Source organism: Staurois parvus, unplaced genomic scaffold (assembly GCF_062004578.1).
Source record: "Staurois parvus isolate SC_StPar_1 unplaced genomic scaffold, SC_StPar_1.0 ptg000634l, whole genome shotgun sequence".
NCBI classification, from domain to species: Eukaryota; Metazoa; Chordata; class Amphibia; order Anura; family Ranidae; genus Staurois; species Staurois parvus.
The window spans coordinates 8,557,146-8,618,093 of NW_028318430.1; the positions used below are offsets into that span (position 1 = coordinate 8,557,146).

A 60,948-nucleotide genomic window follows, 5' to 3' on the forward strand; every position below is an offset into this window, starting at 1 on the left:
AGAGGGGGTTGTTAATCAGTTTCAGCTGTTTTGGTGTTAATGAAATTAACAACAGGTGCACTAGATGACCCCCTAAAACAAGAATGGTTTTACAGGTGGAGGCCACTGACATTTTTTTCCCTACTCATCTTTTCTGACTTTTTTTCACTAGTATTGCATTTGGCTAGGGTCAGTGTCACTACTGGTAGCATGAGGCGATACCTGGACCCTATAGAGGTTGCATAGGCAGTCTATATTCTCCAGGATGGCACATCAATAAGTGCCATTGCCAGGTTTGCTTTTCTCCCAGCACAGTCTCAAGAGCATGGAGGAGATTCCAGGAGACAGGCAGTTACTCTAGGAGAGCTGGACAGGACCGTAGAAGGTTCTTAACCCATTAGCAGGGCCGGTATCTGCTCCTTTGTTCAAGGAAGAACAGGATTAGCACTGCCAGAGCCCTACAAAATGACCTCCAGCAGGCCACTGGTATGAATGCCTCTCACCAAACAATCGGAAACAGACTTAGTGAGGGTGGCCTGAGAGCCAGACGTCCTCTAGTGGGCCCTGTAATCACTGCCCGGCACCATAGAGCCTAATTGGCATTTGCCATTGAACACCAGAATTGGCAGGTCTGTCGTGGCGCCCTATGCTTTTCACAGATGGGAGCAGGTTCACCCTGAGCACATATGACAGACATGAAAGGATCTGGAGAAGCCGTGGAGAATGTTCTGCTGCTTGTAACATTGTTCACCATGACTGTTTTGGTGATGGTATGGGGAGGCATATCCATGGAGGGACGCACAGACCTCTACAGGCTAGACAATGGCACCGTGACTGCCATTAGGTATCGGGATGAAATCCTTGGGTCCTAGGTTCCTCCTGGTGCACAACAATGTCCAGTCTCATGTGGTGAGAGTATGCAGGCAGTTCCTGGAGGATGAAGGAATTGATACCATTGAATGGCCCCCACGCTCGCCTAAATCCAATAGAACACCTCTGAGATATCATGTTTTGGTCCATTCGACACCACCAGGTTGCAACTCAGACTGTCCAGTCTCTCAGTGATGCCCTGGTCCAGATCTGGGAGGAAATACCCCAGGACACCATCCGTCATCTCATTAGGAGCATGCCCCGATGTTGTCAGGCATGCATACAAGCACGTGGGGGCCATACAAACTACTGAGTACCATTTTGAGTTGCAATGAAATTTCAGTAAAATGGACTAGCCTGCTGCATCATTTTTTCACTTTGGTTTTTGGGGCGTCTTTGAATTCAGTCCTCTATAGGTTGATAGTTTTCATTTCCATCCAACGATGGGACATTCTTACTTCCCTAACACATTACCCAGTCCATATCTGTATAGATATCTAGCATGATATGTTTCCCCATTGAGATCTAATGTGTTTTCAGTGTTCCTTTAATTTTTTTGAGCAGTGTATAATCTTACTGAAGATTTCTCAACACAATATTCATGAAGCTAAACGCCTATTCATTTTTAAAAGTACCCTTAAATATCATTCTTTTATAATTTACCAATGGCTGCATTCCTTCTTTGGCCATTTTTTTTCCCACAAATAGATTTAGGGCTTATTTTGAACAGCCACAAAACAGCGGCAAAATGCTAATTCTCTTTAGTCTTGTCTTGAGCTAATGAGAACCTTATCTGATATAATGTTGTGTAGCCTATAGTGTAATAAATCATCAATTTTTAGCAATCTTTAGATTTGTCCTGGATGCTAAAATGTCCTGGTTGAAAGTACACAAATTAATTGCATGTGTTCTGTAAGGCAGAACTTTGATACCTAAGGTGATCTTCAGACCGGGTGAAATGTCTCTTTTAAACATGGAAGCAGTCATCATTTTATTTGTTCTTTTACAAAATAAGATTCTGATATGCATCACAGGCCTGGTCATTCATGCACACCCTCATGAGAACCAAAGAGCATAATTTTTTTTTCATTTAATAGTAACCTAGATGTTTCTGATCAAATACTTTATTCAAGATGGTTTGCCTTTTTGTTAGTTAAATCTGAAATCATGGGTGAAACTGGGCAACAAAAGAAACATTTCAAGGTTATTTGGCATGTTCATTGAAGTTGACTAGTTTGTGGAAGATAATGCTGAAATCACCTTCCTTCAAAAAAAATGTTCTGGCCCCTACATATGTACAAGGAAATATGGACAAGGTAGAACATCTAACTTGTGTTGATTGTCCTTTTGGTTTTTCAAAATTGTATTCTAGCTACAAATGAGGATTATTTAAATAATCCTTCTGTTCTTGTGTACAGAATTTAGTTTAGTTTATTCAATACAGTTTTATTACCCTTGATGTATGGAAAATGTCTCAGTTACAAAAATTAAATTAGATATGATTGCTTTAACCACTGCCATCTAACAGGCCATAAAATAGTTTTATACAACATGGCTTCATTCTGGTTAATGACATAATGTGTTATTCATATATTTAACCTCCAAATACTTTGAATTTTTATACATTTTGTGGCAAAAATCTAAATAATACAGAAAAGACATTCCTTAATATATTATGTTTTTCTATATTATGCTGAATATGTAAACAAAAAATGTACAAAAAATGGCAAAAGGCATATTTAATAGACTGCTTATTTTAACGAGTGTAATATGAAATATATACAGGCTTGAAAAAGCCAGTTTGAATAATTGTTAAATTCTTTGCAGGCCTCCTAATAGGAAGCTCTGTTTCCCTTTAAAAGCAAAAATGCTATTATATTCTTGAGCTGAAAGCTTGCACATTGTATTTCTTCTTTCATATGTAGTTCAACATGTGGCACTTTAATTTCCCTTCTCTTTATAAAGGAAGTTGCCATCTGGTAAAATTTTGCCGGTCAGTAATTGAAAAAAAAAAATCATGAAATAGAAAAATAAAGATACAAAAGATTAATATGTACCAGAAAGGCAGCTTCCCATTCAAGATCAATCAATTTTGCAACTACAGAAAAAAAGAAAAAATCCAATATTCTAATACTGTAATATGGTTTTAGAAACCGTTCTAAAAAGTCTGGCAGATGTTTAAAGGCAAACTTTAATATTTAACTATAACTCATATTTTTGATGCAACTTTTATCTACCTATTTCAGATTTTACGTTATTGTATAAAACATTCTGTAGATTAACCACTAGAGGGAGACCTGTATTTGACTAAACCCCCCGTCACTCATCTCATCTCACTTAGTGTAGCTCTAGGAAAAAAATAAAAACTTTTTTTTTTTAAGTGAAGAAGGGTTACACGCTGTGTCAAGTTTTTGTTTCTTCCTGTATCCCTGTTGCGGTGTTTCACCCCTCTATTTGTACTTGCAACCATTGTCACTTAGAAAGAAAGTGGGGAAATGAAAACTTTTTGAGTCCAGAACAAGAGAGAGGGGAAATCTTATAATAAAGAAACCTATTTTAGGGACTAACTGTTTTATCTCTCACTTTACGAGATTGCCTCTAGCTTCCTGCTGCATCTATAGGGGCAGGGTGTGAAGAGCAATAGTGCACAGACAGCAAAAAAAAAAACTTGGCAGTGAATTAAGCCTCTCTCTACTCAAAACTGAAAAAAGGTGTTGATTATTCATATACTTTAGGTTATGATGTTACCTACACAGTAAATTATTTTCAACGATTCTGTAAACTCATATTTGTAGATTTACTGCAATTAATTTAATTAGCTTTGTTAATAAAGAGAAGGTGAAAAGTAATCATGTGCAAGCATAAAGCTTTATTTTCTTGCACACTACTGGGTATTTAATACTAAAACTAGCTTTAACTTTTTCTACCCTGTTAGTAAATTACTACAGAGAACAACACCTATTGTGCAGCACTGCGATGCATAAAAGAGAGACGGTATATGTAAAAATAAGCAAATTGTGTATTCTCTCTTACGATCAAATGTTCTTAGAAATCCATACAATAACATGTATAATAGCACATTCTAATAACATATGACAATAACAAAAATAGGATTTACAAAAATAATGTTATATTTCCCCTGAAAAAGACGACTTAAATTTCAGAAAAAAAAATTACTTTGTACATATTAAAAACATTCACGAGGGAATTATTTTTTACCTCACTGCCCAAAGTAGAACTAAAGGCTATTTAGGTATCTCTCTTTAATAAAGCTATCAGGCTTTATTTATATTTAATTTTACCCCTTTAGATCATAAAATTAGGCAAACACTAAAAATTTGATCTACTTTTCATTTATCATTCTTAGGCAGAATTACTGCGATCAAAATGAATATTCTACCTAAATTATTATATCTCTTCAGAGCACTCCCTATTTTAATTTCTAAAACATATCTTAACAATCTCCAAACTGCAATCAATAAATTTATATGGAATAATAAACCCCCCATGATATTAAACAAAAAACTATACCAAACCCATAAATGTGGAGGTTTAGGTTTACCACAGCTCTGGTCATATTATATATCCTGTAGGTTAGCTCAATTAGCACAATGGAATACTTTAGGACCTAAAACTCCATAGCTAAAATTAGAAAATATATCTATCGCCCCTTTTTTTTTACCTTTCCTTCTTTGGTCTAATTCCGTTCCATTACGCTTTATATCCACACGTAATATGATAATATCTCAATCCCTTAAGTTTTGCAATAAATGTAGAGCAGTTTTGCCCTATCTTCTACCCCTCCCTCTTGCACAAACTTTTTAGGGGATCCTAGATTTAAAATAGCTTTTCATTGTCCTAAAGATTTTCAATGGTGGATAGACAACAATATGATCTATATAAAGGACTTTTATAGAAAAAAAAACAAAAACTTCTCCTTTATTTCCTTTACTCAATTACAAGACTTAAAATCAGTCCCCACCACTGAGTATTAACACTATTTAAAAATACGCCTTTTTTGTATACTCACTATATCCCTTTTCAAACAAACCATCTTACTATATATGAACAGATTTGTCATAAATCACCCAGAGATAAAGGTTTGATCTCCACCTTATATAATGATCTTAACTCCTCTTCAGACACAGACAAACGTCCTTATATGACAAGATGGGAATCTGAGTTATGTACACAATTTTTTAAACTAGAATGGGATTCTAAGTGGAGTAATATCCATAAATGTACTAAATCCTTAATAGTACAGGAAATAGCAGTGAAGCTTTTTACCAGATGGTACTACTGTATACACCACATCGTCTACACTCTTTTTACCCACAGATTTCACCATCTTGTTTTAGAGGTTGTCCCCATCCAGGTAAATTTTTACATATACACCATATTGCCAAAAGTATTGGGACACCCTTCCAGATCATTGGATTCAGGTGTTCCTATCATCTCCATGGCCACACGTGTATGAAATCAAGCACCTAGGCATGCAGACTGCTTCTACAAACATTTGTGGAAAAAATGGGTCGCTCTCAGGAGCTCAGTGAATTCAAGCATCATACCATGATAGGTTGCCACCTGTGAAATAAGTCCATCCATCTACTAAATATTCCACGGTCAACTGTTAGTGGTATTATAACAAAGTGGAAGCAACTGGGAACAAGAGCAACTCAGCCACAAAGTGGAAGGCCACATAAAATGACAGAGCAGGGTCAGCAAATGCTGAAGAACACAGTGAGCAGAAGTCCCCAACTGTTCTCAGAGTCAATAGCTAAAGATCTCCAAAATTGTGTGGTCTTCAGATTAGCACAACAGCGTGTAGAGAGCTCCATGGAATGGATTTCCATTGCCGAGCAGCTTCATCCAAGCCTTACATCACCAAGTGCAATCCAAGCGTCAGATGCAGTGGTGTAAAGCACGCTGCCACTGGACTCTAGAGCAGTGGATACATGTTCTCTGGAGTGACGAATCATGCTCCTCTGTCTGGCAAACCGATGGACGTGTCTAGGTTTGGCAGTTGCCAAGAGAATGGTATTTGCCTGACTGCATTGTGCCAAGTGTAAAGTTTGATGGAGGGGGGATTATGGTATGGGGTTGTTTTGAGGGGCTGGGCTTGGTCCCATAGTTCCAGTGAAGGGAACTCTTAAGGTATCAGCATACCAAGACATTTAGACAAGTTCATGCTCCCAACTTTGTGGGAACAATTTGAGGATGGCCTCTTCCTGTTCCTACATGACTGCACACCAGTGCACAAAGCAAGGTCCATAAAGACATGGATGAGCAAGTTTGGGGTGGAGGAACTTGACTGGCGTGCACAGAGTCCTGAACTCAACCAGAACACCTTTGGGATGAATTAGAGCGGAGACTGCGAGCCAGGCCTTCTCATCCAACATCAGTTTCTGAGCTCACAAATGCGCTTCTGAAAGAATGGTCAAACATTCCCATAGACTCACTCCTAAACCTTGAGGACAGCCTTCCCAGAAGAGTTGAAGCTGTTATAGCTGCAAAGGGTGGGCCAATATTGAACCCTACAGACAGGGATGCCATTAAAGTTCATGTGCGTGTAAAGGCAGGCATCCCAATACTTTTGGCAATATAATGTATTTTGGGAATGTGATAAATTAGCTCCTACCTGGAAAGAAGTATTTACTTTAATTAATACTCAGCAGGTAAAAAAATAACTTTAACATACAACAACTGCATATTATTTAGTATTATCTCAGATATTTCCCCACCTTTAATAAATCTTATACACACCATCTGTGTAGCAACACATTGAGCAATAGCTTGTCACTGGAAAACAACTACAGTGCCCTTTCCACAGATTATTGCTAGACTTGATGACATCATGATAATAGAAAAAATATTCCACACAATACATAACACAAAGAAAATCTGTGAACTAAAGTGGAATTCTTGGTTTACATACAGGTTTCCACACAATGACTAAATTTAAACTTCTTATAGTACATTACAGAAAAAAATATATTCTATAAAAAAAGAGAAAAAGTGTTCATCAATAAAATAAATGTCCACAAATTATATCTTCCAAAATCAAATAATGTCCACACCATGCTCAAATCCACCACCAAGAAAATTGGATCACTCACCAGAGCTCAATGCTGATCAGCAAAAGGACCAGCAAAAAACACTCTTGCTCTGGGAGCAATAGATATCAATCCAGTTCTTAGATGCAATGCTCTCCAGGTAAAGGATATCCCATAAAATGAGTGGCCACCATTCAAAGATAAGTGTAGATTCCAGGGGTGTATATCACCTTTTTATCATATATCTCCATACCATTGGGACCATATTCAAAGGCAAAAGAAAGAGATCGTAGTGCAGCAAGTTCCAAAATTCCTTAAATTGTGAGTGATATTCATACATTAAAGCAGTTAATGATTTTGGAACTTGCTGCACTACGATATGATGCCCCTATAGCGTTTGGCAAGCGTTGGTCCGGCGTTTGCCGAGCGTTTTTTAACGCTCGGCAAACGCTCCGCAAACGCCGCATGCGCGGTTTAGTGGCGGTTGCTAGGCGTTTGCCGAGTGTTAAAAACGCCCCACAAACGCCTAGAATGAAGTTTGAATGGTGTTGCTGCTCCACAAACGCCCAGCAACCGCGTCGCAACTGCACCAGCCGGGCGTTTACGGAGCAGCACCATAGACTAGAATAGGAGGCTTCAACGCCTCCTGACTCGACCAGAGGCGTCTCTTTTGCCACGACGCTAACGCTCCGGCTAGAACAGCACCATGTGCTGCAATGTACAGAATTGTCCGAGGTGTTTGGAAAGCGGGAAAAATGCTTCCCAAACACCTCTCTGCCACCTGCACACAACGCTAGTGTGAACGTAGCCTATCTCACAATCGACAAGTATAAACAACAGTTACCATAAATCTTAGCAAGACAGATGTCACTGGGGTTTGAAAGATGAATGGAGTCAGTGGTTATGAAGTGCAACACCAAGGTGGATGTCACTTTGAGTCTTGCACAGTAGGTTAGTGTTTCAAAGATAAATGGAGTCAGTGAAATTAAAATGAACCTGTGGTTTGTCAATGCAGGGCAAAGCGACAGGTTCACTACAGTAAGGGAGAATGTCACCAGCACACCGAAGATCACCAATATGGGTCCAAAAGTTTTAATAAACGATCACTTAGTTACAGCAAGGCAATATTTCGGAGTCTCGCAGGACCCCTTCATCAGGCATGTGACCAGGGTCCTGCGAGACCCTGAAACGTTGCCTTGCTGTAACTATATGATCGTTTATTAAAACTTTTGTACCCATATTGGTGATCCTCGGTCTGTAGCTCATCTCTGCACCCTATCTGAAATTCACCTGTCAATTCACCTCTGCAACACCTGACTGCAGCTCACAACTGTCATCAGTCGGCCCTCTCTATAATAACCCTCATCAACAACTGCCTGCAGCTCACCTCTGCACCCCCTGCCCACACCTGTACATATAAAAAATATAAGACCTACCCCAAAAATAAGACCTAGTGTGTTTTGTTTAGGGAAACATGGTGGTAAAGAGGGGGAGTTCTGTGTAAGTCCTAGGTAGCAACATGACTGAAGGCACCCACCTCAATATGACAGCCCTGGTGCTTGGTGATTGGCCACTCATTGGAATGAGTCACATGCTACCCCATACCCTAAAGTACTATGTATTTGTCTTTGTTTCTGGTTGCCAAATGGAACAGCAGGAGAAGAGGAAACAGGGTACTCATAGTCTGTTGGTGTGGCTGTCAAGGGTACTTGTCACTTTGCTCTGCCTTGGAAAGCAAAGGTACGCTTAAAGTAGATATGAACTCTTTCCATTAGGGTGGGAGGAGAAACAATTGCACAGTTCGATTTGGGCAGGGGGACAAGACAGGGGCCCTAAGGGATACTAAAGATGTGTTGGCGAAAATTGAGAATATGATTATCAATGATAATTCCATTCTAGTGGGAATAGATGTGGAATCACTTTACACCTCTATCCCACATGAGTGTGGTGTGAGATCAGTCTCTTTTTTTCTTGATAGAACATATCCTACATCGGGGGGGCAGAATGAGTTTATCAGTGAGCTATTGGAATTTGCATTAAAACATAATTTTTTCCAATTTAATAATACCTTTTATCAACAGACTAGGGGCACCAGCATGGGAGCACCGTAGGCTCCGGCCTATGCATGTCTCCACTTGGGGTTTTGGGAGGAGTGGGTTGTATTCAGATCACCAAGATTTCTCGCAAATGTCCAGATCTGGTTAAGATATATAGATGATGTGTTCCTAGTATGGCGAGGAACGTCTGAGGAATTAAAATTGTTTTTGGGAGAGCTCAATCAGAACTCCTTTAACATTGGACTCACATATATATTTGATGAAAGATGTATCTCTTTTCTGGATCTGGAGATTAGAGTCGAAAACGGAAGACTCCTTACAAAGACATATAGGAAACCCACTGCTGCCAACACCCTATTAGAGGCAAGAAGTTATCATCCGCGTTCACTGATTTCAGGGATTCCAGTGGGACAGTTTCTGAGATGTCGGAGAAATTGTTCAAATATCAATGACTTTAGGATGGAGGCTCAGGACCTCTATAGAAGATTTAGGGAAAGAGGATATTCCCATTCCCAAATTAGAAATGCTCGGAGACGGGCATATCAAACTGACCGTGAGGACTTACTATCCTCTAAAAAGGATGTGAAGGCCAAGTTGAGTGACCAACCAGTTAGAATGATAACCCAATTTGGAGCCCAATGGCAAGATGTAAAATTGATATTAGAAAAACATTGGAAGATTTTGACTCAATGCCCCAGATTGAGTAAGATTGTAGGCGAACGCCCCCAGATGGTAGCGAGAAGAGCACCGAATCTTGGTGATCTCCTTATTCATTCAGATTATCAACCATTAAAACAAACAACATGGTTAAAATCGCGTACTAAAGGGATGTTTAAATGTGGAAAATGTCAAATTTGCAAATACGTGGATCGTACGGATTCTTTTCATGATTCAGGAAACAATACTCATTATAAAATTCAGAGTCTTATAAATTGCTCTACAGTAAGAGTATTATACATCTTAACTTGCCCCTGTAAAAAGATGTATGTAGGTAAGACCAAAAGACAACTTAAAGTACGAATAGGTGAACATCTTAGAGACATTAGATCAAATGAGCCTGATAGTAATCTTGCCCAACATTACGTTAAATATCATGGAGGAAAACTGGATGGTACGAAAGTGAAAGGTTTCTATGCACTGCACTTTCCACAGAGGAGAGGTGATTTTGATAGAGAATTGCTTAAAAAGGAAAAATATTGGATTTATAAACTTGATACACTGCACCCTAAGGGGTTACATGTGGAATGTGATCTTCAAGTATTTTTGGAAAAATAGTTATAGCTATGTACCTTATCATTGCCATGTGGTGATTAATTTGTGGAATTTTTGTTTTTCACAAATATGTCACTTAATCCCTAAAAAAGTATATATGTATATGGAAACAACTAAAACAATATGGATGATCTTGAACTATGAGTTTAAATATAGCTCCAAACAAAATGTATCAGGACGGTATGTTGAGCTAATTTCTGTCTATGTATCTTTTTGCTTTAATAATTATTATACCATAGGATGATTTTTTAAAAATTGGGGTATTTCTATTGAAGTGACCCTTAATGAGAATCTTCATGCTATATTGCCATCTTGTGGTATATTATGGTAATTCATAGGGGATTTTTTTTGATAATTTGATTCAGTGGATAGACCTGTCGATTCTCTTATTAATATCGCCACCTTCTGGTTAGAATGTGATGGGTGCTTTAGTTGACGAATATATTTAACACATGAGTTTTTGATCAATGTATGCATCATCAAAATTACTAAAATTTCTCTCCTGTCTGTTGTCTCCGGATGTCAGTCTTTTTTATATTCAACAATGACCAGCAGCTGTGCTAAGTATTTAGCCCTTTCTTTCCATTGGGAATAACTGCAGGTTGGTGATTTGCATAAATGGGTGGGTCTCAACCCACTATAAATAGGCAATTGAAATGCGGTTGTTTCATTGGTCCTGACGAAGCTGAGTGAGATACGCCCATCGGCGAAACGCGTTGACGTCATACGTCAGATACGTCACTTCCGGTCATGCGCACTAGGTGGAACGCACGCTGACCCATAGGGAGGAAGCCATCTTCACAAGCCATGAGGCAAGCTTAAGCAGCACAAGCGCCGAGAAGGGGCTGGAACCCGCGGTATATCGGCGGATGTCAGCGGTGGTTCCTTGGCCGCCTTGGCCCTGTATGGCAGTACCTATGAAGGACTTTTCTTTCATTCCTGTTATCCATAGCACAGGTGGTGAGTGGATCGTTACAGGACATTAGATATATGGTCCTCTGTGATCTATATGACCTATATATCTTCCATAGAGTGTTAGCTCTGTCAGTGACTTTCCACATATTGTTTGTTTCACTACAGGATGGGGACATCATGGTGCTATGTATAGGAAACAAGATATACCATCATATATATCTCAACAGGCAGAAGAGTCTTTGGGATGTGTCATATCTTTTCCTACAAAAGTGGTGTATAGTCCACATGCAGTGGTGAAGAAACCATTTCAAGCAGAATGCTGCTGTGTGCATCTTTTCCTCCATCCTGGAAATAAATGGGGCATATTCCCATCTAAGAGCTTTAGGAAACAGCTATCTATATTACAGATGAATGGGCCCCAACCACTTGTGCCGGCACAGGAATGTATTGTATAATATATTTGACATTTATGTCTTTCTGCATACAGGCCTGAGGCCTGCTACTCTCCTTTTTGACGCATATTGTGCTTGCTCAATTGCATACATGTGATATACACATTATAGCATAACTTTTGGATTCCTTGATAGGGATTTGCCATAATGGTTACTGCTTAATCCCTTATATCCTCCATTTTGGTATGCCCATGGCATAATTTTTGGATACACCTCCCTAGGGAAGTGTTCACCTATGTGTTTGTGCTACAGGGACACTAGACTCATGTAGCCATTTTCCCTGCTGTACACACACATTTAGACCGGTTCTGGTGTCATTTTAAATGGTTTTAGGTCTGTGTGTATTGTCTCATACTGAGGTGATGGTAAACCAGGGCAAATGCCCATATGTCATATCTATATATGTGTAATAAAGCATAATTTTTGGAAATTATTTCCTGAGTGTCACGTTCTGTTCATTATGTAGCCGCTTTTCTGTGAATCTCTTTTCACAACCCTCTTTTTTTGTATGGACAAGACAGGGGCGCCTTTTGTCACCGCTGCTATATGCCCTGACCATCGTACCTTTGGTGGGATTGGTCAGGTTCCATGTCGATATTATTGGGTGTATGTATGCTGGAATACATGAGAAGATCATGCTCTATGCTGACAACATGCTCCTGTTCTTGGGTGACACAGATTCCTCCTTGAGAGCAGCAATGTCCACTCTATTATAAATAAATAGTGCCGCGCTCCTATTACCTAGTATATATATCTCTTTCTCCTAGAGGTGCATGATTGTTTAACTATAACCATTCATAACTCTCTGTGACCAATAAATACAATAATAACATAAATAACAGTAATAAATAGTGGGTCACTGTGACTAGTGAATCAAACAAATTATATAAATAAATAAATCAAAAATCTTCATACATGTGATTAATAGCAATTAGTCCTAAATTGATTGTGACTGAGAAAATACAAATCCATACACTCTAGATTAGTGCTCCTCTGATCCACTGTGATTACTCCATTTATATTGTGCAATAACTTATATAAATGTGCACGTGCATATAATAAAATAAATATCAAAAGTCTTTTAAAATAAAGTGCAGTGTGCAGGTGGATTCCTTATTCCCTCTCGCCGAGTGCTTAGTGGTCTCCCTATGCGCTCACCTTAATATTTGCCTGAATAGATCCAGGCAAATACGCTTTTAATCCTTCCAGGATTGATAGGATGGGATGATACTCTCATGCAGGCTGTTCCAGAAGGTGGATATGGATCTATAGGGGTTCTCCTGTTCTCTCCTCTATCCCCTTGTGCAGCTGCTCATGAGTAGATATCCTGACCAGCTCTCAGCTCTCTTATTATTTATAGCAATGTCCACTCTATTTGTGTTTGGTGTGTTCTCTGAATTTGCTCAATAAAATTCTTCTGATTAAAAAAAATTAGATATGAACCCTAAATTAATTAAAAATAATTTGTTAAAACAATTAATTTTTAAATAAAATATTGCTTTCCCCCTTTCTTTCATTATTTATGGCATCTCCGTGCTGGCTCCTATTTCCCTGCAGTCTTGTTGCAGGCACTTCCTGTCCACATGCATGCAATCCAGAAAAGGCTTTATAGCATTTCTTGCAACACCTTTCGTGATGGTGACAAATAGTGGAACATACCTAAGTGTGTTGATATGCTCCTTGCCATCTCTACAGGGAGAGCATGTGACAGTTTGAAAACACAGGAGCATAAATGGGAGAGAGGAACATAGCGTTGTCATCCTATAAAAGAAAGCACCTAAAAAACATTCATAACAGAATCACTAGGTAATATGTAATGAAAAACTGCAGGTTTAAAGACATAGAAAATAACATTTGAAATGACATTGCCATTTTAGAGCCCATATGCAACTGTAGCAATTGGGTCACATATAGTATACTTTAAAGTGTTACTAAACCCAGGACCCTGCATCCATTATATCTCCCACAGTACACGGAACATGGAAATGCAATTATTTTAGTAAATATAAACTGCTAAATACCTTTTCTCATCAGCAGTTAAAGCAGTCTTGTGACTTCTATCAGTGTCCAGAGCACTGGTTAAAGCTTGTAGGAGGAGTTTGCTTTCTGCTCTGGAAAAATGTAAAACTCCTGACCTCTGATTGGACAATGCTGATTGACCGTGTGCTGATCACAGGCACTCTCCCAAGAAAAAAAAATACATCTCTAGCAATACACACCAAACTGAGCATGTGCAGAGTGTCTCTACATGATATGTCTTATCAGAAGATAACTGGAAGAAGGGGATCAGAGAAGTCAGGGTCAAATAGCGATTTTACACAATGCAGAGGATTAACCCCTTAGGTTCCACTAAGTATAACAAGCATGCTTTACTGCATATACAGACTGATTTTACTTTTGTGGGTTTAGTAACACTTTAATATTCTCATACCATGAGAAAATGGATGTTTAATCACTTATAGTACATAGAAAAAAAGGGACATTTCTGAATAAATGAAGCTTATCATCCCCTCTGACAATTATGAGCTACTACATATTACAGATGAGTATGTTGAACTTGTTTTTCTGAATGGGAGATAAACCAGATCTCAGAAGGGAAGTGTGACTGTGCTGATGTCTGCTGTGTGTGTGTGAAAGCAGATGTAGAGGCGTATATCTGTATATTACATCTGTGCTGATCACAATACTTAACATCACAAAGGTGCACATGTTACAAAACCTTCACGGGGAAGTTTGGTGGCCTGAATATAAATCTTAGATAACTAGTGCAGATAAATTACAAAACAAATGAAAAGTGTAGAGTAGAGGCAATTTCTCAGTTGTTAGTATTTACTGAGCTAAAACGAAATGGCTTAGATAAAAAAAATATATTACATTGTGCAGTACATGGCATGGCATGTAATGTGTGACAAGTCAACGAGGTTTAATTAAGTCAGTCCAAGAGTATAGGTTACAAGTTTGCTTTATTTTTTAATAATACATACATTATAGCAAAACAGAAATAACATTCTATTAACTACATCAATATTGTAGTCACTAATATAGTTTTAAAGAAAACGGAAGTGAAAGCCTATATTTTAATGCATTTGTTAAGAGATATACTGTTTACCATTACTGATAATGTAAAAACATTCCCTGTACTGAGTCACATAACAATCACTAACAAAATGTTATTATTAATTACCCACTTGCCTACCAGGCACTTTTACCCCCTTTGTGCCCAGGCCAATTTTCAGCTTTCAGTGCTGTTGCACTTTCAATGACAATTGCACGGTCATGCAACATGGTACCCATATGAACATTTTTATAAATTTTTTCACACAAATAGAGCTTTCTTTTGGTGGTATTTATGGGCACTGATGGGCAGCACTGACTGGCAACACTGACTGATGGCACTGACTGTCGGCACTGATATGCGGCACTACTGAGCGGTACTGTTGGGCACTGATGGGCGCAACTGTTCGGCGGCACAGCTGGGCAGCACTAATGGGTGTCACTGCTGGGCACTGATGGGTGGCACTGCTGGGCACTGGTGGGTGGCACTGCTGGGCACTGAGGTGCAGCACTGCTGGGCACTGATGGGCAGCACTGATGATCAGGACACTGATCATCAGTGCCCTGATGATCAGTGTGGATGTCCTCTGTGACATTTGCTGGTTATCGGATGTACTTTCCACATGCTGTGAAAGTGTGAGGAAAGTGCTGCCGATAACCGGCAACTGTATTTACTTTGTGATCTACTAATCACATGGTAAAGGCAGCTGGGATTGGCCTTTTACCTAGTCATGTGATCAGCTGTGTCTGTAGCATGTGTGCACGCTGGGAGTGCATTCTGGGAGGACGTCACATGACGCCCTCCCAGAACTGGACAATCACACTGTAGCTGTCATTCGGCTCTAGCATGGTTGTAAAGTGGTTAAAGAATAAAAAATAATTTTTTAAAATTTTATTTTATTATATGATTCTAGATTTTAGCTTTGGTTATGATACATTTAAAGTAGGGATGCACTGATAATGGTTTCTTATTGGTGAGTACGAATACCGATACTTCCAGTCAAGTACTCGCCGATACCGAGTACCAATACTTTGCGGTGTGATTTGCATTAATGGCCGCAAATTGCACTGCATGAATAGCATGCAATTTGAACAGGAATGAGATTCTTGTCCAAATTGCATGCGGTTTCCCCTCTGCTCCTGTGTGAACTCAGGCTTGTCATAGCCAAAGTTCACACAGGAGCAGTGCAGGAAACCTCCTTGCAGGCATCCTATGCTGAGTGTCAGTGGTAGGAGAGGAGAGAAAGCAGCGGGGATTTGAAATACTTACTGCTTTCTTTCCTCTACTTGCAGCAATGACAGTTCGGGATAGATGACATCTGATTGGTCAGCTGATCGGTGTATCCCTAATTTAAAGTACACCTAAAGGCAAAACTTTTGTTTTAGTTTTGGATAGAGTGGAAAGGGAGAGGGAGTTTGAGAAACTTGTCCTGTCAGTCATTATCACTGAGAAAGTAAATCCCAAATTTTGGGTCGTAACCAGAACAGGGATAGAGGGGAAATCTTCTAAATGAAGTTCTAATGACCCTGGGGACAACCAGGGGTTACCATCCCGTTGGAGGGATTTGCTCTTACTTCCAGTTCTGGCTATGGGAAATCTCCCCAATTGGACATAGATGGCAAATAAAGCTGGCAGGTGTTATATCCCTCCCTTATTCTATCATAAATTGTAAAAATGATTCCCAATAGTTCTATTTTAAGATAAAACATGGAGAAAACATTCCTTATCAGATCAAAAATACATTATAAAAATGTTTGCAAACATGCAGATTCTCACCTGCTTCTGTTCTGGAGTTTTGGTTTAAGCCTTACTATTCCCATTCTCAGATCCTCTGATAAGTAGGAAGGTCTGCTTTCATAGTATGATCAGACCCAGTGCTGTAATAGGAAAAACTGGAGCCCCAAATTCCTTTACACATGCATAGCATAAAAGTGCCTTTAAATACCTAAAATCCTATTGCAGAGGAAGTTGACCTTCTCTCAGTTCACATTTCTGTTTATTTTTGCTGTTATTGATTTTTCTACTGTATGAAGGATAAGTGTGCTTAAAGTAATTGTAAACATTCACCTTGTGAATTAACCCATTCAGTTTAAAAAATAAATGAAATGCAGAGATTTGTGTACAGATATAAAAAACATGATATATGCTTTTTCCCCCTTTTTGTTATAAGTGATTACATGCCCTCTGTTCTCAGCTGCATAAATGCCAGGCGAGAAGAAACAGCAATACACTGGTCTTACCAGCAAATATTTGTGCGGGGCTGGGGGGGGGTGCAGGACAAGTCTAATCATTAGAGGAGAGCAGGCTGAGTTCCCTGCATACCTAGAGAACTGACCACGTTGTGCTGTCATGCTTAATATGATCAGTTCTTAAAAGGAAAGCAGAGGGACTGGTGAGAACACCAGGTATCTCACATAAAGGAAGCAATACAAAGAGCACAGGATACTTGTTCATACAAGTACATGGCACAGCAGGCACACATCAAGAATATGAAATGTTGGGTTTTGCATCATCTTTAAAAAAGAGTCCACAAACTATCTGTTCAACCCCCCACAGCCTCTACAAAAATAAACATAATAGGACTTCACTTCTCACTGCTGAGAAATGCCTCCAACTTGTGAAGTACATAGTGAGCAAAAGTCACCAACTGTCTGCAGAGTCAATAGCTAAACACCTCCAAAGGTCATGTGGCCTTCAGATTAGCACAACAGTGTGTAGAGAGCTTCATGGAATGGGTTTCCATGGCCGAGCAGCTGCATCCAAGTGCAATGCAAAGTGTCAGATACAGTGGCGTAAAGCACACCGCCACTGGACTCTAGAGCAGTAGAGACGTGCTCTCTGGATTGACGAATCATGCTTCTGTGTCTGGCAATCCGATGGTTGTGTCTGGGTTTGGTGGTTGCCAGGAGAATGGTACTTGCCTGACTGCATTGTGCCAAGTGTAAAGTTTGGTGGAGGGGGGATTATGGTGTGGGATTATTTTTCAGGGGTTGAGCTTGGCCCCCTAGTTCCAGTGAAGGGAACTCTTAAGGTGTCAGCATACCAAGACATTTTGGACAATTTCATGCTCCTAACTTTGTGGGAACAGTTTGGGGATGGCCCCTTCCTGTTCCAACATGACTGCACACCAGTGCACAGAGCAAAGTCCATAAAGACATGGATGAGCAAGTTTGGGGTGGGGGATCTTGACTGACCTGCACAGAGTCCTGACCTCAACCCGAGAGAACACCTTAGAGATGAATTAGAGTGGAGACTGCGTGCCAGGCCTTCTCAACCGACATCAGTGCCTGACCTCACAAATGCGCTTCTGGAAGAATGGTCAAACATTCCCATAGACACTCCTAAACTTTGTGGACAGCCTTCGGCTACGGACTAAGACTGGGATGCCATTAAAGTAAAGACAGGCGTCCCAATATTTTGACAATATAGTATATGTATATATATATATATATATATATATATACTGTGTATATATATATATATATATATATATATATATATATACTCCTATGTTACTGTACAAAGGTTTTAGGCAGGTGTGACAAATTGCTGTAAAATAAGAATGTTTTCAGAAATAGAAGTGTTTGCTCAACAGTTTCTCAAATGCGTACTGATCCTCCAACATCCTTAGAGGTTGTGGGAGTGTCGAAACAGAGTGAGCCAATTGAACATACTGCCACTCATCTAATGTGAAAAATAAAACTTTTTTTCCTTTAATTCAAAAAAAGTATGTATACTCCCCTTATTCAATATATCTTTTAAACGTGTATTCTGATTTTTGATTCATTTCCCAGAGATATTATCTTTCCCTGGTGGGAAATACTCCGTTCCCACCAAAGGAATCATACCCGAGTTATATTTCCATCCTTTTTGATTGTGCAATCTGTCCCAAACACTAAAAACTTTCTTTGTCAGTGAACTAGTGTTCCCATCTAATGTGCAAAACTTGTGTGGTAGCCAAACCAACTTTCCTAACTGTGCCTTACTAAACGTCTCTTCCATATTCACCCAACCTTTCCTTTGTGAGTTAAATAACCAATCTATTATTTGTGAAAGTATCACCGCTTGGTAATAACTCTTAACATTTGGCAACCCCAAACCCCCATTACCTTTTGCCCTACACAATGTCTCGTGCCTAATTCTTGTTTTTTTATTAGCCCAGATAAACTTACGTATCATCTTCTGTATTTTCCCAAAAAGGATCCTGGTATATATATTGGAAGCATATGGAACCTATACAAAATTTTTGGTACTATCACCATCTTTACCAAATTTATCCAGGAAGCGCCGCCTTTTGACAACCTCCCCAGTTCTCCTCTTATTTAATTTACTAATGGAATATAGTTTGCCTGATATGGGGCACTTCTAAGATTTATAAGATTCTTATGGATATAGAAGGTACTGACGCCCCCCCTTAATTATTGGAAAAATGGGAGGGGGAGTTGGGATCAAAGTTGAATTGACAACAGAGGAATAATTTGTTCAAATTAGCACATGAGGTTACAAACATGAAAACGGTGGAAATTAATTATAAATGTATGACTAGATGGTAAATCACACCAAGTAAAGCACATAAACAACAAGTAGAAGTCTCACCATTATGTTGGAGAGGTTGTGGGGGAAAGGGTACAATGATACATATATGGTGATAATACCCAAAGATACAAGAATATTGGAAGGAAGTATTACAATATATTTAGGAAGTATGTGGGACTACTATACAGAGAGACCCATGGATTTATTTATTTTATAAAATTTGAATATTCTATAAAACTACGCAAGGATAGCGTACTATACCATCTAATTAGTGCGGCTAAGGGCCTGAAATGTTGGCTTGCCCCTGACCCACCAAGTATGAATGACTGGGTAAATAGAGTAGATAACATTTATAGGATGGAGAAGTTGTGTCTTATTGAAGAGGATACAATGGTAAAATTTAGTAAAATATGGAGTAAGTGATTGGTCTTTAAAACAACTAAAAGATATTATGAACTGCTCAGGAAGAAGTAAATGAGTATGGGGGGGAGTTTTTAAGGATGCCCCACAGAGAAAATGGGCTAGGGGGAAGGGAATACAGATATAGACTGACAAAGATGAAGAAAAAAACAGGAAAGTGGCGCAGTTTTAGGAAATTTTGGGGGGGGGGGAAGGGGTGGGATGAGGGGAGTAGGGAAATTATGATATGAGGTTTTTTGGGATGTGTAGGAGAAGCTTGTTATTGTTTTTTTTTCTTATCCAGACATGTCTGTATTTGATGTATTTTGTACCCAAAAAAATCTAATAAAAGATATATAACAAAAAAAGAAATAGAAGTTTTCATAGTTTATTTGTATTAATTACCAAAATGGAAATTAAATGAACAGAAGAGAAATCCAAATCAAATCAATATTTGGTGAGCCAGGCCTTCTCGTCCAACATTAGTGCCTAACCTCACAAATGTGCTTCTGGAAGAATGGTCAAACATTCCCATAGACACACTCCTAAACCTTGTGGACAGCATTCCCAGAAGAGTCGAAGCTGTTATAGGGTGGACCAACTCAATATTGAACCCTACAGACTAAGGCTGGGATGCCATTAAAGTTCATGTAAAGGCAAGTGTCCCAAAACTTTTGGCAAGATGGTGTATGTCAATCGAAAACAAGAACTAATGAAGTAGCATAGTAATCCCTTTGACATCAGTTTTTATAAAGATGTGCATTTTATCCAAAATTGTTTGTCAAATTTTATTGCTGGCAGAATAAACCATTATGTGCCAGTGCTGGACCTCTGTGCTTTTATCCCCCATAATAATCTCTCGGTCTGCTAGTACTAACATTTCACCTTTATTGTAGATTACTGCAGCTTGAAGAAGCATATCTTGCTCTCTTTTTTTAGTTTTTTTGTCATCTGAATGAAAATTTGCTTAACCACAAACATCAATGCAACTATCACTTTTTTATGTGAGGTCAATCTACATTGTGTTTGCACATTTCAGTACTACTGCAGTTATTTAAAGCATAACATACATGCTGTCATTCATTGTGAAGTTCATATTTCTAAAACAAGCATCAGATACGTTCTGAACATGTGGTGCGGTTGTAATCATGGCAGAGTCCTTTGGTTCCTCAGTCAAACACTGGTTGTCCAAGATCACAGCCACATTATCTTTAAGCAATGTCGACATTTGCTCTCCATCTTGCTCATCCAAAATCGATTCTATTTTTTCAAGCTGTGCATTATTTCTTGATGCTTTCATCCATTCCTAGATTAACATACATGCATGGAAATGGATAAATGAAATAATTGTTCACACAAATGATTAAATATACTACCTGGTCATATCTGTATATATCAAAGTTACTCCATTGCTACACAAAAAAAGACCGAAGAGACCCTACAGAAAAAGATTTGTACTACTCCAGTGTTTGAAGATTTCCATGGAGTTGGAAATCTTCAAACACCAGTCTTCACTCTCTTGCAGAACTACAGCTGCTATTCAACATATTTGGTTATATCAGAGATGGGGACATGGAAGTGGAGGGGAGTCTCCTGCAGTTCCTTGGAATATGGTGGTGGCAGATATTGCCATTTTGGCATACAACCTCTGCTATTGAGTATTATTTCTCCATGTAGCCCCCCTGTGTTGCTCACCTTTTTCCTCTCCAGGTCCCTTTGGAGCTAAAAGCTCTAACCTTTTGGGTCTTTTAAGTCTGCCTTTTCTCCAATATGAGCAGGGTGGCTCAGATGTGCCTAAACTTGGGACAGTGCTTTGCTATACATATCTAGTTATTTATACAATCATCCAAGGGACAGACAAGTTCATTTTAAGTTGGATACTGTTTGTAATTAATTATAAAGAATAAGATGAACATAATATTGGTTATAGATGTGATATGTTTGATTGTAATTTCAGTGTAATGTAAACATTTCTGTACTTTTATATGTGATTTTTTAAAGATTGTGTCAAATTTTAGTGACCACCAGCCAATGAAATTTGTGATGCACAGCCCAACAATATTGGGTCCTAAGGAAGCAGCCCTGCTTCAAAAAAATGAACACCCCTAGATATACAGGGCTTTATTGTTGTGATGTTTATTATGTATTATCAAGTGATTATCTGCTAAATTCAAGTTATATGTTTTTAAACTTCTGAAGGACTATATTGATGGGTGCCCTCTCTATGCAACTGTTATTGTATGAATAAATGATGCTGTTATAGACACAAAGTTTCATTTTATTTTTTTTTTAGATTTTTTTTGTTCAGCACTTTCAGATGTGTAGGATGTTGTGTCCCTTGCAGCATGCTGTGGTTCCATCCACCAGCCACTATGTCTCTAAAGGACATTGTACATAGTGTATTGGCTGGTAGGAGAAACCATGGCATGCAGTAAGAAAGTCTGCCAAACAGTATGCGTTAATAAACTTCTTTTGCAGGGAGAATTTGCTTGTTTATTTCTGTAGCAACAGGGTCACTTTAAAAGACATTATGGAGTTCAAAGAAGAGGTAAAAGCGTAGGGCCACAAGAGGAGAACTCTTACAGTAGAAAGATCATCTGATTTGACCTCGAATATTATTAGCATTTGCTATGCAATACAGGCATTACATTTTAAAATGAAGTGAGGATTTTATTCTGGAAATGATTCCCATCAATAACAGGGATTGGTAAGCCCTCTTCTCCTGATGTCCTTTGTCTCACTGTTGGGTACATTTTTTAACAGATTAAACTTGACAAAAGTAACAACATATGTGGAATTGTTTAACCCCTTCTCACCGGCGCCTCCCGGCCCTTTAATAATTTCAGAAGTCGGGAGGCGGGACGGGCGGGGTTTAGGGATCATGTGACCGCAGTGATGTGCCGTCACAGCGGTCACATGATCGGGAAAGGTCCCGAGCGAAAGAGAAGACCGGGACCTTTCCGTGAGTACCGGACATGTGTGCTGGGAGCGTGCAGGGCGCATGCTCTCAGCACATATGTTTTTATGTGCAGCCGCTCGGCATCTAGGCCCAGACGCCGGGAGGCCATACATTTGTGTGTGGCCGGCGTGAAGAGGTTAATAAAACAGCTCCTTACCTATAGTAAAATATTTTGCTTTTAGTTTATTAATGTGAGTCCTATTTGGTGCCTATAGGTTGTTGGACTTTATTCATTGATCTCTATTTCTTAAAGGCATTGTTTTTATATGTTAAACTAGGTATTAGTGTAGCTACATTCCCTGTGTCGTTTGTTTGCCTAACCTTGTAATGATGGGCTCACATAGTGTGGCTTCAGCTAGCTACTATGCATTGCTTCAGCTAGCTGGTCCCTATGCATGCCCTCAGTTTTGTGTCATAAATGTCCTCATGTAATGAAACACATCATCTTACCTGCAAGAGTGAGCTCTCTGTGCCTGTGAGTGCTTTGCTTGCATGTGTCTGTGTCATACCTAATGATTGTGTAGTTATCACCTGCATGAGTAGTTACACATTTCATGTAATATAAAACTGTCACATAAGCAGAAAATTCAAACTGAGCAAATGATGAAAACATGATGCAGATTTACCCACTAATCTGAATTTCAGTATATATTTTTTTTATTCTACATAAAGTAATGTTAACAGTTTTACGTGGATGAATAAAGAATAATGGAAAGGCTAAAATACATACATGCTACTGCAATGCTTCTCGCATAACCAAAAGGTGAGTCCAGGTTTTTGGTTATGTACTCTACAAGTAGCACCCGCTAGTGTGCTAGTAGAATAATGCAGGCAAATCTATTGTGTTTGATTCATGATAACTGTGTGAGTCTCTGATTAAGGTCAGGCTACTCCAGGCAAGCTGGATGGCTTAACATGTTGGGACACTATCGCCTCCACCTGGTTCTGAAGGACCATGGGAACCTTCCAGAAGCCAATAGGTGGAGACCTAATCTGCATGTTTATGGGGGTCTAACCAATTCCAGGTTTGGAGGCCCTGGTAGAGTGGTGGACGAGCCCATAAACATGGGATAGTCAGGCCGGCTGCGGAGTCAGGCGAAAGATGGAGTGATGAGGAGACTGTCAGTGGCCTGGGAGGGGTCCCCTAGGTCTAAGGAGGCTGACCTCCAGGCTGGGCTTGGGATGGTTCAGGAAGATCCATTCAGTAGTATGAAATGAACAGGATCAAGGCCTAGGAGCAGTGGGAGCAAGGAGGACAGAGTGAGTACATCAGCACACCCAGGGATTCACAAGGGGAGAGAATGCCACGTGTAGCAAGCTTTCAAAGGACAGCGCTGTGCTTAATCCTTTATCCTTGTCCTGGGAGATCTTCAGAGCAGCCAGGAGGGCTGGTAGTCTTTGCAGGCTGTAGAGCTGGGAGCAGTCCTACAGGGGAGAGGAGGCATCTCTTCATGTAGTTTACAAGACAAGCAGATTTTCAATGGGTGGCTGCAAGTCCCACGCCCGTAAGGGGCTGTTGCTACTGATCTGCAATGACTGATGGCTTTCAATGAAAAGAACAGTCCAGGATTTGTTTCTGTAAATAGGAAGTAAGTTGCCCCCGTGCATTGATTCAGTCAAATCGGGCATCCCATAATCTCTATTACCCTATCCAAGTTATCCCTTAATAAAATAAAAAAACAAGCTCATGGACTGTTCACTGACTGTGGATGAAAGTGTGGAAAATGCACGTTGTCTGGTTGTGCAGAGCTTATGGGTGCCTAGAAACACAGTGGCCTTCACAAGGTTAGCTCTACATACATTTCCAGCACTGGAGAGAGCTTGGTGCAGTATTCTATATGTTTATTTCACTACCTTTTATTAATTCATCCCAACAACTGTTTACATTTGACTATATGAGCCAATTTAGAAGTCATGGAAAGTGAATAAGTGAAGAATAAGTGTGAATTTGCACATTTGAAAACATTTATGTTATGTGTGAAAATTTAAAGAGACACTACACTGAATATATATATATATATGTATATATATATATATATATATATATATATATATACATATAACAGTAAATGTTACCTGTAGGTATCCATTGTGACTGTCATACAAGTCATAAAATGAATTTTTTGGATCAGGTATGATAGGAAATACACATTTCTTCACCCTGTTAAAAGAGCAGACAGATAAATATATATATGACAGATCATGAAAGACACGTTATTTTTATCTGTTTCAGACATATTACTGATCTTGCAAGCGTTGGTTTCGAAGCATCCTGTCTGCTTTTGTGCTAAAAGTATTTATCTTTCATCACACATGCCAGAGTTAAGTACATGATATCAGTAGGCTCAGAATATAATAATTAGAATGCTTGGGATTTAAAGTGCTTGAACACAATGGGGGAGATTTTCTAAAACTCAGCACTCAGAATATGGTGCATGGAAGCCAATCAGCTTCTATCTTCAGCTTTTTCAATTAAGCTTTGACAATAAAACCTGGAAGTTGATTGGTCTCTATGCAGAGCTGCACTAGATTTTCCACTCTCCAGTATTAGTAAATAACCCCCAATGGTTCTCTAACCAATAACACTTTCTGAAAGATCCCCCTAAAAAAACCAAAACATGAAATATTTATAAATGACTTTATTATGATAGGCTACTACAGTGCTTTTCCTAAATAAAGAATATAATATTACCTGTTATGCACTTTTTATCCTTCAATCTGTAAGTGATGGCATCTTTCAATGAATCCATTGTACACAGGGGTTTCTCGATATGCAGTCTTTTTTATGTATAAAGTAGCAAGAACAAGAAAGATTGTCGATACAACAATGTAGAAGTGTCTTAGTGGGCAGTATATGCAGGAGAGGAATGTTAAAGGTATGACAGTAGGTAGGAGAAGAGTGTAAAGGGTATAACAGTGGGCAGTATATGTTGGAGAGGAGTGTGAAGGGTATGGCAGCGGGCAGTATATGCAGGAGAGAAGTGTGAAGGGTATGATAGTGGGCAGTATATGTAGGAGAGGAGTGTAAAGTGTATGACAGTGGGCAGTATATGCAGGAGAGGAGTGTGAAGGGTGTGACAGCTGGTAGTATATGCAGGAGAAGAGTGTAAAGGGTATGACAGGGGGTAGTATATGTAGGAGAGGAGTATAAAGGATATGACAGTGGGCAGTATATGCAAGAGAGAAGTGTAAAAGGTATGATAGTGGGCAGGGGCGGACTGACAACTCATGGGGCCCCCAGGCAATAGGGGATTATGGGGCCCTTGTGTCCTCACTCACACTCAAACCAAACCCAAAAAAGCCTATGAAAGGTACCAGGGGCATCTCATGGGGCCCCCTACTGACTCTGGGCCCTCGGGCAGTGCCCGAGTTCTCGAAGAGTCAGTCCGTCCCTGATAGCAAGTATTATATGTAGGAAAGGAGTGTGAAGAGTAAGAAAGTGGGTAGTATATGCAGGAGAGGAGTGTAAAAGGTATGGCAGCGGGTAGTATATGCAGGAGAGGAGTGTGAAGGGTATGACAGCAGGTAGTATATGCAGGAGAAGAGTGTAAAGGGTATGACAGCGGGTAATATATGTAGGAGACGAGTGTAAAGGATATGACAGAGGGTAATATATAGAAAATATGTGTGTGTAACTTGCGAGCCACTTAAATATTCCTCTGGATCACTAACATTTATCACATACTCAAACTGTGTAAAAAAGACCATATAACTAAAAAAGTTTTGTTTTTCATGGATATATAATTTGAAGTCGCTCATTTATAAGTTTGTTAGAGATTGGGAGCGCAACATGTTTTAGTTAGAGGGTAGTATATGCAAGAGAGAAGTGTAAAAGGTAAGACAGCGGGTATTATATGTAGGAGAGGAGTGTGAAGAATAACACAGTGGGTAGTATATGCAGGAGAAAAGTGTAAAAGGTATGATGCAGGAGAGGAGTGTGAAGGGTATGACAGTGGGTAATATATGCAGTATTTAAAGTTGTCTAGTTGTCTCACAATATTTAAAAATGCCTCCAAGCCTTGGTTAAGGGGTCATACAACACAAAGTCTGGTTACCTTAGCTGATTCATACCAAAGGAATGTCACTACAAACTGCTGATCACTGGTGCAATGCTTTACAGGCTCCTGCAGCCAAACATAATAAATGCACATTTTTTTACCTGACAGCAGTCAGTACCCAAAGTATATGTTTTAGCTAGGGCTGCCACCTCATCTCTTTACCTGCAAAAAATATGTGCATTTTTTTATTTTTGTGCAAAAGATGAACTTATCCTTTAAAGCTAGGGTTGCCACCTCATCTCTTTAAAACCGAACACATATTGCCTGCACAGGTTCTGAGGCTAATTTAATACAGAGAAGGCACTAAGTGAGATTAATTGCCACCTTAATCAGCCACAGAACCTGTGTAATTATTATGTGTTCGGTTTTAAAGGGATGAGGTGGCAACCCTAGCTTTAAAGGGTAAGTTCATCTTTTGCACAAAAATAATAAATGCACATATTTTTTGCAGGTAAAGAGATGAGGTGGCAACCCTAGCTAAAACATATACTTTGGGTACTGACTGCTGTGGACCTTACATGTTAACCTACATGAGCTGGGAGCTGGGTGCTAAGAGGTTAACATACATGCCTGAGGACTGAACACTGAAGAAGTAATGGACATAAAACCGGACACCGTAAGTTTAGCACATATAAGCAGAGGAATGGGCACTGAGGGGTTATTGCAACTGAGCTGGGACAGGGTGCTAAGGGGTTAAAGCCTGTGTGCTAAGGGCTGGACACTAAGGGGATAATGCACACACTCTGAATATTTATCACAGAGGAACTGATGCACATGCTCTTGAAGACAATCTCATACAATTCATACAGGTCACTGAGGGGTTAACACTTAAAAGCTGTTTTCACTTAGTGACCTAGCCAGTAACAGGCCTCCTGCATTAGAGTGCCTCCACTCTGGATGAAGAAGCATAGGGGCACCTTTGGACAGCAGAATTGTTAATCTGGGGAAGGGGGGGTGTTAGATGTACTAGCAGATTTAGATACACTAAAAATTGAAGCTGAATTCCAGCTAACATAATATAATCAGTTACAGCAACATGTTTTTTTTTTCATTTTGGGATAAAAGTATTGCATAAATAAATAAAACTGATCATTGTAAGCACCCCTGTCAGTGTTAAATGGTTTGTCTCAGCCCTGTAACTCCTATATCTGCAGAACAGCTTGTTCTGTTGAAAAATATTAGACTTTTTGTCAGGATCACCAGGTGAGAATAAAGGAAGCCATCACATCTAAGAATTGGTAAGGTGCAATATAATAAATGTTTGCTTTTGAGTTTAAAGCCACTTTACAGTGAGTGCCTGTTGTCTTCTTGCCTGGCAGCATGCAGCACCTGTTCCTTTTTCTATGAGCAATACCTGAAATTTACCCTTACTTTACTACTTCATTTGCTATTTTACCTGCACCTCTGTATAATGATTAGCAGTCATTCTCATGATGTGATTGCAGTTTCTAAAGGAATTCAAATATTTGAAAAAAGATGTCATGAATGCATGGTATTTACTACACAAGACGAGACATTCAGACAGCAAGGGGGATTTGTCCAAGTATGGGTCTATTAGTTTCTTACACACAGGAAGTTCTTTATCAGAATAAGGATGCCAAGGTGTCAAGCAAAGGGTGTCACCATGTTTTTGCAATTGACAGAGCAGTAAGCAAATATTTCAACTGCCAGAAAAAAAATATTTTGTTTTTTAAAATTGCATGAAATATTTATAGTGAAAAGAGAACTTATTGAGAAACATTAGGGTTGATTTATTAAAAGCAAATAGACTGTACACTACAGAAAAACCCCCAAAGAAAGATATAGCCCCTTAAAGGCTACCATGACAGTATTTATTGTAGATGCAATAAATGTGAAGATTTACATATCATACCATATATATTCAATGCATTTACCCCGACCCGATCTCCCCCTCCACATCTCCACTGCACACCAGTCCCCCCCCCTACATCCACCCTGCACCCCCCACAGCCAAAGTACCACCCTGACAGGCCCCCACTCAACTCCAGAGCACCCCACCCACCCCTCCCCATAGGTCCCCCTGTCCTGCGCAGATGAAACAAGGTCCCCCAAAAGTCCCTCTGTAGCAGTGCCAATTGTTGAAGATGTGGATGTCTGCCCCGATTCTTGTGTAAAACAGAGCATTGAGTCCCAATGTGGATATGCTGGATATTACCCAACTAAAGGAGGAAGGAGCGGAGGGAGGGGGCAGCCGCAACCCCAACAAGTGTGAGTCAATGCAGTATAATCAACCGCTAATGTTTGACGTGCCGCTATGCTCTCCAAACCTCAGTGGTGTCTCCGAGACTTTCTGAGCCGGCCACCTGACAGGCACCAAACAGGTAATAAATAATACTGCCGTGGTAGCTTTTGAGGTGCTATATCCTTCTTTGTGGGTTTTTCTGTAGTATATTGTTTTGGGATGCATCTCCCCGATTCCGGCTTAGGCACTGGCAGACATAGCATTCCCAGGCCTTTGGCTGTGGGGCTTTTAAAATATGTATCGCCTTCACTGATGACATCAGGCTATGTGGGCAGGCTCCACACAGGACAGGATGTTGAATGCCTCCTTGGCTTGACACTCCCAGTTTTTGTGTCTACCCACTTTACCTGGCAATAGATTGCTGTATTTGGGGACATGTTCCCTCTGGAAGCCACAAGAAGCAAAAAGAAATGTACATCAACCATTCCAGTAGTTGTTGGTGTATTTTTCTATTTTCAGCAATTCAATGCAAATGTACAATTTTCATTTAGTCTATTTGCATACTGACAGTTTGCTTCAAACCCAACTCTTGTCCTGCTTATAAGGGAATAACACTCTTATAAATAATAGAACTGCCATTTCTTGGGCAATAAACTCTGCACTGCTTCATTAAAATGCTGCAATGTAGCTCTACATTCAGGATATAAAAAGTCATAATTATGCTCCATGTTCCGAGCTGCTTACAAAAGTTCTATTACAGCTTATAAATTACACAGCATCCACTCCTTAAAACAACTGTCAATTTCTCTCTACATATCTACATAGGAGCAAGGGTATACACAAGTCATAAGGTCCTTATGAAATAAAATTACATTCAGCCCATCAAATGAAACTCATTTACCTCTTCATAAAACATCCAATGAATATTGTTAAAACAAATACTACAGACATAAGCGTTGAAAGCAAAATGATGGCAAGTCTTTGCATCTCCATTGTTGACTCTCTCTTGTATGTGGCAACTTCAGGACATGCATCTAGTAAAAACAGTGTCAACGAAAAACACAATTGTAAAAAATCAAACACAAATAATAACAGGTGAACACTGGCGATCATTGATATAACTTCTCCAAAATGTGTAAACTAAATTATAGGAATTCCTACCATACAGACTGTCATTCTTCATGAACAGAGTGTTGCTCCACTGGCTTTTAAGGGTGTAATAAAACAAACAGGACTCCCGTACTTGAAATTGTGCTTGCATTTCATAGCATTTCTCTGCATCCAGCTCTGAGATACTAAAAGAACACTGGATTGAAAAGGTACTTGGGGTGCAACTTTTCGATGTTTTATTTATCTGTTAAGTAAAATAAAAAGAATATTCCAATAAACTGAATATACTTTGCACCATGAATGTAACTTGTGAAAAGTTTTTAATTCTTTAAGGTCATGCATCAACCCAACCTTTTCAAAATCCAAATAATAAGGTGCACCTATCACTTTTTCCATTCTTGGCAATGGCATTGTAGGTTCTTTTGAGAGCCCATCACCCTCTCCCTTGCTAATTTTTACTTTCCTAATGTCCTTGCCACCCTGGCCAACTTCCAAAGCTTTGAGTTCATTTGTCTGTGCAATCTGATGTCATTCCATGTTGGAGGTTACAATATACAGTTAGGTCCATATATTTTTTTCAGGTATTTACCAAAACATATTCAAGCTACAGTTATATAATGGATATGGGCTGAAAATGCACACTCTCAGGTTTAATTTGAGGGCATGTACATCCAAACTGGAGGAAGGGTTTAGGAATGACTGCTCTTAAGAGTAGCCATCCCCCCTTTTTCAAGGGACCAAAAGTATTTGGACAATTGAATCAAAAGCTGTTTCATGTCCAATTGTGGGCTATTTCTTCACCAATTAAGCAGGTAAAAGGTCTGCAGTTGATTCTAAGTGTGGTATTTGCATTTGGAATATATTTCTGTGAACCTACATCATGCGTTCAAAGGAGCTGTCCATGCAAGTGAAACCGGCCATTGTAAGGCTTCAAAAACTAAACAAATCCATCAGAGAGATAGCAGCAATATTAGGAGTGGCCACCTCAACAATTTGGTACATTCTCAGGTAAGAAAAAGGCACTCGTGAGCTCAGCAACATAAATAGGCATGGACGTTCACGGAAGACAACAGTGGTGGATTATCACAGGATCCTCTCTATGGTAAAAAAAAAACCCATTCACAACATCCAGGCAAGTGAAGGACACTCTCCAGGAGGTGGGCATATCATTGTCAAAGTCTACAATCAAGAGAAAACTTCATGACCGCAAATACAGAGGGTTCACCACAAGGTGAAAACCATTCATAAGCCTGAAGAATAGAAAAGCTAGATTAGACTTTGCCAAAAAAACATCTAAAAAAGCCAGACCAGTTCTGAAAAAGCATTCTTTGGATGGATGAAACGTGCAGAAAGCTTGGAACAGCTCATGATCCAAAGCACACAACTTCATCTGTAAAACATGGTGGAGGCAGTGTGATGGCATGGGCATGCATGGCTTCCAGTGGCACTGGGTCATTGTTGTTTATTGATGATGTGACAGAAGACAGAAGCAGCCCATGAATTCTGCAGTGTTTAGAGATATACTGTCAGCCCAGATTCAGCCAAATGCAGCAAAGTTGATTGGACGGTGCTTCACGGTACAGATGGACAATGATCCAAAACACACTGCAAAAGCAACCCAGGTGCTTTTGAATTAAAAGAATAGGAATTTTCTGCAATGGCCAAGTCAATCACCTGATATCAACCCAATTGATTGTGCATTTAACTTGCTGAAGGCAAAATTAAAGGCAGAAAGACCCACAAACAAAGAACAAATGAAGACAGCTGCAGTTAGAGCCTGGCAAAGCATCAGAAAGGAGGAAACCCAGTCTTTGGTAATGTCCATGGGTTCCAGAAATCAGGCAGTCATTGTCAGTAAACGATTCTCAACAAAATATTACAAATGAACATTTTATTGATGACTATATTCATTTGTCTAATTAGAGGAGTGATATTTATAGACCCAATTAGTGAGCGTTATCACCCTAGGACAGAAAGTGTATTACTGGCATAAATCAAAAATGTAGCGCTACAGACCCAAGATATTCCAATGAAGACAGATAGGTGATTCATGCGAATAAATGTCTAACAGTAACTTCCAGGAGCTCTTGAGGGAGGCTAGCATACTATCTTATCCTGACCGGCTGATGTCTATGAGGGGAATATATAATTACTAAACGCTCATTTTCCTGGGCGTTCTGGTGAGTGTGCACTATTTTGCACAACGCCTGAGCACCAGAAGTGCAGGACAGAGAAGAAATCACTAAAAGTCACCCTTTTTATGAACTGTTATGCTTGTTTAGACATTTATTCGCATGAATCACCTATCTGTCTTCATTGGAATATCTTGGGTCTGTAGCGCTACATTTTTGATTTATGGTATTTTTAAGGTGTATGGTAACCTGATGTATAGCTGCTGCAATTAGGCGCGCTCGTATACATATTTTTTTTCTCTACCTGGTATTACTGGCATGATCACCTGGTGAAAAAAAAAGGACAAAGCCTGAAAAAGAGAAAACTAATGCCTCCACCACATCTAAAGATTGGTAAGGGTTTCTTATCAAGTGAGCCTGTTTAAAAGGAGCATATGTTCAATCCAGATACACCAGGAATCAATTCCTTATTGATTTATCATGTTAATTCCTTTTGTTTCTACCCTGAGATAGCCAATGTGCTGCCCGTCAAGAAAACCCTAATGCAAAAACAATGTTGAAATCTGTAAACTGTCATAATGATATAACAAACTGCCCAGAAGCAAATCAATCCAGTAAACTTGTTATATGAGCATTCTTCTACTCATGCCAACTATTGTAAGGTTAGTGAATATATTTTCATGCATGACTGTACAACTTTGCAGCATACCACCAATATCCAGGAAAAGCATTGCCAGTTCTATGTGTCCATTACTTGGTAAGCATATAAATAGTGCATACTCAAAGTTCAGAACATATAAGACACTGAGGTTAATGTTCTAAACAATACTGCATATGATAACTTCACATGCATGCATTATTTGTGACAGTGTTCAATTGAGAATAATTTATAATTCCCAAAAGGGTTTTCTATGTTGGTTCAGGTATATACTGTATACTGCATATACTATTGTTTATCACATGAGCAAGATTATATAATTACCTCTGTCTGCATTGGAATCCGCTGACTCTGCAGTGATTGTGAGTGTGAGAATGGGCAGATTAACATCACATTTCAAACAGAACCCACACATGTACAGAGCAAACACACCACAAAGACACCACAAACCATACACAGCAAAGAACACATAACAGGGCTGACATACTAAAAGCAAATAGACTGTGCACTGTGCAAGTGCAGTTACACTCTGTAAGTTGCTCCAGAACTTAGTAAATGAGGGTAAGCTCTGCTGACTTCCATCATCCAATCATGTGCAAGCACAAATGTTTTTTGTTTTTTTTTGTTTGTTTTCATTTTTCTGGCATGTGATTGGCTTTTCTTTGTAAAGCAAGGCTTCACCTTGTTTACTAAGCTCTGGAACAACTGGACTTGCAGAGTGCATCTCTGTCTATTTTTCTTTATTTTTCTTTAGCAAACCAACTCCATAGCGTATATACAGTAGCACAGATTACAAATACTAAGGATGGCACACACATCACAGAGCACACATATCACTCATCCCAAAAAGAGAATATAAAACACATTAAACATTCAGTATACAAAGTGCTCAGAGCAAACAGCACAACATAGCATACAGAGCACACATAACAGAGCTCAGGGAGTGCACAGAATGTACACAGCATGCCTTATACAATGCAGAGAGTGTACCCAGTACAGAATATGCACAGCACAGAGCACACTTAGCACATAGTACATACATAGCACAGGGCACACATAGCATACACAGCATAAAGTGTGCACGGCATATGTAAGTTGCACAGTGTACGCAGGGGTATATTTACCATAAGGCAAACAAGGCACTTGCCTAGGGCGGCATTTTTCAGGGGGGGTAGCACCTCCCTCCAGAAGAAGGGAACCAGGTGGGATCTGAGAGGGACTGCAGGCTGCTTGATGGTGTATGTACAGCCTGACTCTCATTCCCGGGGATGTCCGGAGCTGTGAAGATGGGTGTATTTCTCTCTATCGCCGGAGGGGGGGGTAGTAGAAGGCTCTCCCAGGAGGGGGTATGGGTGTTGTTGGTCATTGTCAGGCTTTCTCCATGGGAGAGGGAAGGGGTGGTAGAGTTGATCAGTGTCCGTGGTGGCAGATGATTTTTGTGTTGCCTAGGGCAGCACAAAACCTAAATACACCACTGAGTGTACGGAGTACAGAGCCTACACACCATACACAGAACACAACTTGGAGGGTACACAATAGAAAGTGCACAACCATAGCACAGCATTCACATAGTGAACATAGAATACCCAGCAAGCAACAAAGAAGTGCAGACTGTAAAAATCACACAGCATGCACTACACAGAAACTACAGAAAGAGATGGTTTTTCAGACAAATAATAGGAAAATATTTCAATAGTCACAAAACCAACTTAGTCATACAAGGGACGGAGCTGTTATGAGATGGTTGCTAACCCAGTATTAGGGTTCATTCACACCAGATGCGGTAGGAATGCATTGGGTGGCTATTTTAGCACATTTTCACCACATGAGAAGGCAAAATACCTTGTTTCGTGTTGTGTTGGTGTACGGGGGGTTGTGGGAAAAAAGTACTGTGTGCAGTACCTTTCTTCACCGTAGAGCAAGGCAATCCACAGCCTCTCACCATGTGGTGGCCAATTGAAATTAATAAAATGATTGTGCATCATTTCAATAAAGTTTGTTTTAAAACAAATTAACAGTGCAATGTACTTGGGTCACCACATCAGTACTGCGGTCATCCTTCGGGACCACAGTGCACACCAGGTGCTGTGTTGCAACTCAGAAGTAGCCCTTAGGCTAGGTTCACACCTATGCAGTTTGTGTTTGATCTGTTTCTGCAGTGCTTTTTGCTATGTGTTTTGCTTTTTGCCATGTTTTTGATGCTCTTTGCATTTTTTTTTCCAACTTGTTGCTGGCCAGATTAAAATGCAAAATGCCTCACACTTGCATCAAAAACGCACTACGTTCTTTTCTGCAGCATCTCCACTGAAGTCTATAGAACTAAAAATGCTCTTTTGCATTTAAAAAATTCCCTGACCCTTTCCAAAAAAATGCACAGGGTGAAAGTGAGATGTGAACCTGCCCCATAGGAAATGATGTTAAATGGACTGCTGTGCGTTTCTGCAAAACACAACGGAAAACACATAGGTGTGAACCTACACTTAATGATTGTCAAATCTGCCCAGGTTTGATTCACCAAGGGTTCAGCAAATGTTTTCGGAAATTCAGCAAACCAGAACTTTGTAGAATATCCCATTGAAGCCTAAATAAGGCATATTTTGCTGTTAAATTTTGGCTATTAACCAAACTAGCATCAAAAAGGCAAAGAAAGTTGGACACTGAAATGGGTGATATGTATCAATGAAAAAAATAAATAAAATGCCACATAGTTTGGAAGGGGTTTTTTCATGTAGCTTCCAGGGTAACACTGAACATTGAAAATAAAAAAAAAATCTTTAAATAACATGCATGCAAAATGCCTTAAAGCTGTACATGGTGTTACTGAACATTACTGAACATGTTCACAGACAGTCTCAGTGACAACATACAGTGGCAGCTCATATTTAGCTGTGGAATTATGTTTTTTCTTTTACAATTAGCTTTGACCAGGGGATAAATATTGGTCTGCAGATGGCTATGGCTGAGCATGTTTTCAATGATGCAAGACTGCAATTTGCCAATTTCTATCCAGCGCTTATATAGAAAATGTAGGGACTACAGATGGGACAGCAGTGTAAAATTGCTCAGCAGTACCTTCTTTATGAGGGAAAATTGGCCAAAATGAAACTAAGCAAAAGTACAAGCAGGTATTTTACTACAAGTATTAAATACTACAAGTGTGAAAGTGTAGATAGCATACACATACAATGTTGTAGACACTTTATAGTACAGTTATAACTATGCAGGCACCATAACTGCTTTTGCATAGTTTCATCAATGATCTTTCTTAACCTCCTTAGCGGTGTTCCCGAGTGTAGCTCGGGGTAAAATTTCTATACCAAGAGCGGTAACCCCGAGCTACACTCGGGCTTACCATGCGGCGTTCTCTGGGGGTCCCTGCAGCACTTACCTTGTCCTTCGCTCCAGCGATCTGTCCCCTCCAGCGTCCCCGGCCATCTCCTCCGGCCGATGCCGGCATCCGGCTTCTGTGTTCCGGTCCCTGTGACGTCGGGACGTACGGGCGCCGGAACCGGCGGGAAATTTGAATTTTTTAAAAAATGGCATTTTTGCTGTCATTGCTATTTCAATGCATTTCACATACATTTTGTCCCTACTGCTTTGTCCTGTGCCCTGCCTGCATTTTGAATGTTCTTTCTGCCTGGAAACTTAGAAAAGTCCATGGCGTCCAAAAAGCGTCCCTTTACGTCAAAAGCGGTTTTAGACCAGCTAGAGAACAGCGATAGTAAATCAGAACCACTTGCAGAATTGAGTGATAATGATTCGTGGGGGAAATTCCTCATCAGACACTGAAAACAATTTTGCGACTTTGCTCAGCGATGTGCGAATTTGCCTCTGTATTTCAAATTTCAGTGTTTTTGGTTTGATTATATTATTGAATTAAATGTATTATTATTATATTATTATTTTTTATGATTATTTATTAAATTATAGTTTATGATTTTGTGTTTCAAATTTTATCATATCCGGAATGTTTAATAGACTTTTGTTCGGACAGATTTCAGTGAGTTATTCCTAAAAATTACAGCCTACAATAAAAAACTACATATTTCCATGCAAAAAAATGGTACCGCTTTCAGCACAAAAAATCGGAAAGAATCATACCGCCAAGGAGGTTAAGTTTTTTACAGGGTTAAAAAGTGCTGTCATGTGACCACTCGTATTCTTCCTGATAGTGGGGTTACAGGACAATGTGTTACATAGTAAGCTCGGCCTTAGGAAAGATGCAGCCTGTGTTTGACCAGGCTATGATTTGGAGGATAGCATGGTGGCTGAACAAACTACCCAATACAGGTTTTCTGTGTGTCTGCATGTGGCTTGTACCTTTGAATAGCCAGCCAAAGGAAGAAAACTCACCACGTAAGCACAGATCAGCTTCTGTGCTTTGTGTGGTCAGTTTAGAACAAAGAAGAAAGGAGACTGGCAGGATCAACTAGCTATTTCAGATGGAAGTAGCACATGGAAATGATAAAGACTATGATCTATAAAATACACATATGTGAACACACACATAGAAAATAAATATTTAGGGTCATATACACTTTAAGAGACCACGGATAACACAGCAATTTAACATTTGTCAGCATCAAATAGCAAGGCTACGACAAAATTTACTAGAGTCAAGAGCACAGGCAGGGGCTTTCCTACAAGAATTAAGAGACGACAGATGATCCAGCAGTGTAAACTTTGCCAACAGCAGGACAATTTTAGGCTCATGTACACTGCAGCTGATAAACTCACATTTAGGAGCTGTTCAGCGTTTTTTTCAGCAGCCCCTGAACTCTCCCTAATATTTTCCTATGTGTCCATGTACACCTCTTCGTTTACAGTTGTTTACAGGCATTTGAGTTTACAGTTGTTTTTTTGAACGCAGAAAACTTGCGTTCAGCAGTTGATTTTAGCAGCATTTCAAACGTAAAATGCTTGTAAATGCGGCAGATTGCATTTATAAGCGTTTGCAATTTTTTTTTAACTCTTTGAGTTCCCAATACTGTCCAGAGCCTTTTTTTCATCATGAAACATGCATGCAATGCATTTTCAAAGTACTCAAATGGACAAAACACTGAACACAGGGTGTTCCTACAAAGCTTGTCACACATTGTAATGACCAATTCACACCACAGACCTCTCCCACAATTGGAAACAAAAGATATGTTAATGACCATTCACACCTCAAATTACTAATGAAGCCCCCTGTCAGGTGGCCTTAATGACTCACTCCACCAGCCATCTTCCCACCCTTGGAAACAAAAAGAAATGTTAATGAGCAACTCACACCTAAATTAATCTCAACACCTACTGCTCTCTCTGCTTGTACTCTCTGTACTTCTAAATAGTTAATCATTTACCACTTTTCAGTGCATGCTGGGCATTTGGGAGGTTCTCCTGTGCTTATCTTTAAAAAACGGTTCTAAACACAAACGCGCATAAACGCGTTATGCAAACTCAGCTAAACAGACTTTTTTTAACCTATGTTTTCCAGCAGTCAGTTTCCATCATTCTGAAGTGTCCTGTGTACATGGGGCCTTAATGCGCATACCTAACTGCTGGATGTCCAACTTTTGTTTTGTGAACAGGGAGTGGTGGCCATGCAGTGGCAAGCCAAAACACTATGCCGCCTTAATAAGGAGGAGTTTTGGTGTTGCTCTGCTCTTACCACTCGTTGGGGATGTACGGGCTGTTTACATTATCCAGGTATGATCCATCCATTAAACCCCTATTACACTATTTATGCTATATAGATATGACATTTATGTGCTGTTTTTACCTTCATCTGTTTCCTAATTTAGCTTACAGACATATTTTTACTGAACATCTGCTGTAGGGGGTCTATGTAACAGCTATTTGTTTATCTCTATAATGTTTTCTGTATCTCCAAAAACTCCTTTCTTTTGGTGTGTGTTGACCTTTCTTATTCATTTTGATTTTTGATACACTTCTGTTTGATTTCATACACTTTTGTTAATGAATGTTATATGTACCATATGTATTCCACCTTTTATGTGGATTAAGATCATGCACATACTCTACATACATGTGCACCTATATGGATGTAGCTATAATTTTAAATATTAGAATTACTATTATGTTTCTTTTGAAGATTGGATCTGGTGACTACCTTGCTGCCCTGTTCTTCTCCCTGTGTCCTGGGTAGATTGTTTCTGTGTTCCTTAAAATCCCTGCATATTGACCACCTTGGTATTTTCTTGTTGGTAAATATCTCTATATTTTGAATGTCTATTTTTGACTGATGAATAAACAGATAAAAGAGATTTTGTTTACACATACAATGGTGTTCAAAGTTTAAATTGCAGGATTTACTCTGTGTTATAGGCTGGTTACATTATATAATATTTAAAGTTGTCTATAATGCTTATATGTATTATGTTTGATCTTTTGCTCCAGAACACCCTTCTCCTGAAGGAGCACTCAGTGAAATGGGTTTAAGAACTCCTGTACAGCCTACTCTTCCAAACACTCTGTAATATTAGTATTGTGCAATATGTGTTTGTTGTCTATCTGGAGGGTAAGAATTATGGTATTTCACCAACTGGATAAATGTGGTCTAAGTTACACTCCATAAAGGATAGATACCATTTATGCTTTTATTTTAGCTTTTTAATACAACGTCAGGTGTCTGTGATAGTGAGCCCTTGTAGATCATGAACTTGGGGTTTCACAGGGCATGGAGTCTAAGCCCCAGCCTGCCACTTCACCAGAACCCTGATTGTAGCAAGCTGGAAACACGTCACTGCCCCAGGTAGGCTCAGCTGAGGATGCAGAGACCACCCGCATGTGCAGAATACAAATGTCAGAAGACATAAGGAAATCAAGGAAACAAGCTGAGGTCAGGGTCGGTGACAGGCAAGCACAGATAGTAGATGAAGCCGGGGTCAGTACATGGGAAGTCAGATACTTAGTACACATATTAGCAGGCAAACAGGAGCTCAGAGAACTGGGAAGTTGTTCAGGCAACATAGACTGCAGCAAGCATGTCTTATATAGGGAAGCAAACTGAGAGGTGGGCCAGGAGTGATGGAAGGGAATTAAAATATAAACCCACAGAATAGCAGGTAACACCCATAGGTGAACAGAGAAGCCAAATAACACATGTTAAAGGAATCACAGCACTAGGAGAAGCACTGCAGCAAGGAGGTAAGAATTACACAGGCAGGAAAACTGCAGGCTAAATCGTGAAATGCAACCAACCTAATGTTTGATTGAGTTGTGATAATAAACTTTGGATTTCAACAAATTCTTTGAGAGATAAAATGCCTTGAAAATCCCATAAACCTCTTTTTTCTATCTTGAGGGACATATGTTATTGCAGCATAGCTAAACAAAATTCTCCCTAGAGAATCTGCACATTCATTTGCTGGGACCAAGAATCTTGAACCCTGAGTGTGGATTCACACAATTGTGGTGGCAATTGAAACTCCATTTTCACAGCTAATTGATGAAGTAGTTGTTCAGCGGTTCAAGTCTTTTAGATCAGATTCAGGACAGGTTTAGATAAGGATCAGGTCAGGAGTTTATCTTGTTCACAACCAAAGACAAGTACGATTCAGAAGCATTCCCATAGAAGTCAATGATCTTGAATTTGCATCTGAGCTGGACTGCACTGCTCAGAAAACTGACGAGACTCTTTTTCAGTTCGCACTGAATCCACACTCTGGTTGCACTGCTTATGCCCCTTTCACACTGACAGTCTGATTGGGCCTGTCTGTCAATTTTTCAGGCGGACCCAATCGGACCAGCCATACACTTCTATGGACCGGCGGCTGTCAGCAGACAAGTGTCCGCTGACACCCACCGGCTTCTAATCCGATCCTGTATGCCAAAAATGTCTGGTGGATCGGATAGCAGTCAGATGGAAAGGGAAAGGTGGTCCATTTCCATCCAACCACCCCATAGAAGACAGCAGGCGGTGTCTGTATCTGCTCTGAAGCAGCAGAGTGGACACAGACCTGTCATCTGACTGCTCAGCGGGGATCAGCAGAGAGATTCCCCCTGTTGAGCAGGTGGATCCGCTGACGGGTCCATCCCATCTGAAAGGAGCCTTATATGTGAACAGGCACAATAGAAACCAATGTTATTTCACATTTCTTGTGAATTGGATGCGGTTCAAAATGTATCCAATTTGCATATACCTGAGTTGGCTCTCAGGATGCATCTCTAACCCATGGTAGTGATGAACCCAAACCTCACCCCTGCTCAGTATTTTACAGCAAAATAATTCAAACTGAGTAGGTATCTATTTAAGGAATCCTTTGACAACATTGTAGGATTAGTCTATCACATATAAGGTATATAATAAAGGTTTAACAACATAGTGATATTTACACTAAAGTATCTTTTAACTATTTTCAGGACTGAATTAATAAAATGAGAAAAAAAATGTTTGTTTGTTTTTTAGTCATGTGCAGTAAATATGGAATATTGCTTAATAATACTAGAAAAAGTGTGCCTGCTGGGGATATTACAAATCATGTATATAACATAATTTAATTGTAAATAATTTTGTTACAAATTATATGAAATAACATTGAAGAACTATTTTAGTGAGTAAGATGCGTAGGGAAGGAGTGTGAAGGGTAAGACAGTAGTATATGCAGGAGAGGTGTAAGAAGATTATGACAGTGGGCATTATGTACAAAGAAGTGTGGATGGTATGATGGTGGTCAGCATGTGCAGGACAGAAGTGTTCCCTAATAAAGGTCATGATACTTCAACACAAAACCATAAGAAACACGTAAATAATAATTCATATAAAGAAGTATATCAGTGACATTTTAAAAATACTTTGATCCAAATGATATTTTGGTTTTGAAGAGACAATACAATAACCAGCTGTAAGAATTATACAAATGATGTAGAGGAATTGTCACCTTGTCCATGCAGGGAACAGTGACTGTGGCTTTGCAAAGGATCCCACCCACCCACTAGACCTAGCTATGCTCCCTCACTCTTCTTCCATAACCAATGACAATACTAAGAACTTCAAAGTATGGTAACAGCAATTGTATTATCCTCCTTATCACTGAGGCTAAGTAGTTAGCACCACTGTCTACCAGCACTAGGGTTGTTGGTTTGAATCCCAACCAGGGCGCTCCCTGCATGGACTTTGCATGTTCTCCCTGTGCATGTGCAGGTTTTCCCTTGACTTCAAAGACATGTTGGTAGGTTTATTGGCCTTAGTATACAAATGTGAATTAGGGAACTAAGATTGTATACTCCTTGAGAGCAGGGACTGATCTGAATGTAGTGTATGAAAAGTGCTGCATATATTGATGGTGCTATATGTACCTATAATAATATATAACTAATCAATTCAAAAGAGTCAGAACACAAGTTAGACTACCTGCCATTTTTTTTTCATATCTATTAGGGACACTATTGGTGGGACGTCTGCATTTAAGTTACTGGGTCTGCTCTGCTGTGGCCACTATTAGGAGTTTTTACTCTTATAGATGGATTTTTTATTTATTTTATAGTATGAAGATTGCAACTGGACCAATTGGAACATTTAAAATGGGCAAAAAGCCAGGCAAAAACACCCATAGCTCCCAGGGGAACCAAATTTTCAATACATATTATTTAAAAAAGGAATTGTGCATTTTTATTGTTGCCCCTTAAGCTGCAATAAAATACAAGTATCCAAGACATTCAATTTTATAAACAAGGAAGGCTGAAGGGGATTCCAGTATCCAATAAGGTCAGGGAATGAACTGTCATTTAGCTGCAATTATTTTTTTTCAAACATCACTTATGCAGGAGTACACTCTACTGCTTTGTGTGAAGGTTTAAGGAATCCTCCAAGAATGTTATTTAAAGGAATTGTGTATTTTCATTGTTGCCTCATAAGCTGCAACAAAAGACCAGCTTCCTACTGAACTTTTTTTTTGCATTGGTGCATGTTCAGCCTGGCAAACGACCATCTACCAATGCCTTTTTTAACCAAGAGCTTACAAACTGACCTTAAAAAGAAGCCCAAAAAGTAACAAGATTCTGCTCCTAAAACTTCAGTGGGGTGCAGGTGCTGTGCAGCTACTATAATTGGTTCACTTATCTCTGCTAACAACCATGTAAAGCAATGCTTACCTGCCATTCTGTGGTATTTCTTTTTTTTAACTGTAGGAACAAAACAAAGCAAAAATCGTCTAATTCTTGTCCAAAAGGTTCCCATGCACTTTGAATGACCATTTCACTGTCTTGCCATCTTAAAGTCATATTTTTTGGAGGACCTATGAAAATGATGCAGTTACTATAGTACTGCTTGGAAAATATCTGTGAATAACTTCAAGTGATCATACAGTTGATACATTACAGATTATATTAATTGCAATTCAATACATACAGTGTGTTCAATGCATACATTCAACACATACCCTGTAAAAAAGAAAGTACACCCAACTGGAATTGGTGACTTTTCAACACATTTGAACAGGCATGCATTAGATTTTGATTTAAATAGTACTTAGTATTTAAATAATACTTTGTATTAAATAGTACCTACAGATCAAGGCACATAAAAATTACATGATGTATTAATTTTCAAAATTTATATTAAATAAAATACCAATTTGTCATATGGAAAAAGTAAGAGCACCCCTACAATTACTACCACTTAAAATCCATTAAATTAAAATCCATTATTTCAGATTAGGTGCCAATGATTGGAATCTCCTTAGGAATTATACAGGTGGAACCTGTCTTATTAAACCACTTGAAGCCTGGCATATTAAGCTCCCTTCCTGTCCAAGCCATTTTTTTAGTTTTCAGCATTATGATACTTTGACTAACAATTAGCCAAGCAGAACTGTACCCAAATAAATTTTATAATTTTCTTTCAAGGCAGAGATTTATTTTGGTGGTGTTTAATTACCACTGGGTGTTATTATTTTTTACTATATAATGACAAAAAGGTCAAAAATGTAAAAAAAATAAATATTTCCTGTCATTTCTGCTTTAAAATGTGGCAATTAAATGATCCTTCCTCATAAATTTAGACCAAAATGTATTCGGCTATATTTATTTGGTTAAAAAAAGGTGTATATTATTTAGTCTGTGTGAAAGTTATAGAGTCTTACAAACTGATATATATATATATATATATATATATATATATATATATATATATAAAATTATTATTTTTTAGAAAATTAAGAAAGTAATAAACATTTTTGTCATTTTAACAAGCAATATCCCACTTAAGGCATAAGCATATTAAAGCCGGCCATACATGGGCCAAATTCTGAAAGAATTTTCTTTAGAAAATCTTTTCTAAGAATTTTTGTTCAAATTTTGCTGCATTAGTGAGCCACATCAACATAGAATTTGAGTGATCGGGTATGTTGGAAATTTCATGAAAGAAAAGAAAATTATTGGCCACAAAATTTCTTATCTGTAGCAACATGAGGTGCAATTAAAGGCTTGGTTGGTCACATTTGGTCAAATGGTGGCATCATCGGCTTACAAAATGCACAAAATTTCCAATTTTCTAAAGAAAATTTTACCCATGTACGGCCTGCATTAGATTTACACACCAAAACAAATTCTTTGACTCCCCCTGAGTATGAGGATACTATATGTGCAAGACTTTTTCTCTGCCTAGATGCATAGAGGGGCCTGACATCCAAGGAGCACCTTCAGACGTTCTATGGGCATAAAAAATGCATCTGATTTCCTGACTACCTATCAAATTTCTTGATGCCCCGAAGTGCCAGGACAGGAGAAACACCCACAAAATGACTATATTTTGCAAAGTAGACCCTCCAAAGTATTTAATTAAAAGCATGATGAGTCATTTGAAGATCTAATTTTGACACAAGCTTTTATAATATGAATAAATGAAAATGTATTTTCAGCTGTCAATTATTAAGATATTTCCCACATACATACACATCCCATAGTTGTTTTTTTTCCTATTAGGTTATTTTATATGTAAGTATGATCTTTTTATTTTCTGTCCTCTTTCATGATGAGGACGATAACTTTGAATTTTGTACTTCAAAGTGCACTTGTACTGATATAGGTTTGGTACTCCATCACTATTGGTGGCGGCTAGCTGTCACCGTGTTTATGTAATCTCTTTTTTTTATACCTGTGTACGTATTGAATACTGTTGTGCATGTTATGTTGAAGAAATGATCGACAATACTCCTTTTTTTCATCTTTTTTGTACCGTCTGTTTCTTCCTATGTACCAAAAACTTTAATAAACAGGGATTATACAAAAAAAAATACAGGAAAAAAAATGAAAATTTATTTTTTTTGCACAAAATATCAATCAATAACATATTTCTAACACACATCAGATGCATACCTAGAAATACATCCAAAAACACATTGTTTTTGCCAATAATCCTCCCGATTGTGGGCTTATCAAATGCATGAGACTTTTCACAGCTTAGCCACACAGAGGGGCCCAAAATCTAAGAAGCACCTTCAGGCTTTCTAGGGGCATGAATTACACATTTGTATTTAACTAAAGGAGAGTGCCATATAAAATTTCTTCTTTTAGTTTCTGAAGTAGAGGGCAAGTCACACTGGAATGCTGCAAGCATTCATCTACATTTATAGGTTACTTAAAATAAACTTTTAAAAAGGTATGGTGGCCTGCCATTGTTTACCCACTTCTAAAAATGGCAGCCCTCTGACTGTCCTTTGGCTACAACGCTTTCTGATGCACTGGCCCAGAATAAGTAAGCAGATGAAGAACTCAGACTTTTAGCCAAAATATGTGTCAATGGGCTCTATATGACCAAGGTGAACATCCCCTGTCAAGCTGTAATTCCTATGAAATATGTTGGCCTTGGACCCTTTGTTTCTTGGGTAATTTTTACAATAAAGCATTGTTGCCCAAATGCCAGGGGCATGAGAGGTGACTGATGTGTAATTTCTCTAGGCTAAAGGAACAGAGTCACAAGATATTCTGCTAAGAGCAAGATAAAAACTTGTTTATGGAAACTGAACATGTTTATGACATATAGTATGTCACATTAGAAGATAAAAACCTGTTGAAAGATGTCTACTTGCTTGAGAAGTTAGAAATCCTTAAGTTTAGGGTAGATAAGAAGCAAATGTGTGACGTTTCAGATAAAGAATATGGTGGTTGAACGTGACTCTGTTATCCTCGCGGAACCCTTCTGCTAGCCCCTCCTATGGTGGGTGTGGCACCTGCCCACTATTGCACAGCTTCTAGAAAAATGGTTTAAAAGCCAGAGGTCCAGGCAAGACCAGAAGGAAGCCCTTTTACTGGCCAGAGGACGCTCTGATGCTGGGATTTTTACCAAGGCTATATGGGCTCATCAACTGGTCGTGCCTACGGCTTCTCCGTGACCCCCTGGGCAGTATGGTTCCGATGGGATTTGTTCCTCCCAGCTTCTAACATAGCTTTGGTCAGGGGCGGACTAACCATTCGAGCACTTGGGCACTGCCCGAGGGCCTGGGGTCAGTAGGGGGCCCCATGAAATGCCCCTGGTACCTTTTTTATAGACTTTTTTGGGTGTGCTTTGAGTGTGGGCAAGGACACAGGGGCCCCATGATCCTCTATTGCCCGGGGGCCCCATGAGTTGTCAGTCTGCCCCTGGCTTTGGTAATGTATTAATTCTATGCTGTGACGCTGTCAAATGATGTGTCTATTTCATGCTGTAATGCTCACATTATTATTGGTGTGTGTTATTATGCAGATTGTGATGACTATAAGATATATCCTCCTGTGTGTCATGTGATAATAAAAGTGGAGGTTTTGACAGTGCAAGAATATTGCAGTTGGATGCTGTTATTTCTTGGAGTGCCAGGTGAATGCTATGATGTGCCAGGACAGGTGTGCATTTGGTAGATGGTCTTTCACATGCGTAGAATATGTAATGGTTCAAATGCTGATTAAAAGGTACCTGCATGACTATATGTTGATTGTGTGCGTGTATATGACTTGCTTTTAGTTATTGCACCCAGCATTTGTATTACACAAGCTTTCTGGGGGAAGAAGCCAGAAGACCAAGGTGGGCTAAGAGAGTCTGGTGTCAGTGGTCTTGCTAAGTACCTCTTGCTCTCTCTATGCATGTTCACCTAATGTAAATGTGCATGTTTGGACCATAATTTCTTGCTACAATGCATGGCTGACCAACATCTAATGTCTAGCCTGCTTTAAATAATGTCGAAGTAGAAAAAAGTCAGCAAACTAGTTGTTTGCAGAAGTAGACCAGCAATGACTGCCCCAATATTTCACCCATAATAGATTTGATTATGCCTTCTTCTTCAAAGGAATAGCATTATACAGTATACAACCAACTCCTCTACAAAACCAATATGTTTGGCTGTTGTCCAAGCAGGAGCTGACTGGGGATGGAAGTCACAAAGAGCCGGCAAAGGTATTAAGCATGAACTGCTCCACAAAGTAAACATATTTTGGGATGAAGCTCCGCTTGAATATTTTAATGAGGTATGCATTGTTCAATTCTTAATGATCATATCCTGGTACTCTCAACAATGTTCTACTCTCATATCTTTAGGTTTACTAAACTAGGTATTTTAACATGTGCAGTCATTACTAAGGTCATCCCGATATGGTTGTGCAACCAAATGTTGCCCCTGCTGTCCTGAAACTGATCATAGCTTTTGTAACAAAAGCAGTTTGTATGACTTGCTGCATAAACACAATTTTCATTAACTGATAAATTTGCTTAGAATCTTTATGAGCCCCAGTAGCAATTGAGATTAAATTGAGCCTATCACAAATATTCACACACCACATGAATCGATAGGACACATATTAGCTTTATCAAATCACATTATTTTTCTTTACAACGATTTTTATTGAGTTTTGCATGGTAAATAAGAGACAATGTAAAATCAATACACAAGGGGGTCACATTATTATTTGAATTAACCGCTTAAGGCCCGCCCACAGTACATTTACTGCCAAAGGGCGGGCCCTGTTCGCAAAATCACTTATATATACGTGATTTTGCATCCCTGGGTAGGGGACGCGTGTGAGGCGTGCAACCGCCCTACCCCTGACGCCGATCGCGGCCCCGGGTGTCAGTCACCAGGTCCTGGCCGGTGACTACTTGCTGACGCCCGGTGATTACTGGCAATCACTGATAGGGAGGAGGGCTGCATTGTTTACCAACAGCCCTCTTGCCTGTCACACTGCTCAGTATAGCTGAGCACAGCTATACTGTATTGGTGTCACTGGGGATGTCAGTGACACCAAGTCAGTTCTCCCCAGTGTCAGAATGTCCGCTGCTGTCCCGCAGTCCTGCTATAAGTCGCTGATCACCACCATAAGTCGCTGATTGCCGCCATTATTAGTATAAAAAAAATTTTCAAGTATCTACACCGCCATTTGTAAATGCTATAAATAAACCAAGTAAACCAATTAATTTACACATATTGGGATTTTGTTTTAGCAAAGATATGTAGCAGAATACATTTTGGCCTACATTTATGACAAAATTTAATTTTTAAATTTTTTTTACTGGACATGTTTAATAGCAAAAAGACCAAAATATTGTTTATTTCTCAAAATTGTCTGTCTTTTTATTTTATAGCGCAAAAAATAAAAAACCGAACAGGAGATCAAATACCACCAAAAAAAGCTCAATTCATGGGAAAAAAGGACGTAAATGTCATTTGGGTGCAGTGCTGCATGATCGCGCAGTTGTCAGTTAACTGTAGCACCGTAATGCAAACTGCTTCTTTAACTGCTTCCTGACCGCCCTATAGCAGAAATACTGCTACAGGGCGGCATGGGTGCGCAAAATCACATATATATACGCGATTCGCGCTCTCGTGGTTTTCACGCCCCTCCCAGATAGTGTCAGATTGCCCGTCAGTACACCAGTCATCACATTTAACCCCTTGATTGCCAGGAACACACTCATACACAATAAATTTCCATTGCTAGTATAGTGTCTGAACGGATCAATATCTTTGATCAGATCAGCACTATACCAGCATTCACATTAGTATAGTGTCCCCAAAATGCAGGGTTAGTGGGATCAGCCCTGGCACCTGCCAGCACCTGCATTTAGCCCCTACGCTTACCCCTCCCCCAGCAAGTGCAGTGTCAGTAGGTCACTGTCACTTGATACATTGCACACAAAACCGCAGTGTTCGCAGAATCAGGCCTGATCTCTGCTAGTACTTGCCAGTAAATTTTGATGACTCTCATATGCAGCAGAGTGCCAGTACTAGTGCTGCTCTACCTTTTGGTGAACTGGCAAGCCCCAGCAGCCTAGTACATCCTGGTCTTTCACATACTAGCACTGCAGTACCACTTGGTGACGTGGTGAGTCCCATAAGTGCAGTACAAGCTGGTGTGATGGCGAGCACAAGTATTGTCCCGCAGCCACCAAGAATTCGCAAACAGGCCCGTAGAGCCCATAGTATCCTTACGGATATGCTTGCAAATCCCGATTGGCAGCCCACAAATTCTGCAGCACTGCAGTATCACTTGGTGACGTGGTGAGTCCCATAAGTGCAGTACAAGCTGGTGCGGTGGTGAGCACAAGGATTGTCCCACAGCCACCAAGAATTCGCACACAGGCCCGTAGAGCCCATAGTATCCTTACGGATGTGCTTGCAAATCCCGATTGGCAGCCCACAAATTCTGCAGCACCCGTACTTCCCCTATTCACTGCCTAACCCGGAATTCAGGTGGAAACAGCAAATTTAGGTACTCCCCTTGATTTTTTGGAGCTGTTTTCATGGAAGATTTGTATGCATTGATTGTGGATCAAAGCAATTTATATGCACAACAATTTATCGCCGCCAACCCAAATTCAAACCTTGCCTGGCCATTTGCATGGAAACCCATTACGGTTTCTGAATTAAAATTTTTTTTGGGCCTAACCCTCAATATGGGCATTACTATAGAAAATTAATTGCGGTTGTATTGGTCCACAGACCCGATTCATCATATGCCCATGTTCTCTGCTGCCATGGAAAGGCATAGATATGAGAGTATAATGTGTTTTATCATTTCAACGACAACACACTCTATTGTCCTTGGGGTGACCCTGAATTTGACTGGCTCTACAAAATTTGGCCCCTCGTAAAGCACCTTAACCAAAAATTTACAGATGTCTATACTCCCCATCAAAAAATCTGTGTTGATGAGTCCCTCAGTAATTTTTCTGGCCGATTTGCATTCAAACAATTTCAAAACAATTTCTCCCCAGCAAACATGCCAGATATGGGGTCAAAATGTATAAGACCTGTGAGAGGACAACAGGCTATACATATTAGTTTAGAATTTACGAGGGAAAAGATAGTCACGTGGAGGCCCCCGGATGCTCAGACTACATGGGGAGTAGTGGCAAGATAGTTTGGGACTTGGTGTTATCCTTTTTCCATATGAGATACATGGCCAATTTTTATTCAAGCGTGCCACTATTTAGACATTTGTACAATCTTGGAATTGGCGCATGTGGCATCATGTGACCAAATGTCCCTTTCAATTTTTTTTTAATGCTATCACAGGGAATGCAAATACCCCCTATAACTTCAATGGGCATTGTCATATATTCTTTTTTGAGAAATATGGGGTCTATCAGACTCTGGATAGCTCCTCTGCCCTTACATTATCTAATCAAATTAAAATCGGTGTGATCAGATGCTTTCCCAATTTACAAATGGCGCTGTTTATATCCTGCGAAATTGAAGTGATGAAATGCTCGTAGCCTCCGATTTCTTAGACTATAGAGATTATTGTCACCATTCTGGTCTCCAATCAGCTCTATGGTCAGCTGGCAGAAACAACGACTGCATTATCAGGTTCCCCTGATGGCACGGGACTGCCCGAGAAGACAATAGAAGGCAACGGGGGAGAGGGGGGCATCATCTTCCGTTGCTTGTAAAAGTAATCCTGCAGCTAATTAGCCACTATGTGGAATTACTCCCCAAAATACATTCTGCTACTTCTCCCGAGTATGGGGGTACCACATGTGAGAGACTTTTTGGCAGTCTAGCAGTACAGAACCCCAAAACTTCAGGCCCTGAAATGCCAGGATAGCACCCCCCCCAAATGACCCCTTTTTGGAAAGTAGACACCCCAAGGAATTTGATAAGAAGCATGGTGAGTATTTTTCAGATCTCGTTTGTTGCCACATGTTTTTGGAAAATGAAGAAAGAAAACAAAAACATAATTTTTCTTTTCTCTTTTTACATTTCAAAACCTTGTGAGAAAAAATGAGATCTGCAAAATACTCACCATGCCTCTTTTTAAATTCTACTTTCCAAAAAGGGGTCATTTGGGGGGATTTGGTGCTATCCTGGCATTTCAGGGCCTTTAAAACTGTGATAGGTAGTGAAATGAGGAAGTTATGCACCTTCAGGCTTTCAATGTGGTCATTGGATTTCAGGCTCCTGTATGTGGCTAGGGTCCCAAAATGTCTCACACATGTGATACCCCCGTACTTGGTAGCAGAATGTATTTTGGGGTGTAATTCCACATATACCCATGACTTGTGTGAGAAATCTATAACTTAAATTACAACTTTGTGTTTAAAAAGAAATGTTTTTGTCATTTTCCAAAAACTTGTGGAAAAAAATAAATCTTCCATGCCTCTCAGCAGATAGCTTAGGGTATATACTTTCCGAAAAGGGGCCATTTTGGAGTGTTCGTACTGTCCTGGTATTTTAGCACCTCAAGAAATGTGATAGAAAGTAAAAGCTGTGTAAATTCCATTATCTATACCATAGTATGTAGATGCTATAACTTTCACACAAAGCAATCAATGTACACTTATTGGGATTTTTTAACCAAAAACATGTAGCAGAATACATTTTGGCCTAAATTTATGACATTTGAGTTTTTTAGATTTTTTTTATAACAGAAATGAGAAAATATCGTTTTTTAAACAAAACATTTTTTTTCAAAAATGTTTTTGTTTATAGCGCCAAAAATAAAAAAGCGCACAAATGATCATATACCACCAAAAGAAAGCTCTATTTGTGTGAAACAAAAGGATGTACAGCATTGCATGACTGTGCAATTGTCAGTTAAACCAGTGCAGTGCTGCATAGCAAAAAATGGCGTAAATTGCGGTATCTATACCATAGTTTGTAGACTCTATAACTTTCACACAAAGCAATCAATATACACTTATTGGGATTTTTTTTACCAAAAACATGTAGCAGAATGTTGGCCTAAATTTATGACTAACTTTGAGTTTACTATATATTTTTTATAGCCGAAAGTAAAAACTATAATTTTTCTTCAAAATTTTCGGTCTTTTTTTTGTATATAGCGTGAAAAATAAAAAGCGCACAGGTGATCAAAACCACGAAAAGAAAGCTCTATTTGTGTGAAAAAAAGGACATAAATTTCGTTTGGGTACAGCATTGCATGACCGCGCAATTATCAGTTGAATTAGTGCAGCACCAAATAGCTAGAAGAGGCCTTGTCATTAAGGGGGTAATTCCTCAGGATGGCAAGTGGTTAAAAAAAACTCTTGCCATGAATACAAAAAACATTTGCTCGGTCAGAGCATAGACAGCCCACATGCACATGGTCTCTGGCAACCAATGTTTCCTGCAGAAAGCCTATTATTTCTAATCAGCAGTGATATACCAAAATCAAAAGGTTTTTCTCATGTACCTAGATTAGTACAAAGCTTTGTTGTGTTCTTTTAAATGAAGGCATATTGAAAGCCCAAACTTTTTTAGTTACGAATAGGATAGGAAATAGTTAAAACCCCTGTTGGTTGCCTTTGTTTTATTTTTGCTGTCTGTATCTCATTAGAGAGAATATATTTGCAAAGACACAACAGGAACTAAGAGGAAATCTCTCTAAAGTAAGTGAAATTCCATTTTAGACAATACTTACCAGATCAAGTGTTCTCATTGGAACCACACCTTGCTGTGTGTAATCAATTGTATGGGATGAGATATTTGCATGCAGATGGGCTGACCTGGAACAGTGTTTTTGCGTTCATTTGGATTGTTTTCATTGTAAAATAACCTCTCTGTTCATGATTTGGTGTCATCTTGTGGGGGTTTTTTTTCACTTTTAGGGACAACAGACAGAGTGAATCTTGAACATTGGGCACACAGACAGCAATAAAACCCTGACAGAGGTTTTAACCTCCCACATCTAACACTGTTGCCTTGCCCACTTTATTTACAAATCTCTGTACTGCCAGTATATATTTGAGTTGTATTATTGTTTTTCTTTCCCTTTGCTCCAGATTGTAGGGGAACTTGTTTTGATTATTGCTATTTTGTATGTTGAAAATTATTTTTTTAATAAAATAAGAATGAACATACAACTGTTGCCTTTAAATACACTGTAACATACATGACCATCTCTTTATCAAGCATATTTATTAAACATTAAAAAAATATATAGTTCTCCTTATAATGGTCAGTAATAGTATTTAATATCCTATGACCAATGAAGCAAGTAACAATGAACCCTTGTGCAGTAATACAAACTGCAGCAGAGCACTATAACAATGACATCAGATTGAAACACATAATCCACCATTACCTTACCTTGAAAAAAACAATATAATATGACAGTCCTGATTTTATGTCATTCAGCATGTAAATACAAATTAAAAAAATAATTATTCTAATAAGAAAACAAAGTCCCAACACTGCAACAAAATATGATAGAACAAACACCACACTGCTCCTGCAGTTGTCAGACTAAAAGCATAGTTCAAGTTACCTTTAAATGTATTGATATTCGCCAGCACACCATCAATTAATAGAGTGTAGAAAAGAAGAAACATTGCCAGTACTAATCTGTCCATGTGAAACACTTGATGTATTGCAAGGCAGACACCAGGCTATGTTATGACTGCTGTGGCCCATTGTCAGGAAAAGATCTTTACTGATTTATACTAAGGGAAACAGTTTGAGGAAATGACAACAGGAAAGAACTACAATACAGAATATCAATATATACAGTATAAGCATGATTCTGTGATAGCTACAGAAAGATTTTGTTAATTATTAGAGTATAGAAATTAATACAAAACTCGCTTTGGAAAGAAGCCAATACCCCAGTCTTCTTACTCCTCTAAGTTCTTATCTTCATGGTTATGTACTTTAGAATATTTATTGCTTGATAAAACAATAAACTTGATAAAACTAAAATATGTAATATCTACAAAGTTGAAAACAAATGCTTCACACATGTGTCTGCTTTTGTCATGTGCAATGTCAATAAGCAAATTTTTATACAATCAGATTTCGCAAAGCGGACAGCAGGCATCCATAACTGGGTCATCAGCTGCCATTTTGGCAATGTCTGAATCCCAATGTATGGGGTTCTTTGCCATGTACATGGTGGACAGCAATTCTGATATAACCAAAACTATTTTTTTCCTATGTTTTTCTGCTTCAAAGGGCTCCCTTCTTTTTGAGCATAATGCCTGCATTTATCAAATACGAAATTCAGCCTGTAGATTTTAGTGAAACCTGTTGGAGGACTGGTGTTGTGAGTTTGCATTTTTTTAATTCATTATGGCCAAAACTAAAAATACATTTAAAAAATTAATTATTTACAATTTGGTTTTCATTTGCAGAATACAAATGAAGCTTTAGTAATTCTTTCACGTGTTTTTATCTCTATACTCATCTTATTGAAGTTCTATTTCTTCCTCACCATTTCAAAAAAAAATAAAAATGTTTAGATTTGAGTTAAGCATAAACTTTTATCAATTGCCAGTTTCCTAGCTAGTGTGCACATTCTTTAGTCTAAGTGCTTAGAAATGTGTGCTTTGTAATGTGTTACAGGATTATCAGTGATCTGAGTGTGAGGTATGACAAAGCCTGCAGTATCTGTATCAAGAGGAGAACAGAAAACACATGTTGCTCACTTACTCATTCTGAGTTTAATGTGTTGAACAGACATGGATCACATTATATAGATAACTACTTTCTTGTGGCAGCGTAGGCCACATGAAAAAGTGCATCTATTTGTATTACAGAATTACCATCACTAACATATAGGATGCTAAATTGAGAAGGTGATTGTCAGAACAAACACAAAACTGAACAAACATAGCATAAACCAAGTGCGGCTAACTTGTAGAGGAGAACAGAAAACACAAGTTGCTCACTTACTCATTACATGTGAGGTTGTTGGTTTTTAGTCTCCTGAAATTCCACTGCAAATCATTAGAGCTCTCTCTAGCTGCAGCCTAGTAATAGCATTTATTCATTTGAGTTTATTCATTTACTTGCTACAAATGCATTAAGGTCTGTATGGACTCAGTGTCTTTTTACACATTGAAGTGTGCATTGTTGAATATTATAAATGACATGCAAATGGTTGTAATCATGACATTTCATATTTATTACTGTAGTACCTGTGACTGACACACAATAATAGTATTACCTAACATGCAGCTACCTTCTGGCCAGAGATAGGATAGTGCAAATGATAGGACCTGAACAGATTAAATGTAAGCCATTACCCACAATCTACTGAAAAGAGGTAATAAGGTTGTGCAGGTGTCCTTGAGTATATGAGATTGATGAATTTAGTGTAATTGGAACAAGCTCATTCCCAGGCCTGGATCTGTGGAAAGGTAACATAGGTTGTGGACAAGGATAGCCAGGCTTTATTATATCAGCAAATTCACTACCAAGTGAGCATGCACTTCAAGACATACAAAAAATAGGTCTTGACGTGAATCAAGAGCATGGATGGATGGCAGCTAGAGATGTGCACAACAAGAAAATTAGTTTCAGATTCGTTTTTGTTAACTAAATCATTTTGTTTATTCATATTCCTTGTTAGATTGATTCCTTTTCGGAAATAGTTTTGTATATTCAGATTAGTTTCGTATATTTGTTGTTCCAAATTGATTCATATTTTCAGAAGTTATTTTAGAAGATTCAGATTGTTATGATGGTATGTTATTTCGATGACTTGCTTGCGACTTCAATGCAACATCTTCAATCTCTCCCTCTCCACCGGCACCTTCCCCTCCCCTCTAAAGCATGCACACATCACCCCATACTCAAAAAACCCTCCCTCGACCCCACTAACCTTAACAACCTTAGACCCATCTCCCTGCTGCCTTTCAACTCCAAGCTCCTTGAGCGCCTGGCCTACAATCGCCTAAGCGCCCACCTCACTGATAACAACCTCCTTGACCCCCTACAGTCTGGCATCCGTCCCCTGCACTCCACCGAAACCGCCCTACTTAAAATCACCAACGACCTGCTAACCACCAAAGCCAATGGCCACTATTCTATCCTCCTGCTCCTCGACCTCTCCGCGGCCTTCGACCCTGTTGACCACCCTCTCCTCCTTGCCAAACTGCACTCCCTTGGCATCAGGGATGCTGCTCTCTCCTGGTTCTCCTCCTACCTTTCCCAACGCTCCTTCAGCGTCACCTACAACACTACCACCTCCCCCTCCCTCCCCCTCTCTGTCGGGGTCCCCCAAGGTTCTGTCCTCGGACCCCTCCTCTTCTCCATCTATACCTCCTCCCTTGGCAAACTTATTCACTCCCATGGCTTCAATTACCACCTCTATGCCGACGACACCAAAATTTACCTCTCCACCCCCCACCTCACCCCCTCACTCTCTGCCCGCATCGCCCACCTCCTAAACGACATATCACACTGGATGTCGCTCCATTTCCTCAAACGTAACCTATCCAAAACCGAGGTCCTGGTCTTCCCCCCACCCCACGCCCCCCCCATCCTCTCCATCACTACTAACAACGCCACCATCTCTCCCACCCCACACGCCAAAGTCCTGGGTGTCACCCTGGACTCCCACCTCTCCTTCCTACCCCACATCCAACTGCTATCTAGATCTTGCAGGCTCCACCTCTGCAACATCTCCAAGATACGCACATTCCTCACCCCAGACACCACCAAACAGCTCGTACACTCCCTCATCATCTCACGCCTGGACTATTGCAATTCCCTTCTTACTAGCCTACCCAAACGAACACTATCCCCGCTCCAGTCGATCCTAAACTCAGCGGCTAGACTCATCCACCTCACCAACCGCTCCACATCTACCTCCCCCTCTGCCAATCCCTTCACTGGCTCCCGATTGCCCAACGCATCAAATTCAAACTGCTAACGCTGACCTACAAAGCCATTAACAATAACAACGCTGCCCCAAACTACATAACTGACCTGATACCCAAATACTACCCTACCCGTGCCCTCTGCTCCTCACAGGACCTCCTACTCTCTAGCTCCCTGGTCTCCTCCTCCCACGCCCGATTGCAGGACTTCTCTAGGACTTCCCCCATCCTCTGGAACTCCCTACCCCAATCCATCAGACTGTCACCCACCCTCCTCACCTTCAGACTCACCCTGAAAACCATCATCTTCAGGGAAGCCTACCCCAACCTCACCTAACACCTGACCTCACCTAACAACCTCCTCCACTCCTTCCACCACTCCATCCCCCACAGCCATCTCCTCCTGTATCACCTTCCCCTCCCTCCTAGATTGTAAGCTTCGAAAGAGCAGGGCCCTCAAACCCCTTGTGTACTGTTTTGTTACTGTCTTGTCTCATGTTCTGTCCCCCTTGCTACTGTACAGCGCTGAGCATACCCTTTGGCTCTATATAAATACTGTATAATAATAACTTGCTTGCATCTTCAATGTGACTTGCTTGCAATTTTGATGAGACTTGCTTTTGACTTTGATGTTTTGTGACTTTGGCCAATCATAACAATACAGAGTGTGACACATATTGAACTTAAAAAAGCTCTGAAGTCGCAAACTAATGAATACGGTTACAGATGTATTCAAATATCCAAATAATGAAAATTTCATCCACATTTCTAATTGTAACTGAACTAATTGCACACGTATAATGGCAGCATTAGCAACTGTGCCTTTTGCCTTTCATGGCAATTTTCTAGAAGGTTAGTGGGTTCCAGAAAAGATTTGGTCACCATGCAAGGTAACCCCCCCCCCCATCTGCATCCCAGAAATCTGTTGGCACCACTTTTCCAGCAAAAGTGACAGACTTCTCCATTTTTTTGAGTGTGTGGGCCTGCATGCTTTCATCATTATTTTGGCTGTTGTTTGGACTTTGAGATAGTGGTGTGATAATTTGTCATCTCCTTTGCAGACATTATTCTTAGAGATGAGCGAATCGAACATGACGAAGTGGAATTCGTTCCGAAGATTTGGAAAAATTCTATTCGCGACGAATCCGAAGATTAGCAAACTTCGGATGCACGAATCGAATTTTCCCAAAAATGGCGGCGACATGTGTGGCCACGGAGAAAATGGACAGAGAAGATGGGGCGGGGATCTCTGGGAAGGCGCGCAGACAAGGCGCGCTGACCCATAATGCATTCATGACATGTGATTGCATTAGCCAATCAGCAGCCAGCCAGCACTATAAATCGCGGCCATCTTAGAATTCTCCATTAGCCTCCGGTCATTCAAGAGAGACAGACCTGTCTGTATTAAGGGACAGAGTTAGGGCCACAGAGACTTTAGGGCCACAGAATCGTTACTCAGGGACACAGAATCGTTACTCAGGGACACAGAATCGTTACTTAGGGCCACAGCTATCAAAGAATCGAAAATTTAAAGTGACATACACCCTTTTTTTTTTTGGTGGCTGTCGTGCACAGTTGGTGCTGCAGTTTGCCGATTGTGCAAAATAAACTGACTTTCTGCTTCACAACCACTATTGTACGTTCAAAGAGTTAAATCCATTTACACGCCGGGTGGCGGTAATATTTTTTGGGTGATTAGTGCATTCCAGTGACATAAACGTACAGTTTCCAGCCAACGGCAAGCTGCAATTGACCGATTGTGCTAAATAAACTGACTTTCTGCTTCACAACCACTATTGTACGTTCAAAGAGTTAGATCCATTTACACGCCGGGTGGCGGTAATATTTTTTGGGTGATTAGTGCATTCCAGTGACATAAACGTACAGTTTCTAGCCAACGGCAAGCTGCAATTGACCGATTGTGCTAAATAAACTGACTTTCTGCTTCACAACCACTATTGTACGTTCAAAGAGTTAAATCCATTTACACGCCAGCTGGCGGTAATATTTTTTGGGTGATTAGTGCATTCCAGTGACAGAAACGTACAGTTTCCAGCCAACGGCAAGCTGCAATTGACCGATTGTGCTAAATAAACTGACTTTCTGCTTCACAACCACTATTGTACGTTCAAAGAGTTAGATCCATTTACACGCCGGGTGGCGGTAATATTTTTTGGGTGATTAGTGCATTCCAGTGACATAAACGTACAGTTTCCAGCCAACAGCAAGCTGCAATTGACCGATTGTGCTAAATAAACTGACTTTCTGCTTCACAACCACTATTGTACGTTCAAAGAGTTAAATCCATTTACACGCCGGCTAGCGGTAATATTTTTTGGGTGATTAGTGCATTCCAGTGACAGAAACGTACAGTTTCCAGCCAACGGCAAGCTGCAATTGACCGATTGTGCTAAATAAACTGACTTTCTGCTTCACAACCACTATTGTACGTTCAAACAGTTAGATCCATTTACACGCCAGCTGGCGGTAATATTTTTTGGGTGATTAGTGCATTCCAGTGACATAAACGTACAGTTTCCAGTCAACGGCAAGCTGCAATTGACCGATTGTGCTAAATAAACTGACTTTCTGCTTCACAACCACTATTGTACGTTCAAAGAGTTAGATCCATTTACACGCCGGCTGGCGGTAATATTTTTTGGGTGACTAGTGCATTCCAGTGACAGAAACGTACAGTTTCCAGCCAACGGCAAGCTGCAATTGACCGATTGTGTACAATAAACTGACTTTCTGCTTCACAACCACTATTGTATGTTCAAAGAGTTAGATCCATTTACACGCCGGGTGGCGGTAATATTTTTTGGGTGATTAGTGCATTCCAGTGACATAAACGTACAGTTTCCAGCCAACGGCAAGCTGCAATTGACCGATTGTGCTAAATAAACTGACTTTCTGCTTCACAACCACTATTGTACGTTCAAAGAGTTAAATCCATTTACACGCCAGCTGGCGGTAATATTTTTTGGGTGATTAGTGCATTCCAGTGACACAAACGTACAGTTTCCAGCCAACGGCAAGCTGCAATTGACCGATTGTGCTAAATAAACTGACTTTCTGCTTCACAACCACTATTGTACATTCAAAGAGTTAGATCCATTTACACGCCGGCTGGCGGTAATATTTTTTGGGTGACTAGTGCATTCCAGTGACAGAAACGTACAGTTTCCAGCCAACGGCAAGCTGCAATTGACCGATTGTGTACAATAAACTGACTTTCTGCTTCACAACCACTATTGTACGTTCAAAGAGTTAGATCCATTTACACGCCGGGTGGCGGTAATATTTTTTGGGTGATTAGTGCATTCCAGTGACATAAACGTACAGTTTCCAGCCAACGGCAAGCTGCAATTGACCGATTGTGCTAAATAAACTGACTTTCTGCTTCACAACCACTATTGTAAATTCAAAGAGTTAAATCCATATACACGCCGGGTGACGGTAATATTTTTTGGGTGATTAGTGCATTCCAGTGACATAAACGTACAGTTTCCAGCCAACGGCAAGCTGCAATTGACCGATTGTGCTAAATAAACTGACTTTCTGCTTCACAACCACTATTGTACGTTCAAAGAGTTAGATCCAATTACACGCCGGGTGGCGGTAATATTTTTTGGGTGATTAGTGCATTCCAGTGACATAAACGTACAGTTTCCAGCCAACGGCAAGCTGCAATTGACCGATTGTGCTAAATAAACTGACTTTCTGCTTCACAACCACTATTGTACATTCAAAGAGTTAAATCCATTTACACGCCGGCTGGGGGTAATATTTTTTGGGTGATTAGTGCATTCCAGTGACAGAAACGTACAGTTTCCAGCCAACGGCAAGCTGCAATTGACCGATTGTGCTAAATAAACGGACTTTCTGCTTCACAACCACTATTGTACGTTCAAAGAGTTAGATCCAATTACACGCCGGGTGGCGGTAATATTTTTTGGGTGATTAGTGCATTCCAGTGACATAAACGTACAGTTTCCAGCCAACGGCAAGCTGCAATTGACCGATTGTGTACAATAAACTGACTTTATGCTTCACAACCACTATTGTACGATCAAAGAGTTAAATCCATATACACGCCGGGTGGCGGTAATATTTTTTGGGTGATTAGTGCATTCCAGTGACATAAACGTACAGTTTCCAGCCAACGGCAAGCTGCAATTGACCGATTGTGCTAAATAAACTGACTTTCTGCTTCACAACCACTAT

The 60,948-nt window shown here is 39.7% G+C and overlaps 1 protein-coding gene across 1 annotated transcript; it reads right to left on the reverse strand.

The window, feature by feature from the left end:
* Nucleotides 1-19,956: 19,956 nt before the first annotated feature.
* On the reverse strand, nucleotides 19,957-53,522 carry LOC149449251 (cytokine receptor-like factor 2). Its single transcript, XM_089693449.1, has 6 exons — nucleotides 53,388-53,522; nucleotides 42,807-42,949; nucleotides 29,970-30,162; nucleotides 29,710-29,809; nucleotides 24,624-24,708; nucleotides 19,957-20,894 (listed from the first exon to the last, which is right to left on the reverse strand). The coding sequence occupies exons 1-6, from the start codon at nucleotides 53,470-53,472 to the stop codon at nucleotides 20,643-20,645; spliced, it is 858 nt and encodes a 285-aa protein (XP_089549575.1). The 5' UTR covers nucleotides 53,473-53,522; the 3' UTR covers nucleotides 19,957-20,642.
* Nucleotides 53,523-60,948: the final 7,426 nt, after the last annotated feature.

Excerpts from the sequence above, each read along its gene's own strand:
- LOC149449251 (XM_089693449.1), bottom strand. The coding sequence starts at position 53,472 with ATGGACAGATTAGTACTGGCAATGTTTCTTCTTTTCTACACTCTATTA. Across the intron at positions 42,950-53,387 it reads GAATATCAATACATTTAAAG|GTCCTCCAAAAAATATGACT; the intron begins GTAACTTGAACT and ends TCATTTTCATAG. Across the intron at positions 20,895-24,623 it reads GTCACAATGGATACCTACAG|GAATGGATGAAAGCATCAAG; the intron begins GTAACATTTACT and ends ATGTTAATCTAG.